The sequence below is a fragment of the Dreissena polymorpha genome, chromosome 7, assembly GCF_020536995.1.
Source record: "Dreissena polymorpha isolate Duluth1 chromosome 7, UMN_Dpol_1.0, whole genome shotgun sequence".
Lineage (NCBI taxonomy): Eukaryota > Metazoa > Mollusca > Bivalvia > Myida > Dreissenidae > Dreissena > Dreissena polymorpha.
In genome coordinates, this window is record NC_068361.1 from 56500863 (window position 1) to 56554967 (window position 54105).

General features: G+C 35.9%; 1 protein-coding gene across 3 annotated transcripts; it reads left to right on the forward strand.

Moving 5' to 3' along the window:
- The first annotated feature begins 10202 nt into the window (after nt 1-10202).
- On the forward strand, nt 10203-39030 carry LOC127837490 (glutamine synthetase-like). 3 transcript variants are annotated; one of them, XM_052364622.1, is made up of 7 exons: nt 10203-10369; nt 19576-19748; nt 20095-20256; nt 20503-20649; nt 22015-22142; nt 22396-22595; nt 38733-39030. In XM_052364622.1, the coding sequence occupies exons 2-7, from the start codon at nt 19577-19579 to the stop codon at nt 39013-39015; spliced, it is 1092 nt and encodes a 363-aa protein (XP_052220582.1). In that variant the 5' UTR covers nt 10203-10369; nt 19576; the 3' UTR covers nt 39016-39030. The 3 variants fall into 3 exon arrangements, with proteins under 3 accessions (XP_052220582.1, XP_052220580.1, XP_052220581.1); XM_052364620.1 differs by lacking the exon at nt 38733-39030 and adding an exon at nt 26377-27290; XM_052364621.1 differs by lacking the exons at nt 10203-10369; nt 38733-39030 and adding exons at nt 15621-15787; nt 26377-27290.
- The last annotated feature ends 15075 nt before the right edge of the window (nt 39031-54105 follow it).

Here is a 54105-nt window from a genome sequence, read left to right on the forward strand (position 1 = left end):
TTTCTTTCGGCTTTATAAGGGTTGTACAATTTGGGATTTTTCACCCAACCAAGTATTTTTTGCGCAGACCGTTAAATGCGATAGCTATTGATTGAATATAGCTATAAATTCATTTTGTTGTTGAAAGAATAACGATGCCGTTTTATCTATCTTTACAATAAAATGGTATACAAATCATCATTCTAAAATAAAATTCAATGATCTGGTATAATATTTGTTATAGGTTGATTGGTATAATGACCGCACGATTTATGTGAAGTTTGATTGTCGTAACACATTATAGATAACCACTCCAATTATGAGTATACGCTTCGTGACTGTTGAACAGGTCGTTCGAAGCAATCGTCATATGGTGACTGACTCACGGGACCACTTTAACGTTTTCCTTGCATACCAGCCTAACGAGAACTGACTGTCGCATTATTATATAAAGTGTTTGCAGAACTTTGTTGGCGAATTTCGAAGCTGGCGTCGATTTGTATTACCATATTTTTTTCGCAAAGAATATTTTCCAAGATAATTATTGTGATGTGTAGAACCTCAGATCCTATTTCTGTATGTACCATAACCTTATTTATTTGCTTTGTGTGACCTTTGCAATCGCATCGAGGTTTTGATAACATCATATTCATGTTTGATCATAACGCCAGCAGGATTTGAGGCAAACCGCTATCTATTGAAATGAACTTATATTGTATCAGATTCCCAAAATAAATGAAACAAAACAGTCCTACATTTCTCACAGGTATGCACGTGTACTATATGGGGAATATAATTTAATTCTTGGATACAAATACAGTGAGAAGTGTATTAGGGATGTTTTCGGTTCAAGTATGACTCACAGTTGTTACGAAACCACTTAACAGTTTATTTCACGGAAAACAAACTGTCATACAATCAAGGACATATATGGAAACGATACATTCCACTATGTAACGAGTAATCACCAGATCAAATTGGATGAACAACAATGCATTTGTATAGGAAATCGATGGCATGTAATGGTTTTGTCGCATTATATGAATACTAATATTAGTGGGATATTGAAAACACGAAGTTTCAAATACAAATACAGTCGTAGATATCGTGTTTGCCAGAGGGTTAAGCTGTCAACCATTTGATCAGAGGACTAGAGTTCAAATGCTGATGACTGCTTTTATGTTCATTTGATTTTATTGTTATTTATGTTTTCTTTAGATTTTCTTGAACTGTGATTGTTCCAAAGGTTATATCTGTAGCCAAGACAAAGATTAAAAACACTTAAAACTACACCAGTGAAACTGTGAACAAGTCCCTTTTACATATAACGAATTCATTTTTCTGACCCTAAAATTATTATTAAAACAATTATTCCATAATCTAGATTGTTCCAAACACAAACAAACACTAATTCAACAACTTTAGGTAACACGATCTGTTATTGGCAGCAAATACAGTAAAAATAATAATGCCACAACCGGATTCAAGCTAATAATTGCCGTATGTACCCAGGTGTTGTCTGCTTCTTTCCCCTGTGTACAACTGCGTCGATCAAAACCAACGACATCCAAAAACAGAAACGATACTGATACACCAACATAACACACCAATATAGTATACCAATGAGATTTCGTAAAATTGTTCGTGTGAAACTTGGAAATGACCTTGCAAAAATACAATTTTTCAGATGCAACTTTGTCCCAAATTTAACAAAAGAAATATAAAAACGATACTGGAATATTCCCGGGAATATTACGATCCTTAATATCACAAACGTTATATACGTGTCTTATTATTCGTGTGGGGCGAGGGACATGATAACTTGCTGCCAGTACAGCCATCGAATGGCGACTCAGACTCGCAACATGTCTACCGTTATATATCGAGTCAAAATTAGCACTGTCACTTGCTTAAAACAGCGAGAAAACAGATAACCGACATGTATAACTCATATCACAAGATAACGTACGTTAACAAATTGTAAAACGAATTATTTTATTCGGTTGTTCGCACGTGAGTGACAAAAAACAAAATATCGTATACATGCAAAGCTGTTTAGAGTTCACAACAGTCAACACGAATTTTTGGGTACCCGTACTGCTCAGGTGACCGTCACATACCCTTAAACGATGACCTTATAGCGGGTCAGTTCTATTGTAAACAGCGACAACCTGCACGAAGCATATGATGCAATAGTGACGTCATAGTCAAATGCTCAGTGAAGATAACCGTTAAGTTGACACGTGTTTCGACCATTTATGTTCCTAATAAACAACCACAGCTGGTACATGCATCAACAAATCGCTATATCATGGATGACGAACGCGAGCGGTTTTTTAGAAAACTATTTATTGACAATAAGTTTTATAGAGTGATGTGAAGGCTTATAAGCTTATAATAAGGTGTACTGTGACTGTCGCTGAGGACATGCATGTTAACGGTTAAATAATAACTTACATCAGCCATAGTATTTTATTATATAGTAGAACTATGCATAGTCAAATCAATAATGTTAATAATGAATAATACCCCCTGGTTGAATACACAAGATACAAAATATAAAAATGAATAGGTTTCGACCATAGCATTGCATAGTGTGTACAACAATATCACTCGTTTTTTTTTCAAAACATTTTATAAGATAGAAAATATAGACAGACATGTTCGAATAATTTCGTATTTTTTTTTAGACAAACGATTGAAAAAAGGAGTATTCCTAGTTTGTACCAATTAAATAGATACGTAATTGTTATATTTACATGTTTAGATACGTAATTGTTATATTTACATGTTTAGATACGTAATTGTTATATTTACATGTTTAGATACGTAATTGTTATATTTACATGTTTAGATACGTAATTGTTATATTTACATGTTTAGATACGTAATTGTTATATTTACATGTTTAGATACGTAATTGTTATATTTACATGTTTAGATACGTAATTGATATATTTACATGTTTAGATACGTAATTGTTATATTTACATGTTTAGATACGTAATTGTTATATTTACATGTTTAGATACGTAATTGTTATATTTACATGTTTAGATACGTAATTGATATATTTACATGTTTAGATACGTAATTGATATATTTACATGTTTAGCTCAATGAAATAATGTGTGCTATTCATAATCGATAAACATTGATATAGATTTGAAAAGCAAACTATTACAACTATGGTATTTCTGCAAATGTCAATTTTGACTTCTGATTTATATAAGAGGTTAATAGTTTATATCTGTATTCACACTATTATGCCTATTATGAGAAAAATTGTTTGAAAAGTCTTCGTTTAAATTTATACTTAAATATAGGGATGGCCAAAAACCATATAAACATAAAATTGTTGTAACTTCAGATACCTAACAATCTCTGCATGATTCATTAGGAATTATAAAGCCATGTTTGGGGATGCAATTAGAATTAAGGTATTTGTACATAATTGCATCAGTATCTAATAAAATTGGTCATGTGAATTATACATGGAGATAGACTGCAACTTTTGCCCTAAACCATATACACATGGCTCGTTGTTCTAACTGCAATATATTTCTATAGATCCAATTGAACGATTGTGTTGTATTGATATTTGAACTTTCAACGCCCTTATATTGGCAAACTTAACCAACTGTCGTCCCAAATGTAACACCCTAAAGGTGGGTTCCCACTGCCGATCCGATCAACTCGATCATCCCGATCACCGAAATTTCCCGATCAAACCCGACCAAGCTCGACTAAAAAGGGTATACACGACTTCTTCTCGACCTCTTGTCGATAACACACGACCCCCACATGACTCATTCACGACGTTCACTCAACCATCTTTCCGATATCCGCTCGATCATCTCGACCTATACGCGAGCCCTTTACGATCTCAGCTCGACCAAGTGGACCTCAGCTCAGATCTTCACACGACCAGATCGTGATGGTCGTACTAAAGTCGTACATAGCGAACTAAAATAACTCGGGTAGAGGTCGAGCGGATCGGGTACAGAGCTCGTGTATGGTCGAATAGCAATCGGGAAGTGATCGTGTACGGTCTAGTAGCCGTTGGGTAGCAGTCTAGTAAATCTGAACATTAAATCGAATAGAGGTCGAATTGATCGAGTTGCGATCTAAAATAACTCGGGTAGAGGTCGAGCGGATCGGGTACAGGTCGTGTAAAAGATGTCAATCCGATCGCCACACGATTGCTTCACGATCAACTCGATCTTCTACTCGACTAATACACGAACGCTTCCCGAGCGCTTCTCGATCCATTTCCTACTCGACCGCTACTCGATATTTTTTGAAATGTCAAAAAATATCGGGTAGGTACCCCGACAAATGCCGATCTACCCGACCGCCCCCGACCACTCATGCCGACCGAACCAGACCAGTACCCGACCGCTTAGTCGGACTTTATCGAGTTGATCGGATTGGCAGTGGAACCTAGCTTAACGTCACCAAGCGCTACTACGTAGCATCATCTACTTTTTACGCGTGGTCGCAGATCGTAACCTGCGAAAAAAACATGATACCTTGTCTGTCAGTAAAATGAGACAATTTACATTTTTTCAAAGCTAAATAAAAATTATATGTCCACTCTTCAAGTTCGACAAAGTAGGATCAACGAATCTTGAAAGCACATTGAGGTGAACATCTTCGTCCTATTAGACGCATCTATTTGTGTATATGTGGTGTGATGACATCCAGACAAGGTCGAATACCTTATATCATATCAGTAGGAATTGTGTTACTATAAATAGAACTTAGGGTATCAATTAATTCATTTTTAATCGGTCCCGATAATGTAACGCATGTCATTGACGCATATACTATCTTATCAAGCTGCATAAGCTGTTAGATTAATCGAAATATATTAGTATCGCCTGCTTCATCCGTGAGAACTTTTGATTGCAATACACATGGAAGTTATGGGTTATTTAACGTATCGCACAACGCTAATTTGTATAAGAAACACATTCTGTATTTGATCTTAAGACCTTGTGTATTGTAATTGATATGCTCACGATCCAACATTGGACGTGGAAGTAATATAAAAAAAACATCGCCGTCGTGTATGCGCGTTCAAGCCACAGTGAGGACACCAGGGCGTTGCGCAACGTCGCCATTTCATGTCGCATTCTTGCCGAATCCTAAATACTTGTTTAGAACGTCCGTATCGCATTCATCATTTTTCATTGTTTCTAAATACTGCATGCTAAAAACTCTCGTGGGTGCGTGCTTCCTATGTTCAAAAACCGCAAGAAAGCTCTCACTGTTCTTGCCTTAGAACTTGTTTTAACCAGTTACTTCCAAGTGTATACCACGTAAAAAATGCGGCAGAAATGCGTCAATCAATATGATTCAATATATACTTTTTTAAATGACATTTAACATAAATGTTGAAATGATGACAGACGATGACGCAATGTTGCAAATCGTTGCTGTTCTGTTAATATTATAAAACAGAACGGATAAAACCAAAGATTTGCTGTAAAATTTGTCAGCCTATATTGTACGTAAAGCCAATAAATGGTTAAATGCGCTTTATTCATAAAAAGCTTTATTTCCACCACTTTCTGTAGCTGTTGAAATCATATTTCAGTATATTATTGTGCGTTAAACATATGCGCTCATAAGCTTATATAGTTTAAGAAACGTTGCATTAATTACATATGTGTATTTCTTCCACTTTCAGTAGTTGTACAGACCGTATTTACTCATAGTCATAAGTAAATTTATTATTCGAAATTCTCAAAATACTATCAAATCCTCATTATCATTATCAACAAAGTTGTATTAAAAATAATAACACACGGACAAACTATGAGTGGGTGTTTTTTATTTGACAGTGCTTTCTACGAAAAAGCAATGTGCAACACAGATCGACCTTAGTGGCGTCGGTCACCCTCGAGGCGTCCGGATACGTTGCGACATCCTTCTATATATATATTTAATAATACTTCACTATTGGCATGCCATGCATATGCATGTTTAACGATACTTATAACGACGTGTCGTACAGAAATGAGTTAGTATCGTTTCAATTATGTATATAACTGTGAATGAACCATCTTTTTTGGGGGATGGGGATTTCACAGTATGTCTGCTTCATTCTGAACCGTAGATAGGCGCACACGCCGAAGTCTCCAATAGGAAATATGTCTGTTTGTTTGTCTGCCTGTCTGTTTGTATAACTGTGTATCTGGTTGTTCACGCATATCTTTCTCCATATATATATATTATTTCTGAATTATTTCCGGCACGACGTTATAAGTTTAATTAAACATGCATATGTATCATTATCATTAAACATCGACATCAGACGGTAAGCATAAACTCTAAATTGTACACTTGCACAATTTAACTACACCATTCAAAAGCACAAGCCTATGGACGCCACGAAACAATCTGCCGAAAGCGCACACAAATTTGACGCCTTAAATGTCCATCCGCCACGCCTCAAATGTCCATCCGCCACGCCTCAAATGTCCATCCGCCACGCCTCAAATGTCCATCCGCCACGCCTCAAATGTCCATCCGCCACGCCTCAAATGTCCATCCGCCACGCCTCAAATGTCCATCCGCCACGCCTCAAATGTCCATCCGCCACGCCTCAAATGTCCATCCGCCACGCCTCAAATGTCCATCCGCCACGCCTCAAATGTCCATCCGCCACGCCTCAAATGTCCATCCGCCACGCCTCAAATGTCCATCCGCCACGCCTCAATGTCCATCCGCCACGCTCAAATGTCCATCCGCCACGCCTCAAATGTCCATCCGCCACGCCTCAAATGTCCATCCGCCACGCCTCAAATGTCCATCCGCCACGCCTCAAATGTCCATCCGCCACGCCTCAAATGTCCATCCGCCACGCCTCAAAATGTTCCATCCGCCACGCCTCAAATGTCCATCCGCCACGCCTCAAATGTCCATCCGCCACGCCATCAAATGTCCATCCGCCACGCCTCAAATGTCCATCCGCCACGCCTCAAATGTCCATCCGCCACGCCTCAAATGTCCATCCGCCACGCCTCAAATGTCCATCCGCCACGCCTCAAATGTCCATCCGCCACGCCTCAAATGTCCATCCGCCACGCCTCAAATGTCCATCCGCCACGCCTCAAATGTCCATCCGCCACGCCTCAAATGTCCATCCGCCACGCCTCAAATGTCCATCCGCCACGCCTCAATGTCCATCCGCCACGCCTCAAATGTCCATCCGCCACGCCTCAAATGTCCATCCGCCACGCCTCAAATGTCCATCCGCCACGCCTCAAATGTCCATCCGCCACGCCTCAAATGTCCATCCGCCACGCCTCAAATGTCCATCCGCCACGCCTCAAATGTCCATCCGCCGCCGAATCGAAAATTGCACAAAGTGAAGAATTACTTTTGTTTAATGCAGCTGGATGTTTACATGTTTACAAGATTTATTCACCATCACAAATCAAAAGAGACGCACATAACTTCACGTACACCCATAACAATAATCGGTAGTAATCAAGTATTCAGGTTTAATCGCAAACGGCTTTCGCAACACTAACTACTCATTTTTCGTGTTGTCTTTCTTGTTGTTTTTTTAATGGCAGTGGGGCGTATGAGGTCAAATGGCTCATGACATGTGTCTGGGTGCCTTTATCACCTTTGAAACCTCTAGTTTTAGATAAATCTTCAAATGAGCATCGTAAACATAAAGTGCTGTTTTGGCAAACCATGTAAATAACACATGGTCGAATTCATTTCTCAAATTAGCACAATAAACGCAAATCAAAAGCACCACCCAAACGCACCCGAACACAGACGAAAAAAACAAACAACAAACCACTCAAACCACAACATCTTCAAACCTATACCCAGGGTAAAGGATCAAGAGACATTGTGTGGTTGCAAATTAAACATAAATGAATGTAAACACAACGGAAAGTGATGCTGTATTCCAAGTAATCGACACAAACTGCAAGAAAAATTGAATTTTATGCTCTGAAGATTTGTGCATAGGTATTTCAATAACTTAAGACATTTGCAAAAATACATTTCGTTGCGGTGTGTTTACATTCTTTCCAGCCCGTGTGTAAACCCCTGAAACCACGTCCTGCACAATGAAACCCCAAACAGCGTGGTTAAATCATAAGTATTCGAATATTATTATGCAGAATAATTGATGACGAAATTTTGCAACAGCTGCATTTAACAGATATCAATATCTTATGTCAAAGCAACGAAAAGATACAAGTAATCGTCCTAATATAGAACGTAAGAATAACATGTTATATTAAATATTCAGTACATACCAGTAACACAACAAAAAAAGAAAACACTTGAACAATTTTACTATTGCGGGAATTTAAACATACTAAATTTTAAATAAATATTGACTTAACAAATATAACTATCTACATGTATACGAAGTGAGATTCTAATACAAATTAAACACATAACTTAGAACAATAATTCGGATTAATTCTATCATTGCAATAGTACACGTAAAAATAATTTAACTGATTATTTAAATACATATATTCATTAAGGGGCGGAAGGAGGAGGGTTGTCACCCCTTTATATGGCTCCTTTTCCATAACCAATACCCGTCAAATACACACCAAGAATGTCGAATCAATAGATTTGCAATGAGCTATATATAAACCCCAAAACGAAAAACCCGTGAATTTTTCGCGCTAAATCCCAAACAAGAAATCCGTGCATATTCACGCTGAAATATTACCTTACTTTCTTCTTTAAGTAACCTTTTCAATACACATACCATACTGTATTTATCAAACCGAGGATAACTTCATATGCATTCGTTTACTGGACACACCGTTAACGATTTTCGATATAGGAAATCTATGCATTTTATAGCACGGCAAATGTGTACACATTGCTCATGTTGAACATATATGTGATTATTTATTGAAGGAATGGAACTTACCAAGCTTTAAATAGCTTTTACAATTTGGTTGGCAGAAAACAATTGACATATGAGATGTTATCATTCACAATATACCAGATGGTGATCTTTGCTCTTAATTGCACATACTACTGTGCCGTTGCCACAAATTGGACTTTTTTGGGGCTTGTTCACACATTTTTGTATTAATGAAAAGTGCATTTTATAGCACGGCAAATGTGTACAAATTGCTTATGTTGAACATGTGTGCTAGTCAACACAATAGCGTGTAGACTAAATTCTGAAAACTTGTCAATATCGCAAACACTTCTGAGCTGCGTTCAGCCTATGCATGCCCTTACAGTCGGCTGTGACTAACCATCAACTGGTCCATTCTGCATTATTGAAGTATAGTCGCCAAATAAAAGTCAATGCTCTTGTCAGGTTCAGTAAGTTTAACTAGCTCCGGTTGTATAGTGTCTTTACTATCCACATATGGAACGCCATAGCTGTCTTACAGTTACGTTGTTACATATCTTTCATGTCTTCTTTAGAAGGTGTCTTATTATGTCAAACCGTCGTGATATTTTGTCCATATCTGGTGTTGAATTGTCAAATAACAGTCCTACTATGTCAGTCAGCACCAGATTTGGACAAGATAATACGACGGTTCGACATAATAGGACTGTATTTTGACAAGTCGACATCACACTTGGACAAGATAAGACGACTGTTGGACATAATAAGACTGTATTTTGACAAGTCAACAGCACATTTGACAAGATAACATGACGGTTGGACATAATACGACTGTATTTTGACAAGTCAACAACACATTTGGACAAGATATTAGATAATACGACGGTTAGACATAATAGGACTGTATTTTGACAAGTCAGCACCAGATTTGGAAAACATAACACGACGGTTTGACATAGTAGAACTGTGTTTTGACAAGTCAACATTACATTTGGACAAGATAACAGTTTGGTTTGACATAATAAGACAGTATTTAGACAAGCCAGCACCACATTCAGACAAGATAACAAGACGGTTTGACATAATACGACTTTGTTTTGAAAATACAACAACAAATATGGACAAGATATCACGACGGTTTGACATAAAAATACACATTCTAAAGACGACAGAAAGAAATGTTACAACGTAAGACAGTTATGGCGTTCCATACCACATCTATCATTTATAATAGGACAATGTATTGCTTAATCTATTTGGTGAGTTTAGCCTATCATGTTTTGACCGATTATCACGTGAGTTTAGCATATCGTGCTTTATCCGATAATCACGTGAAGGGTGAGATAGGTATAAATACCAGAACAACTGACCTTCTACCTTTCACGGCGACAGAACATAGCGGCAGTATACATTTCATACCTGGAATTTCAACGCGAACCATTATACGTTAAAACGAGGAGCCCTTTGTGTTGTCGAAACCCATAAGCAGTCTTTCAACAACAAAACAAAACAAGAATAACCCAAGTAAGTAAAACATGTATATTTTATTAACTTCGTGTTTACATTAAATTGTAATAATTTTGGTAGTATGCAAAGGCGTTAAATGACAATATTTTAGTGGCACAGTTGTAATTTTCAATGTATGTGATCATTTACTGAAGGAATGACACCGACCAAGCTTTAAATGGCTTATACAATTCGGTTGGCATATAACAATTGGCACAGGAGATGTAATCATTCACAATATTTGCCAGATGGCGATATTTGTTCTTAATTTCACATACTACTGTGCCGTCGCCACAAATCGGACTTTATTGGGGCTTGTTCACATAGGTTTTTATCCATAACAATGTATCCTTATATAACTAAACGTGCACATCTGTAATGTTTTGAATAGCCGTAAGGTTCATGTAAAGTGTCAAAAGGTGTATTCTTCAAATAGGGATAGTTCAATAAATATTATGTCATTTAATTCAATTTATATGTTAATATGCTCGTAAATACTTATAGAACATATCAGTAAATGAAAAAGAAAAAAATAAATATGCAAAATGTTGCTTTTGAAGAATTAAACATTGCATGCATGAAAATATCAAATTAACTAACAGTTAAATTTAACAAATTCCTTTGGTGAAAAGATTGTATACACTTAATTTTAGGTACTACATATGAAAATTCCACACAACACACACCAACAATCCTAAAATATGCAAAAGAAAAACATCAACAAATGTCAAAAAGTAACAAACAAAATTAGGAACTACTTTAAGTATGGTGTACCAATTGAGACATTAAAATATATTTACTATTTTACATTTGTTGGAAAAGTTACTATATTTTAATTTTAATGATAAGAAAAGTATTAAGAAAATATATATTCTGTCTGCATTTGACATTTCATGATACTATACTTTTTACAATGTTTTACTATAGACATATATTGCCATATAAAGAAAAATGTCGCACCCCTTGGCAGCCATGTTTATCAAACAAAATAAAAAAAATTCCAACTCATCAAAGATATAATTTACACCAATATTATGAACAAATTTCATTCAAATCACACAATAAATGTGGCCTACAAAAAATGTACTATACTAACAAAAGGAAACACTTTAAATGTTCATTTAAAATTAAAAGTACTTTAAAATACGACTTTATGACAACTTTCAAACATATGACGACCATGTGCATGTCCTCCTCGAACACCATACACGATTTTTTCGATTAATTTGTGGGCATAAAAACATCCGGTTTCAGAAAATTCGACCGACCACTATTTCAATTAAAGATCTAGACATAATATATGTGTGATCGGAAAAATGAATAATACAAATGTATTGCAAACGTACATATAAAACAAAGTAAACACTTACCTTTCTATAAAAACCTTGTAAGCGTTCAAAAATGCATTTGTTATTGTCTGGCCATGATGTCTGGTTCAGCTAGCCGTTATTTGCCGGAAGTATATTCGAAAAATATTTCGTTTCAAAATCGATCATTTATAAATTACTCACGATCCGTTTGTTCTAATACTTGTATAATTTGTTTATGAGGTAATTTCAAGTTTAAGTTATGTTATAAAGTAAATATTTAATATAAGCAATATTCAACAAATTCGAAAATACGAATCAATACACATTTCTGACCAAGATGGACGACCGATGAAATTAAATCGGGAGGAGAGTCAATTATATAAAGATTCTTTTCAAATTGTGCGTTTCAAGTAAGTGTCATTGCTATGAAGATATTATGAAAATGATATATTTTCATTAATTTTATTTTATAAGATCATAACTCTTATTGTTCGCATGCTATGTGCGTGGAAAGTTAGTATTTTTCCAAAATCTATACATAGCGACTCATGGCATTGACCTGTTCATTTTGAAATACGCATAGTATCGTTGTGGGGCTGTATTGACGCAAGTCAATGCTAGGAGTATCGTACATATAACTTGCCTATACTGTTGGTGTTTTTATTTGGTGCATTTGTGTTTTTTAATTGTATACATATATGGAATAAAAATGTGATTATTGCAACCATATGTAAATTTCATTAACTTATTTTGGGTATTACTGATCATTTTTATATTTTAAATTTCTTCTATGTGGGGTCATTTTGGGACTTTACATGAACCTTAACCCATTACAAATCAAGATTAATTCTAATAATGTAAACTTCGTAATTGCGATGAAACCGGATATGTTGTGCTTTAATGCAATGAACCTATTTTCATAGAATAGACTATATATAGAAATGCATTCACTAAAAACAGGAAGACTAAACTGCCATTTTAAATAAATATATCATATTTCTATACAATGACACAGCAAGTCGAATATTGTTCAGTCAACTCTTCCTGGTCGCTCTCAATCGATATCGGCAGGTATATATGATCGGGAATTTCAGCTGGTGGTTTCCCAATTATTACCTTACGAAGGTGCGCACTGATTATTGATTTTCGCCGCGCGTGGCTAGCATAATACCTATTGAACGACATACGTTTAATAACATATCGCGAAATGGTTGGCAAAATTCACCGTCGGCCTTACCCAGACACGTACAATTTTTTTGCATTTTGTATCATTAGCCATGATCTGAAAATATTAAACGAAATGTAATTTAGTCGCATTCAAATGCAAGATTGGTGTGTGGGGTACTTGATCAACTTTGAAAGGTCCCAAACCTATCACACCATCGTTTTGTTAGTCAGATTTTTTCTCCTATATTATGCTTGTATAATTTAGTTTTGATTCCATATAGATACATACACATTAAGGAAAGTTCAAATGTTTGAATTAATCTTCCTGTTTAAGAATCCGTTATATGGCCATTTGCGTGTAATCCCATCCTATGTAAATGTAAGTACTTTAATGTAACCAGATAGTCGTATATACGTCTTTCTTACGACATGGTAGTAAGTTTAAATAATAATCGCGTATGCAACAGCGTGCACATTGACGTGCAACATATGTGCCCACGCACTTATCATTCGCAACTCCTTACGTAGTTGGATGACATTAACCCATTTATGCCTAGCGTCTAGAAAAAAAGGCCTTAGCAAACAGCGCAGCCCCAGATGAGACGCCGCATGAAGCGGCGTCTCATCTGAGTCTGCGCTGTTTGCTTAAAGGAATTTCTGTAAGAAATATCCTAATTATAGGAATAAATATACTAGACATCCCTAATTTTGGAAATAAATTGATCCAATCTAGAAGGATGTGAGAGTCCACTAGGCATAAATGGGTTAATTTTGTTAATTGTCCCGGTGATGCCCTAAAGGCATGGAGATACTCGACAATGTTCGAAATGGTATTGCAGAGAAATATACTCGATTGCCATAAAATTAATATTACATTATGTATCCTGAAATATAGTTTGTGCATTACGCATCGTACGACATCTTATTTGGATGTATATTATTTCATTACAGAGAACAAGAAGCGAACACACTAGTCACATAACCCTTATCTATTGAATAACTTTTACACAATCATTCGCATACGGCACTGTGCGTATCCCGTGTGTGTACGTGCATTCGCACGTCCATCCGTCCGTCCATCCACTAAAGGTTACATGTGGAAGTATGAATAGTCGGAAACATTCGTAACCCGTAGTAATGTTAAGCATATGAATACCTATGCCTCTTTAAACATGTATACATGGCGACCCAACAAAATTAGTGAACCAATGCATGGACTACCTTACTATCACTAAATTAAATCTGGGATCATTTGAGAAAAGTGTTCAAATGCGCTAATTTTCTTTTCAAGCGTCAATGTCACAAATCAAATGTTCGTGATAATTTAATTGGTACCACATAAGCCTAGTGCTAGTATTCAATAGGATTTTGTATAAAATCTTTTTAACTTAACACGGTTTCCAAATCATAAAATGGATTTGCTATTTTAGCAATACAAGTCGTTCAAAGTGCTGTCCAAATTCTGTCTAATACATTTGCCGAAATAGTCCTGGATCTTTGCACTTTGGCACTTTGCGCATCGCACGTGTTTTTTCGTCATCACCGCTTTTCCCATACTGAAGCGATTCTACAAGTAAAAAGTCGTTTATTTGTAATGAGGGTGTTGACACCTAGATTGGCAAAGCTAACCTGAATGTCCGTTTTAGGTCAGTGCTCGACATAAATACGTAATGGGCCGGGGGTTAAGAGTACTTTTAACTGTTTGGGGTCAGGAGTACTCTTATTTCTGACGTACTGGCCATTTTGAGTTTGTGTAGAGGTGCAATCAGTGCGTTTTATGGAATGTAACATGCGTAGCTTACACGTGCACAGGTGATGGTGGAAAATTTGAACACGGAAGTGTTTGGACACAATCATGTTTGATTCTTGGCGAACGCCTTCAACTGACGCTGATGTGTTCGCACGCCCCACAGTAAATCACTCAATCCAATGCATATACATACATTCATCTTCTTTCATGGTCCGTCTATAAAGTGTCACGCTATATTTGACAATTTTATTCCCCCTCCCCCCATCACAAACTGTCACCAATCTTGGACCCCCCCCCCCTCCCCCCTCCCCCCCCCCCCCCAAGTACAACACACTTTTTTAATTAACACCTAATTAAATTGAATCTAAAACACAATTCTCTATTAAACTGTATTTAAATATAAATTCCACTTAAAGTACTAGCACATTATTGAAATTACTAAAAGTAGAACTGACAATAGTTGTGCACAGTTATCCATTGAAACAGTAACTAAATCTACAGCGTAGATGCTGTTTTGACGTAACACTTATTCACATTTTACACACAATTTTTGAAAATTATCTTTAAAGATATTTATTTCTACTAAAGAATACATAAATTACAAATACAATAATAAAAAATGTTTTACTTCACACATGGATTGACCTCCTCCCCGCCCCGTCTTTCCTACACCCCCTCCCCCACCCTCTTGAGCGTGACGTACCTTATGGACGGCCCCTGCAAATAACAGTTCACACAGAGTTCAAGAACAAACCCATATACGAGACAAAAACATGAAACGTCTAAAATAAATAAAAGGAATAAAACTGTTAGTCCGCATAATCATTTATACTTATAGTAAACAAGACACGCCTTTGTTTTCTTCCATTTTACAACGCGAAAATTTTCCATTTACATGTGGCGAAAAACAAATCGATACTCGCATGAATTGCCATGGCCTCGACACTCCAGTAGTAAACGCACCATGATGAAACCACGTCCCTCTATCACTCCTACAACCCGTGCATGAGACGGACGTGTCGTAAGAGTATAAAAGCCACCGGTTTATCGGTTTTAGAGCACAAATCGCAACTGACTCAGTGTGTTATGTTGTCTATATGTTAATTATGGTTATAGAACTGGTATAAAAAATATATATATACGAATATTGGAAGATACCGTTAGTTAGTTAATTCTCTACCAAGAAACGCGTGTTTAACTTAAAACAAAGTAAGTAAATTTCTTTATGTATTTTTTTTTTCGTTAGTGCTATTCTTTAAATGGGTTTCTTTTGATTATTTATGCAAATGTTCATACTTGGATTTATTTAAACTAGCTAAATGTGTTTATATTATTTAACTGAAATATATATTTGACATTTCAAAATCTTTATTTTTAATTTCCATTTAATTGTGTAGTTAATTTGATTGTTGACATGTTTTAACTTCCACTGCTAAAAGTCACGTATTCACTGTACCTCTAGTAGAAAATTCAAATACCTAAACATAACGCTGACGTACAAGGAAGTTATATTTGGTTTATTTATACTTTTTGTGGAATTTTTATGACTGGGACATAATCTATAATCCTTTAAAAGGAAGGAGTTCAATAAACAGGTTTGTTTTTAGTTTGTAAAGAATACCCGGTAGTAAGTAAATGAGTAGGTCTGTTTCTTCTGTATTGATTTCTTTAATATAAAAGCTGTCTCCGTTATTAAACATCCGAACATTCTTCTCCATACAAGCTTTATTACTGACTAACTTTATTCCTTATGTTCAGCTACATTGTATGTATCGAACTATGCAGGCCAATGCCCTGTATTTTGTTTACCAGATTTTCCGAAGGAAAAACCTGGTAATTAGATTGGCGAATGTCGGCGGGCGGGCGGGCTTAACAAGCTTGTCCGGGCCATAACTTTGTCGTTCATTGTGAGATTTTAAAATCATCTGGCACATTTGTTCACCATCATTAGACGGTGTTTCGCGCGATAGAATTATGTCGATATCTCCAAGGTCAAGGTCACGATTTGAGTTCAAAGGTCAAAAATGGCTATAAATGAGCTTGTCCGGGCCATAACTTTGTCGTTCATCGTCAGATTTTAAAATCATTTGGCACATTTGTTCACCATCATTAGACGGTGTGTCGCGCGAAAGAATTACGTCGATATCTCCAAGGTCAAGGTCACACATTGAGTTCAAAGGTCGAAAATGGCCATAAATGAGCTTGTTCGGGCCATATCTATGTCATTCATTGTGAGATTTTAAAATCATTCGGCACATTTGTTCACCATCATGGGACGGTGTGTGGCACGAAAGAATTACGTCAATAATTCCAAGGTCAAGGTCACCACGACTTGAAATATATTTATTTTGATACAAATGGGGTTAATTATACACAATTATCAGATAAAGGGAGACAACTAAAAATGAACTGATTAAATCAGTTCAGTTTTAGTTGTCTCACTTTATCTTACTTTTTTTCACATTGAAAACCTGGTTTTGTGACAATTTTGTCCCTTGTTTTCATTTTCAACGCAAGCGCGAATCATCTAGGTCAGATTTACATGTGGAGTTCCCATGTACTTCTTCCCATCTCCGCGATTTCATAAATTCATTGACGTTGTTGTTTACTAAAAAGTATGTTACCAATGCGTCACACGTTTTACTATACACTTAAAATATACTGTAATTATCAACGCAATCGGAAATCGTTCACATGGTGAACGGTGCTCACGCGCGCTGCGCTTGACAGGCATCAGCTGATCGGGTTATGATTCAGTACGTTAACAAAGGAATGAGAAGTAGGCCAGTGCGTGCTTACCGCACTCGCTGACGATGTGAGAACTGTAGTACGATGAACTAGAGAATGTTACGTAGTTCAGATATCGTTATACATCTTAACCCATTTAAGCTAAGTGGACACGCCAATCGTTCTAAATTGGATCAATTTAGTTCCAAAATTAGGGATGTCTAGTAGATTTATTTCTTTATTAAGAATATTTCTTACAGAAATTCCTTTAAGCAAACAGCGCAGACCATGATGAGACGCCGCGGTGTCTCATATGGGTCTACGCTGTTTGCCGAGGCCTTTTTTTTAGACACTAGGCATAAATGGGTTGACATCGAGTATCCGATATATGATCTAATATCATCGTTTGGTCTATTTTAGCGCCTATAAGATGCCATCATGGAAAAAGAAACCAGCCACTTTTCATTTCTGTTCAGAATATTGATCGGTGTAATGCAATTAAAAAGCTATTTCTCTTGTTTTGTGATGTGAGTGCATACACCCTACACGCGTTGTGCTCATATACATAATTGAACGCTGATTGTAATAAGACGAGCTGTTTAAATGCAGAGAGCAAATAAAATATGGCAATTTAAAACGTATGCGTGGATCCCCTTACATGAAATAATTTGGTTTATGTGACGTGCTGATACAAGATGATAAATCCGATGTATTTAAGTGCAAACGTTTTGACAAGTTTGTTATCTTACGAGTGTACATATGTATGCGCAGGTTTGCTATGAATGTGTGACGACCCTTTGAATGCTGGGGAATTTGTCGTCGGCTAAAATGTCGTCTGCTGAATTTCTAAAATTAGCATGTTCTTCGATTTTTTCATAGATTACTATCAGAATAGCAAACCGTTTGGATCCTGATGAGACGCCACGTTCTGTGGCGTCTCATCTGGATCCCAACTGTTTGCAAAGGCCTTCAAAATTCGATTCCAGCACTGAAAGAGTTAAATCTGTCGCATACATCCCTGTGTGCGTAACACATGTCGGATCGAGACGGCTTAAACTGGTTTTTGTGAGAATTTTGCATGGGAGATAACCGCACCCGCAATAGTTTGATGGATTATGCTTTACTTAGTCTAGACCGGCTCATTTAAAATTCCTAGTTGATCGGCTGTATCACATTTACGTTAATCATAAATCAGGATATATTACATTTTAGTAGACTCTGGAAACTTTCGTAGAATTGCAGCGTGGGTTTTCCTCATTCGTGGTCAAACAAGTAAATTCATAACTATTTTGTTCAGAGTGAGTGTTGTAGGGAAGTAGCAATATTGATCGAGTTTACTTTTTACGTATCTGCTTGTTTTATATATACGCGAATCAGTTTAAAGAGATCTATATTTAGCTCTAAGCGCGGTGATACGCACACGCGCTTCTCGTATAGGCGACCTGGGTAAAATTGCATGTGGGCTTGGTTGGTGTCGCCATACCGGATAGATTGGGAGTGTCTTCTTATAATCTGGGTACTCCGGAATCCTCCCACCGCACAGGCCCATACCAAAATTGAATAAATTTCATTTAAAACAATATATGGAAATTGCTGTTGCAATTAACTATTAGACCCAACTTTCAAGAGTCTAGTAAGTTAAGAAGAGAAATTATGGGACGTTACTCCCTGGCAGCACATTATGTAGCCTCTTGCGCGCCAAGAAACTATTGAACTTCGTAACACAGACGTTTTCTACTTAAAAGTATAGCTTGAAGTTCGTCATCCGATGACGTTCCTTTATGAAAACGATTGTATTCGTAAACGTTTTATAGATACGCATGCGTTATAGATACATTACTTGATTGAATTGAATGGCCGATACCGGATAGATTGGAGTGTCTTCTTATAATCTGGGTACTCCGGAATCCTCCCACCGCACAGGCCCATACCAAAATTGAATAAATTTCATTTAAAACAAAATATATGGAAATTGCTGTTGCAATTAACTATTAGACCCAACTTTCAAGAGTCTAGTAAGTTAAGAAGAGAAATTATGGGACGTTACTCCCTGGCAGCACATAATGTAGCCTCTTGCGCGCCAAGGAACTATTGAACTTCGTAACACAGACGTTTTCTACTTAAAAGTATAGCTTGAAGTTCGTCATCCGATGACGTTCCTTTATGAAAACGATTGTATTCGTAAACGTTTTATAGATACGCATGCGTTATAGATACATTACTTGATTGAATTGAATGGCCGATATTCATCGTAAATCTCCGCATTACAGAATGTCTGCCCTAGAACACCCCGCTCGTATGGACAAGGCGGTCCTCAATAACTACCTCAGCCTGGATGTGGGCTACGAGAAGACAATGGTCGAATACATCTGGATCGACGGCACGGGCCAGGGTATCCGCAGCAAGTGCAGAACGCTCGATATAGAGCCCAAGGATCCTAGTGGTAGGTTACGGTTTTGCTATTATGTTTTCTGCTGTGAGTCGGATAGGAGCGTTGTTCGCACTTGTTCCCAGTTTTGTTGTATTAAAAATTGTGGTGGATTTTAATCTTAATATTTATTTCAAATTAACGTAATTGTATTCTTCAACGCATCGTTTATTATAAAAAAAATAATAGCGTAGATTTCTTGTAATAAATGCAATACTTTTTCGTTTTGTAAAAAATGTTGTATGGTATTTCAAGCTACGGGCACATAATCAATATATAGATTTTACGATTGATATGTAGTAATGAAATGTCTAACAAATGTGAATATATTAAAAACAAATTTGATTTTTTTTTAAATTAGAATGCCCCATCTGGAACTACGACGGGTCCAGCACATACCAGGCGGAAGGCTCCAACTCTGACATGTACCTACATCCGGTAGCCCTTTTCCGGGACCCGTTCAGAAGAGGCCAGCACAAACTTGTCCTCTGTGAGGTCTTCAAATACAACAACACCCCTGCAGGTAAGACGACGAAAGGGATCAAAGACACAATATTTGAATAAGCACATGATCATTGGGATTACCTTGAATTGTGTTTAAATTTTCTGTACCAAACTGAAGTAATAATTTTCACAAAAATAGAATGTATTTGCAAGGGTTATACTCGTAAACAAAATGGTTAGGTTACTGCGATTTAATTTTTACAAAACCCGAATGCATATAATTGTTTATAAATTTTTCACAAACACAACTTTTTTTGTTTTACAGAAACCAACCATAGACATTCGTGCAAAAAAGCAATGGTTGAAGCCAAGGGTGAAAAGCCATGGTTCGGAATCGAGCAAGAGTACACGCTTCTCGGTCACGACGGCCATCCGTTTGGATGGCCAAAGAACGGGTTTCCCGGCCCACAAGGTTAGTTCGGTTTTGTGATATAACGGTTATGACTTGGGCGCTATATTACCTCTAATGTATTTGAGTTTTTGTTGCGTCGCGTTCGGTTTTATGCCTTAACAGTCTTAACTTTGCTGTTTACAAAATAAGCTTAATTAATAGTCTTTTTTTCAACATTCGGTATGGAAAGATGTTTATAAATACCAACAGTACAGCGCACTGTAAACATTGTTGTTATTTTCGTATACAATGGTATATCCAACTTTATATTTGTTAAATGTATGTCGGGTTTAAACCATTAGACATTAACAATTAAAACGCCCTTAACACTTACAACTTAACTTCAAATAAAAAAATTAACATGCTAAGTTAAAAGTCGGGTTTCATTACATCCACGCAAGGATTGCATGTAAAATTGGTCCGTTTCTATTTCACCTTTTTGATGACACATTTCATCACGGTCTAGCGATGTAGTAAAAACGTGTTCGAACTGAGTATAATTCGATGCACTTAACTAATCGGTAGAATCCAGACATAAATCCAGTATCAACGATTTAAACGAAAATACGCTAATGTATTTCGTAATTTAATTAACATCATTCGGTGTTATAACGAATGATCAATGCATGCCCTTATGTAAGTTTCATCTTTTTCATGCGTGATCAATTGTCCTTAACCCTGTTCCTATTAAAATATGTGTTATATAATTCGCTAATGTGATAGACATTGCACATGCACCATTTCGGTATCAAGAGCATTACTTAACCAAAACACATTAGTTAAGGTCATTGCACCTTAATGGCGTCTGCTTGAGTGACGTTGCGTTTTTGTGATTTCTTTTAACTGGGGCTCTTTTAAAGTTAAACTTCAAACGTATAAAACTTTCCCGTTTGTCATCGTCCACATGGCGGTTTACCTTTGAATTTTTTTTTCATTTGACGCATGAATCACGGACACCTACAAATACATCCTGTAAATATCCTGCCATCGCTCAATTATTCAGGTTCACTTTTTCGTGTTCACGTGACACATTAATCATTTATTTAACATTCATCATGCAATTACATAAAAGCTACTTGAATATGTAAATCAGTTTTAAGTGTTTTCAAATTATGAATGTGAAATGAACTCCTGATAATTTGAACTTAAACGTCTGAATAAATGTTTTCGTATCCGTAACCATACTTTAATCCTATATCTTGTCCTTTGAGCATTAATTTAATAAACGTTTGTTTAAGCAATTCGTTGACTAACCCCCTGCCCGTACCGTCTCCCCCCCCCCCCCGCCGTCCCCTGTCTCCTGTCGCTCCTTTCAGTTTCATTCTATTACATTCACGAATTCAACACCCATCTTGAGCTAACCTCATGTCCCATTGTCCCCTGCAGGTCCGTACTACTGTGGTGTGGGTTCGAACCGTGTGTACGGTCGTGACATCGTGGAGGCCCACTACCGGGCGTGTCTGTACGCTGGGGTCAAGATCGCCGGATGTAACGCGGAGGTCATGCCTTCTCAGGTGCGTTGTTTGGATTATCCTATATTCAGAAGTTTTGGTAAATAACTTTATAGGTTTTAACTATTAATTTTCACATAGACTTCATCAAAAGCATTGCGCCTGTAGAAAATGTATGTATTGCCACTTCATAGGAAGGGTTTTGGTCTTTAAGTGGTGGTATATTTTAAGATTACCAACGTGTGCACTATAAGTTGCACACAACATGAAACGGTGTTATTTGCGAAAAACATTATATACTGTGCTTGCTTTACAGTGGGAATTTCAAATTGGGCCCTGCGAAGGTATCGACGCGGGAGACCATCTCTGGGTGGGGCGATACCTGCTTGAACGGGTGGCGGAAGACTTCGGGGTCGTCATAACATTGGACCCCAAGCCAATGCCCGGGGACTGGAACGGCGCTGGGGCACATACAAACTTCAGCACAGAGGCCATGCGACAGCCAGGTGGCATGAAGTATGTTGAACTGTTCTTTTCATAGAGAATTAATATTTAACAATCCATTGCAACTACAAATTGCTAATATGTGCACCGACATACATGCCATGACAGCTGATTGGAAACGCATTGCGATAGCGTTCCTTTTATAGCCAATGCGTTATTATAATACCAATACGAAGACTTGAAAAATTGCAATACCCATCATATGTACATATATGTGGAATGCGACGCCTTTCGATGAAGTATGTAATAGTCATTGCGATAACCATTTAAATGCATACAGTCAAAAGTATGTTGCAAACCTTGTAACGATTTATAAGCTTCAGTACTTTCAAGGCCTTGGACTCTCAAATAGAATTCTGCAAATTTCACGAATAAATTCATAAAGGTAACCTTTAAAGCAGAACGGTAAATCTTAGATAACCCAAGATTAAGTGTTAACCACAATTTAGAACATAACTGTAAGATTGCATGTTCCCCTGACCTTGATTAAAATGTTAATGATAGATTAGGGAGTTTTATTTCACATAGTTTTATCATATCTTAAAAGAAATGCCTTGCTGTTGTAAAGGATTGATTAACCTAGTAGTGTCCTTTTAAACTTTTCATATCTGTGCAATAATAAGATACCGTATTATATCCTGAATATCGTTTTATAACAAATGAGACAAGTTTCTGTGAAAGTTGGCATTTCAGTTACGCGCTTAACCCATCTATGCCTAGCGTCTAGAAAAAAAGGCATTTGCAAACAGTGTAGACCCAGATGAGACACCGCATGAAGCGGCGTCTCATCTGGGTCTTCGCTGTTTGCTTAAAGGAATTTCTGTAAGAAATATTCTAAATGTAGAAATAAATATACCAGACATCCATTATTTTGGAAATAAATTGATCCAGTTTAGAAGAAAGGGAGAGTCCACTAGGCATAAATGGGTTAATATCGTTATATAACAAATGAGACAAAGTTTCTGTCAAAGTCGGCATTTCAGTTACGCGCTTTATCTACATGACTTAGCCCAGCTTTCGTATAACTATTATCAGTACACACCGGGCCTACTAAGATTATTAGTGTTTTGTCTAGTCAGGTGAAACTGTTATGAACCATTAACTTATGTATATTTTTTATCAGTTATTTATTTGGATAAATTTAGCGACTTATGGTTCCATTTGACACCAAAAACCCTTATGTAAAGTACTTTTAAAGGATGTGTTTTTTTTTATTAAAGGGATCTTTTCACGCTTTGGTAAATTGACAAAATTGAAAAAAGTTGTTTCAGATTCGCAAATTTTCGTGTTAGTTATGATATTTGTGAGGAAACAGTAATACTGAACATTTACCATGCTTTAATATAGCCATTATATGCATCTTTTGACGATTATAAAACCTAAAAATTATAAAGCGTTGCAACGCGAAACGATTGAATAATTTGGAGAGTTCTGTTTTTGTCGTTAAATATTGTATAACTACGAAGATTGCTTATATAAGGTATAAAATACATGAAGTATGTGTACTCGGCGGAATAGCTCAGTAGGCTAAAGCGCTTTTACTTCAGGACTCTGGCAGGACTCCAGGGGTTGCTGGTTCGAAACCTGCTCCGGGCAATGTTCTTTTCCTTTTTTAAATTTTATTCTTGATTTTTTACTGGAGCTTTTACGATCCAATGTTTACATTTATCAATATAAAGCATTTAATGAAATAGTTAAAAAATGCCAAAATCTGTGAAAAGGCCCCTTTAAGTATGCCGTGCATGTTTTTGCTTGTAATCATAAATAACAAATGAAATTCTATTCGTTTGAATTTTGATGAATAGAAAATTATTATTTTATATCTTAATTCTTATAAAATCTTTATAATATTTGTGGTTGAAACTAATGGGCATGTCTGTCCTCGCTTAACCTTTTTATACACTCATTTATATCGATGTTTTTACAGATGCTTGGACATCCCTCTAGTTGTATTAATTACTTGGACATCATGCGAAACATGCGCATGCCATTGACAATGCAATGACGTAAATGCATTAAAGGGGCATTTTCACAGATTTTGGCATTTTTTAACTTATTCATTAAATGCTTTATATTGATAAATGTAAACATTGGATCGTAAAAGCTCCAGTAAAAAATCAAGAATAAAATTAAAAAAAGGAAAAGAACATTGCCCGGAGCAGGTTTCGAACCAGTGACCCCTGGAGTCCTGCCAGAGTCCTGAAGTAAAAACGCTTTAGCCTACTGAGCTATTCCGCCGAGTACACATAATGACGTATTTTATACCTTATATAAGCAATCTTCGTAGTTTCACAAAATTTAACGACAAAAACAGAACTCTCCAAATTATTCAATCGTTTCGCGTTGCAACGCTTTATAATTTTTAGGTTTTAAAATCGTCAAAAGATGCATATAATGGCTATATTAAACCATGGTAAATGTTCAGTATTACTGTTTCCTCACAAATATCATAACTAAAACGAAAATTTGCGAATCTGAAGCAACTTTTTTCAATTTTGTCAATTTACCAAAGCGTGAAAAGATCCCTTTAACCTTTATATATCCTATTATTGATGTCTAAATATGTTTTAATCCGTTCAATATTACTAACGACATCAGGTAGGTTATTCGCTTTCCTACCTCGGTAACATGTTGTGCGCAGTTGACAAAAGTGCGTTTACGTAGGAATATATTGAGCGGCTATATTTATATACACTTAACATTTTGAAATTTGACAACCCTGACTTGTTATATTAGCACGTTACATGTTAAGAAATTAAACAAGCGCACAATGAATTTCGATTTTTTTAGTGTGATCGTTTAAAGTTACGTTAAGAGGTGTTTGCTTACATAATTTTATTAGTGTTTTTTTTTTCAATTTGATCTCGGTTTTGTTTCATAACTGTGGTTTTGTGACTCGTATATTATCACGCGTGACCCAGGTTTGTTACACATCGATCCAACATACACTTAGAGAAACACAAGTCTGTTATTTAAACATCGTACCAGGATTGGGAGATATTGAAAGACGTCCGGATATTTATATAAAGAGAACATGACATTAAACGATTTGTTGTGGCGCCATAACCAAAAACTTAAACATAGCTTTAACATCGTTACGAATTTGTTGTTAATAGCGCACAAGTTTAATGTACGGGTTCACTTGAGTACTGTAATTAATAGTTACTTTTTATGTTACCGCAGCGAATGAGCATGGTGCACTGGAAAACATAGCGTTGTGTTGCCGCTTGCATAACTGCACTTGATCAATAAAAACAACGCATCTTGGTTGTTTATTACATAGCTGTCTAGTCTTAAGTTGGTTTTAAAGATTGCATTACCTTACTGTACACGATACATCACAATGGCTTAATTACATAAACCCGTGTGTGTTAACTTAATTATAATATTTTATTAAAGTTACAGCTTATTTTTTATCTTAATTGCGGCACGCACTTTTATCATGAAACATGCGTTTGACATCATGTTATCAGAACACAATACTCTGCTTAGTAAAATCGATATTTTGTATTGCGAAGTGTCGCTGTATCAGTAACGGACAGCAGATTGGTAAAATTTCTGATGGAAGTATGCGTTTTGCCCACAACTTATATAGTGGTTACAATTCAACGGCTTTCAAAACGTTTTTTCCTTGATTTGTTACAGCATTTCTTACGCATATTATGCCTGTGCGATCAAGTACGAGGGAGGGGAGTATTCTATGCTTTCTAAAAAGGTCAAGATCGTATTATACTTACTTCTATGTGACTATGTTTGAGAAAGTATAACATGTACATGGTAATGTTATTTCCAGGCATATTGAGCAAGCCATCGAGCGCATGAGCGGTCACCACAAGCGTCACATCGCCGCCTACGACCCCAAGAAGGGAGAGGACAACAAGCGACGTCTCACGGGCCTGCACGAGACCTCGGGCATAGACGATTTCTCCGCCGGTGTCGCCAACCGCGGTGCCAGCATCCGCATTCCCCGCCAGGTGGCTGCCGACGGATACGGATACTTGGAGGACCGACGACCGGCGTCAAACTGCGACCCTTACTCAGTAACGGAAGTCATCATTGTTACGGCGGTGCTTGGAAAATAGACGCTGAATAAGCGAGGATCATCTTTGAAAAAGAGAATTGACTCGTTCATTGATTAATGACGCATACACATACAGAGAACCATTTGTTTAATGCTTAAACTAGTCCCCGACGGGAATTTCTTGTGATCTCGAATCCCGCTTTTATTTTAGTTATATTCATAAAATTCGAATTTGCAAATGTGAACCATGCTGACTGAAACGCAGGATTACGTAACGTATCTGAAACAAAGCGAGGGTATGGAAATAAGCATTGCTTTCGTGTTGAACATTATCGATTTAAACGTTGAAGAAACTGTATATATTGAACTGCTTGAAAATGAAGAAGTTGGGTGTCGTAAATACCTTTTATTGTGACGTATCCAGGTTTTGTTCAAGCAAATGCAATATTGTTTTTAACTTTTTTGAAGCGATAAGCTTCGTTATGTTCTTATTTGATGTGATAGAGGCTTTTAGTGATTTTATCTTTTTTTTCAATCACTGTCGTCGTATTTTAAATGTCATTTTATGATTGTTATTTCATTTGAAGCATACATTATCATCATCATCTCTATTTTTACATTATGCATACACATGTGGATATATTTTAACACGGTATATTATAAAATGAAAATAAAAGTGTAATATATTTGATTGTGTCGTGCTTTGCCCTATTCTGGATTTCGACGTTTCACATACCATATACTCGACCGTAGACCTTCCAAATACCCGACCGTACACGTACCCGACCGTACACGTACCCGACCGTACACGTTCCCGACCGTACACGTTCCCGACCGTGCACGTACCCGACCGTACGCGAAACTCAATTCTTTAGTGCACCGTTCGAACCAGAGAGATACCATGTATTTATTCTCTTGACGAATCAAAATTTCTGTGTTTATCCCATTCAGTAATTAAAGTCAATAATACACATAAAAATAATAACAAACACATGTATTTTTCCTTTAAAGAGAAACGTGTTCGTTATTAGTATTATTATTAATGTTGGTACTTCGGTTATTGACGAGTAGCGAACTGGTTTTAGTTCAAGGTTCTCCGTTTTCGACAATATTGTTAACGTGAAAAGCAATTATTTAAAAATCAACTGCGAAAAGATGAAACCGGAATAATATTTGTTACAAATAAATTGGTTAATTATGACCAGGCAACGATCTGGACTGTTATCAAAAAATCGTATCGACGGATGATTTCGGGATGATTTCGGAACATTCTTAAATCCCCGCATAACCAACTGAAGGCTTGGTGAAAAACACTCACTCTCTGACGGATTTTTTGATTGCCCTTTCGGCCAAACAAATTGGTGTTTCGTCACCGGTAATGTTTTCAAAATTCGCGAACTTGCAGTCTGATTATTCATTCTTTATTTTGCGTGAAATCAACAAATTATTTATGACTATGGACGCAATGGATGTCTTCCGCCTTGTTGACACGGCTATAGTATTACCGAACCTGTTTTTTTATTCGGCGAACATGTGGGCGCCAGCACGCATGCACTAAACGAGTGCATTAAACGAGTACATGACAACTCTTGTAAACGTCTTTGTTACGTGAGTAGAATTGTGCTACAATAATTCTGCATTCTGCCATTGACCTTTTATGTTAAACTTACATGCTAAACAACATTTCTTAAAGCCTTAAACTTGTGCGTATGTCTCTAAACATATGTCATACAGAGATTTTAAAACCATATTAAAGTTGAACGAAACTTTTCATTTAAACTGCAGATTGCGCTGCAGATTGCGTACATGCAAACTTGAGGTCTTTAAGTCATAAACTATTTGTAGATGAGGATGAGATCTTCACATTACCGCTAAATATAGATACGACCGAGTATTTGTATTTCTCAATGGCTTTATATTACAGAAAGTGTTCACCTGTTTAATGCGATTCTGTCAGATAGTAACGAAATATTTATTGTACGTCAGTTCATTTCTTATTTAAATGTTAAGAGGTAACATAATTTTCGAAAACGAAGGAAACATTTGAGTGAATATCTTAATTGTATGAATTTGTTTAACATACTTTATTATCAAAGTTAATGCTATACATACAATACAAGCTGTAATGTACTATAGGATACTTAAAATGTTATAACAATGTACACTTAACGTGCGCCACCACATTATATACTCATAATGCTCTTATTCATTATTTATGTTATAATATTTTAACGTTGTTTTATCATCACTTTTTATTGTATAATGATAAAATGAGACAATGTATTCAGCGTCGGTGGCCTTGAATTGCTGCAGCAAAAAGTACATATATTTGATTGTATTGGTTCATAAGGATTAGAGCGAGAAAATGTTCTATACTGAAATGATTGTTGGTGCTATGTATTATTAATATATAGAAAAGAAGGAACATTACGCTATCGTTATGTTATACTGATACATGCATGAGCAGGCTTATCTTTCCCTGTAGTAGAGGTAGGTATAGTGGTATTCTAATAGTGCAGAAGAACTCATTCCATGTACTTTCTACCCAGTAGGTAGCGTTTACCTATATACAACCAGCGACATATCGAATTCTGGGTTTATCTAGTTGAATAGTGCTCTGGGAAAACGGGTTTTAATGCATGTGCTTAACGTGTCCACGCAGATTAGCCCAAGCAGTCCGCATAGGCTTATCAGGGACGGCTACTTTTCGCTTAAATGGTATTTTCGTAAGATGACTCTTCTAAGCTAAAATCCAGATTAGGCAGAAAGTGCTAATCTGGGACGACACTTTACACACAAATCTTAAGCCCCGTTTTTCCAATAGCGCGGCCAATTTTAAAAGTGCGTAAAAATCACTGGCAGGTGGAAACGTGAGCACACTTACAAGTTTTAAACATGATTCTGCCTTGTCAGAGTGGTTCTACATGACAATGATTTCTAAGCGTCAGAGTATATCATTCATTACGTTACCGAGGTTAAGTATAAAAATATAGTTATTAGTTTGCATGACCTTACAAACAGAGGTTTGACGCACTATTCGCGGACAGACGACACATAAAACAGTAATAGATCTAGCGTTCAATTAATTCAGTGCCTTCGTATTCAAATGAATGACCCTCATTCGGATCAAACACGACCCGCTTGATCTATACTGATAAATTACTGATAGCTATTTGTGTAATGGCGATTTATTATCTGTGAAATAACAAGAATGTTGCAAGTAAAATAATATATGCGCGGATTTTTTTATAGAGAAGGCGTGACGTTTAAAGACCACTAACACTCAAAGTAAACGAATATTTCGTACAATATTTCAAAAAAATAAATTAAACATATACACAATAAATGTTCCTGATGGCAAAAGCCAAAATTTCATCGCTAGATGTGGTCTGGTAACATAGATTTAACAAGATACAAAATGCTCTTTTTGAGGGGGTGGGTGGGGGTGGGACAATATTTTTAACAAATGTTCATGTACCATGCTAGTGTACGTGTGTCGTATGAATTGATATCGTTGCAGGAAATTTAAATGGGATATATTGTGCCACAAAAAAATAAAAGCAAGCATTTGTACCTCGTAAAATCTATGTTATCACACCACATCTAGCGTTGAAATTTTGGCTATTGTTACAAGGAACACATTTATGTAACTTGAAAGGGACCTTTTAACGTTTTGGTAAATTGTCAAAATTATAAAAAATGTTTAAGATTCGCTAATTATCGTTGTAGTTATGATATTTTTTAGGAACATTCACCGTGCTCTTAAATATCCATTATATGCATCTTTTGACGATTTAAAAACCTGAAAATTATACAGCGGTGCAACGCGAAACGATTGAATAATTTTGAGATTTCTGTTGTTGTCTTTATATGTTGTTACACTACGAGGATTGCTTTAATAAAGTATTTTATACATCATTCATCGTATGAGCACGGATGGCCGAGTGGTCTAAGCGTTACTTTTACTCCAGGGGTCAATGGTTCGAGCCCAGTTGCGGGTTACTTTTTTCTTTCTTTCATTTTATTCTTGTTTTTTTTTTAATGGAGCTTTTAGATCCAATTTTTAATTTATTAATATAAAGCATTTAATGACAAATTTCAATGAATGCCAAAATATGTAGTCATCTTTAAACTGTCCATTTTAACGGTAAACAGAAGCTATGAACTAAGTACAGAAATGCAAGTCCACGACGGATAAACAGTAGTCGAAAACTAGCATAAATTCAACTTGATTCTCAGTGTTAGAATCACACGTACATGAAATACTACTTCAATAAAACTTATGTTATATTTTTTTAAGTACGATGGCATGGGGGGAATCAGAAATATGTGTTCTTTATGACAGAATGTAAATAGCCCACGTGGATACGCCCAAGTCTCCACATGTACACCTGAGATTCTTCGTATTCCCGTCATGAGGTTTTAAGGGTGCACGTTCGATTCTTTACGTGCGCACATGCTGACAACTTAACATCACGTTCATTATTTTTTTTAATGTTTACATCAATCAATGCTCGAGCAAAATAAGTTCGACTATGCTTGTATAAGTACAAACGTACTTAGTTTGAAATAAATTCCGATAATTATAGAAATTATGTTTACATCACACACTTCTCCTAAGAGTATGTTCGTTTCTTATGTTAGTTGAATAAGTGCCACATTTGTGTTATCGTAAGATGCATCATCAAGCGCTATTGACGTCAAAGTTCGTTTGTTGTTCGGGTCATGAGGTTTACCTTTTCAATTTTGATTCTGATCTTAAATGAAACAATTACGCCAAAACATTCTTATTACCAACGAAAGAAAGTAAAGCTGTGCGTCTGAACTTTTTTGCTGAGTTCATGCATGAATATATGTGTGACAAATATTCGATTGATATACATGGTATCGTAAGTATATATTTAATGAAATGTTTGCTGTTTGCGTTTCTGCATCGTTTGTTTAGTTCAAGTGTGACGTTTGGAACCCTTTACACATATATAAACCTATTCATTTTCTAAGGCTTTAACCTCCCCCCGTTTTATTTGTTTTCGGTTTGTGCATTTTTTTGGTCTTTTCTAGTATGTTGTATGTCTTGCTGTTTCCCAATGGGTTCTTTGTCATAAATAAAGGATCTCGTGCTATATTAAAGTTTCTCGCATGCTAGGGCAACTGAAGTTCATTTAAATGTATAAATAATTTCTTTATCGGCGTGATATAAACATAACAATAAGTTATGTACTCGATATATAGATGGTTATCATTTCGATGCACATTTTAAGTGCGGGTACCTTCGTTGTTCCCTTTGCGACCAACGTTGTTTGACATTGTCAACATACGTCTTATTAGAAAGGAGACGCGAGATCACGACTCGAAGACGCGAAATCACGTTGCGAGAATACGAAATCGCGATGAGAGAACGTGAGATCACGTCGCTAGCTCTCGATAGTAATATCGCAATCTTGCATCTAGTGTCTTCGCGTCGTGTTTTTGCGACCTCGCCAATGTTTGATTTTGAAGTCTTTTACAGTTCGCAAATAAGAGCACATGACGCGAAAACGCTATATTAATATCGCGATATCGCATCGTGATATCGGACCTTCGCATCGTGATGTCGTACTTTAGACCTACTTGAATCAGAAGTAAGAGGAGCTTTGCCGTAGAAAGCATTTCATGACCTATACCAACACAAGTTAAGGTTTCGATGTAAACAATACATAAGTTTATGAGGCACATGGGTTTATATTTTACCGTACTTTCTATTATGCTGTCGGTATATCGTTCTGATTAAATTATCACATTTCTTATCCTTCAACTAGTTTTCTTAAGGCAGAATTCTTCAATTGTGGTTTGAAATTATGACCATTACAATTATCCTTGACAATATACCCGCCTCTTGTGACGCTTCTTATCTCCCTTGCATAGAACTCGATCGATCCAGTTTTGATTGCATATATATATCATTAAAAACAACTAAATGCAGACTTGTATTCATCATCAGTAGCTCGTGCTTAATCTTTGTTCTTTGCCCCGGGCTGTCCATAAACGCATTTACATAATTATACGTTTTCGCTGACTCTTACTTAGTAGATAACATAGCGTTTAACTTACATTTTCCCCATCGAGAGTAAAAGTTCATAAACATGGAGTAATTTAAATTGTACAGGAGTCAAGAGGAAAAGGCTAGAATTTATTATAAAACACTTGTCGCAATGTATGGCTTATGTACGTAGGTAGGAATCTTAAATCGATTTATAAACCATATGCCACTCAACTGCATGTGCTGTGATCTTAGCGCGTCATATATATCAAACAACTCCCACCTAAATGATGTCATATCATTTCTGCATTCGTGCACATTGTAGTTTGTGTTTTCAATTGGCTAGTGAGGGCATGAGCGGCCACCACATGAGTCATGTCGCCGACTACGACCATGCAAAGGCGAGGGCAGTAGAAGACGTCTTACAGGTGCATCGAGCGTAGAGAATTTCTGCGCCGGCACCAGCATCGCGATTCCAATGCGAAGAGTGATACTATTTATGTGATATTTACAACATGTCTTAGTGCAGACAAAAATAAACAAACGTAAAAGCGAGTACTAACTTTGAAGCTTGACGCGAACATGTTAAAGTTCTTTTTAAAAAACGGAGTGTGCATGTTAATAAAGTCAATAAAAACAATCAAAACATCGATGAGGATAAAATATTGATAGTATTTGTAAAAAAGAGTATTGAAATATTTTCTAAAACAAACTACCATACTAATCATCTCTTTTTTATCACTATCTTGCAAACCATGCCATATATTAGGATACAATAGATTTATATTCCAATTAAAGTTATCATATAAATTTTAACATTTTTGCTTGTTCGATACCGTTTTTACATAGTGTCCGGTAAGTATATCGTTTGCACTCATTTACTTCGTGACAAAAACACATATGTATGTCGTTTTGATAAGTGTCTTCTTGTTCACGAATTTACCCACACCAGAATCCATGGCGAGTTATAAGTACAGAAGAACTAGTTCTTTAATAATACTGTGACCCAATTGAATGATGCGGGCTTATATAATGCGAGCAATTCCTCTCTGTTAAATGTTGTAATTATCTGTACAATGCCCATGGTAATGTAAGAGCAATCACTCGTTTACCACCTGGTGAAATGTTTTAGCGGAGTGTTCGCCCTTGTTTCAACGGAGAGTTTCTCCGTTGGCATCGTTTTAATGAATTCTAATTTCAGCGTATTTTTCTTAGACATTGAAAACGGTAAATCACACATGGAGTACTTCAAGTTGTTATTTTTCTTCATAACGCCTCGTTTGTTTTACTAAAAGTATACTAAAATATAGAATAATGATCACTTTGTACCCATGTACAAAGTTAGTAAGTGAGGACGCCGATAATCTTTTAATGACATTGGTCAGTGCGAAGTCTTCGTTTGTTTAAATAAAAAGGGAAAAGTTTACTTTCACATAAATACTAAATTTGATTAAAAACCCGAGTGTATGATAATTATTTAAACATATATTATATTAACATGTTCACTTGCAAACACAACCGAAACTTGTTGAGTGCAATAATTATTTTATTTGAATGTGTCAGTTAGTTTTGTCTTTAACAATTGCATGCAAATATGAAATGTCTGCATTACTACAAATTTGAAAAAGTTTTGCATATTAGTAGCATACAAAATAAAGCACATTCATAATGTTTCTAAACACAGATATGTGTGCAATATAATAAAGAAAGATATTAATTAATGCATTGAATAAAGACTAAATGATATTTCTTGATCAAGTAATATATATTTCAATTAGTTTTATTTGATGTAATATGTATTATAACACGTCGATGCAGATAATCCGATGCTTAAACTGTCATTTTGCTGTGTCGCTGTAATAGCTAATAATCACTGACAGCTAATGAATTCAATGTACTTTTGTGTATCTGATGAACAATACATGTATCCAAAATAATGCATCAAAAGCAAAGAAATCTATTTTCTTATCTGAAAAAGAATTTCCCTTTAGGTCAATTATTCATATATTATGTTCTAATACAGTATTTATAAAATTTATTAGCAACTATGTAAATATAGCTGTATGTAAGCATTTAGAAAAAAACAAACCCTTTTTTTAACTATTTATCTATTTATTCGTTTCTAATCTTTCGGGCCATGTAGGATGAATACAGGCGAATAATTTCGTCATGTTAAATATTGATATCAATCCTTTCATGTTTTATATTGAGCAAAGAAAAAATGTATTGCAGTTGCTACAAATACGAGCGATATGCCAAGCCCACCCAATCTTCGGCGACGCTGTGTTGCATAAATCCCTCTCGCAGAGACAGACCTCGCCGCTCTCGTCGTCTGATGACTGGGAAGGCAGCCGTTTTTAAGATATTTCATTTCCAAGCAACATCTGACGAGGGCTAAAACAGTGAGCGCTTGTAGACATTGCTAAGAAACGTGCGTTTACGTAACAATCAATTGAGAGGCTGTATTTATATACACTTAACGTTTTGAAATTTGACAACCCTGACTTGTTCTATTAGCAAGTTACCTGTTTAGAAATTTAAAAAAGAGGATAATATTATTTGAGTTTCTTTTTCGTGTAATCTAAAATTACGTAAATAGGCGTTTACTTACATAATTTTAGTGTGTTAAATGGTTTTGTTTTAATTTTTAGCTCGACTTTTCGAAGCAAAATGACAGCTATACTACTCGCCCCGGCGTCGGCGTCTGCGTCGCCGTTGGTGAAAGTTTTTTTATAAAGTCAAATAACTTTAACACTATCGAAGATAATTAACTCAAACTTGATATACATCTTTATGGCAACAAGGCAATTGTGTATATCAAGTTGCATAACTCTTTCAGCATTATTTTTAGAGTTATGCCCCCTTATATGCTTAGAAAATTCAAATGTGTGTTAAGTTTTTTGTTTAGGTCCACTTTATTCATAAAGTATCAAAGCTATTGCTCTCATACTTGCAACACTAACTAACTCTCATAAGGGAACTGTTTAGGCAAGGTTATGTAACTCTGACTGGCATTTTGACAGAATTATGGCCCCTTTTATACTTAGAAAATTGAAGATTTGGTTACGTGTTGTGTTTTGGTCCATTTACTCCTCAAGTATAATAGCTATTGCTTTCAGATTTGGAGCACTCTCTAAACTATCATAAGGGGACTGTACAGCACAAGTTGCATAACTTTGGTTGACATTTTGAAGGAATTATGGCCCTTTTTTACTAAGTAACTTGAATATTTTGTTAAGTTTTGTGTTTAGATGCACTTTACTTCTAAAGTATCAAGGCTATTGCTTTCAAACTTCAAATTCTTTCCAACTATCATGAGGGTACTGTACCTGGCAAATTGAATTTGACCTTGACCTTTGAATGACATTGAATCTCAAGGTCAAATAAATCAAGTTCGCTTAAATTGCCATAACTTCTTTATTTAGGATCAGATTTGTTTCATACTTTGACAAAACAACGCTTACCTGACATACCACAATGGGCTCAACCCATACCATTCTCCAGGCCCCACCCCAGAATCCCCCCCCCCATTTTTTTTGTTTACCTTTTTTATGCCCCCGGTAGCAGTCGAACTGTCCGTCAGTCAGTGCGTCCGTCCGAAAACTTTAATATTTGCCATAACTTTTGTTACATTGAAGATAGTAACTTGGTATATGGCATGGATGTGTATCTCATGGAGATGCACAATTTGAGTGGTGCAAGGACAAGGTCAAGGTCTTCCTTCAAGGTCAAAGGTCAAATATACGTCCGACAACTTTAGTATTGGTCATAACTTTTGCAATATTGAAGATAGCAACTTGATATTTGGCATGCACGTATATCTCATGGAGCTGCATATTTTGAGTGACGAAAGGTCAATGTCATCGTTCAAGGTCAAAGGAATTTTTTTACAATATTGAAGATAGCAACTCGATATTTGGCATGCATGCGTATCTCATGGAGCTGCACATTTTGAGTGGTGAAAGGTCATGGTCATCCTTCAAGGTCAAAGGTTAAGGTCAAAGGTAAAATTTTGCAATATTGAAGATAGCAACTCAATATTTGGCATGCATGCGTATCTCATGGCTTTGCACATTTTGAGTGGAGCAAGGTCAAGGTCATCCTTCAAAGTCAAAGGTCAAGGTCAAAGGTCAAATTTAGCAATATTGAAGATAGCAACTCGATATTTGGCATGCATGCGTATCTCATAAAGCTGCACATTTTGAGTGGTGAAAGGTCAAGGTCATCTTTCAAGGTCAAAGGTCACATTTTGCAATATTGAAGATAGCAACTCGATATTTGGCATGCATGCGTATCTCATAGAGCTGCACATTTTGAGTGATGAAAGGTCAAGGTCATCCTTCATGGTCAAAGGTCAAATATATGGCTTTAAAGCGGCGCGGTAGGGGCATTGTGTTTAACGAACACAGTTCTTACAACACATACAACACTTACTTGACATACCACAATGGACTCCACCCAAACCACCCCCAGGCCCAACCCCAGAAATTCCCCCCCCCCCCACACCGAAAAAAAACTTTTCCTTCATTTTTCTTCTTATTTTTGAAATATCATCTAATAAATGACCACACACCCACATGATTCCCCCTCTCCATCCACCACACACAAAACGATTTTTTTAACATGGTAAAAAAACAAATATTTATTTTTATTATTTTATTTTTGAAAGACCGTCCAACCATCACACTCAAGATATCGCTATCAAACTTGAAATATAATCTTTTTAGTTTGTTTTATGTCTTTTTTCAAATGTTCAATAGATTGTTGAAAATATACCTGAACTCAGAATCGTCTATAATGTACCACTTCTTTAAAAACATAAGCGATCAATATGTTTCAATTATGTTCCTCTTCCAGTTAGAATATTACTATATTACCTTGACCTTATTGAATATGAACAATTTCCCCATTATATTGTCAAGCACTCGAAAAGTCGAGCGCCCTGTCTTCTGACAGCTCTTGTTATCTCGTCTTGTTTTATAACTTTACGTGGGTTTTGTGACTCTTGTATTTTCACGCGTGACTTATCAGTGTTCGTTACACATCATCCAACATGCACTTAGACAAACACTCGTCTGTGATTCAAGCACCTTACCACGATTGGGAGATATTGAAAGAAGACATACGGACATTTGCATAAAGAGTACAGGACATAAAACGATTTGTTGTGGCGCCATTACCAAAACTTAAAACATAGTTTTAACATCGTTACGAATTTGTTGTCAATAGCGCACAAGTTTAGTGTACGGGTTCACTTGATTACTGTAATTAATAATTACTTTTTATGTAACCGCAACGAATGGACAAGTTGCACTGGAATAAATACCATTCTGCCGCTTACATAACAGCACGTTTCAATTAACCCATTCATGCCTAGCGTCCTGAAAAAAGGACATTGCAAACAGCGTAGACCCAGATGAGACGCTGCGCTGTTTGCTGAAAGAAATTTCTGTAAGAAATATTCTAAATATAGAAATAAATATACCAGACACCCCTACTTTTGGAAATAAATTGATCCAATTTAAAAGGGTGGGAGAGTCCACTGGGCATAAATGGGTTAAACGAACGCATCTTTATTGCATAGTTTTCTCGTTTTATGTTGGTTGTTATTCATTACCTTGATGTACACGATAAATTAACAAGACATAATGACATCAAACCTTGTGTGTTAACTTAATTTTATTATTTTATTCATCATACAATTTACTTCTTATCTTAATTGCGACACTTAAGACACAAGCTTATTTAATGAAACGTGCGTCTTACATTGTAGTGTTATCAGAACACAATACTTAGCTGTGCTAAGCAAAATCGCTATAATGAATTGCGAAGTGCCGCTGTATCGGTAACGGAGTGCAGATTAGTAAATTTCTGACAGAAGAATGCGTTTTGTCCATAAATAAATAGTTGTAACAATTCAACAGTTAACAAAACATCTTTCCCTTGACATTTTTGTTACAGAATCTAAAATTCTTACGAATATTATGCCTGTGCGATCAAGTACAAGGGAGTGGAGTAGTCTTTTTTTTCTAACAGGTCAAGGTCGTATTATTCTTATGACTGTGTTTGAGAAAGTATAATATAAAGTACACGGTACTGTTATTTCCAGGCATATTGAGCAAGCCATCGACGGCATGAGCGGTAACCAAAAGCGTCACATCGCCGCCTACGACCCCAAGAAGGGAAAAGACAACAAGCGACGTCTCACGGGCCTGCACGTGACCTCGAGCATTGAGGATTTCTCCGCCGGTGTCGCCAACCGCGGCGCCAGCATCCGCATTCCCCGCCAGGTGGCTGCCGACGCATACGGATACTTGGATGACCGACGACCGGCGTCGAACTGCGACCCATACTCAGTAACGGAAGTCATCATTATGAGAGAATTGAGATAGAGAAGTGAATGGCGCATATACAGAGAACCATTTGTTTTATGCTAAAAATTGTCCCCGATGAGAATTTCATGTGATCTCGAATCCCGCTGCTATTTTATTATTTCATAAAATTCGTATCTGCAAATATGAACCATGCTGACGAAAAGCGGGATTGTTTTATCAACGCGAAACGTAACGTCTCCTAAATAAAGCGAGGGTATGAAAATAAGCCTGGCTTAAGTGTTGAACATTTTCGATTTAAACGTTGAAGAAACTGCAAATATTGAACTGGTTGAAAATGAAGAAGTTGGTGTCTTAAATACCTTTCTTGTGACGTATCCAGGTTTTGTTCATGCAAATGCAATATTGCTTTTAACTTTTTTGAAGCGATAAGCTTCGTTATGTTCTTATTCGATGTGATAGAGGCTTTTAGTGATTTTTAATTTTTATCTTTTTTTTTCAATCACTGTCGTACTATTTTAAATGTCATTTTATGATTTTTATTTCATTTGAAGCATACATTATCATCCCCATGTCTATTTTTACATAAGCCATACACATAAGGATATATTTTAACACGGTATATAATGAAAATAAAAGTGTAATATTTGATTGTGTCGTGCTTTGCCCTATTCTGGATTTCGACGTTTCACATACCATATACTCGACCTTAGACCTTCCTAATACCTGACCGTACACGTACCCGACCGTACACGTACCCGACAGTACGCGAAACTTAAGTCTTATGTGCACCGTTCGAACAAGATATATACTATGTATTTATTCTCTTGGCGAATCCAAATATCTCGTTAAGGAATTATGTTTATTAATTTTAAATAAGTAAAATTATATTTTGGCTACGCAAATTAAGATCATGCAAAATCCGCGTGAACTTAATATCAAATGTTTCATAATATTCATATTCGCACTAAGAAGAGTCTTTTCCGTAGTGTCTATAATCTGTTTCATTATTAATGGTTTCAAATGTGCCTTGGATGAACCTTTCAACCATTTGGGTTTTATTTCTGGTAGATGAGTATCGGAGTAGAAACCTTACTTACATAAAGAATTTATATAAAGCAAGCGCGCGCATTAATTGTGAATTCATATGATGTAAGTGTTAACACGATCAACCTAACGTGTCTTACTTGTATCTAAAATCTAAAAATTGACAGTTTTCATAAAAGTTTTACTCGCAATTTGCTTAAATAGAAACTTCATGAAATGTAGAGCATGCGGAAGTCTTTCATATTAATTAAAATATACTACTCAAAATTTACTAAGGATCACTTTTTATAGTATGTGTTATTTTGAAGTTTACCCCTAGTTGATTCAACCAGCGTCACGCATCAATGATAAATCAACACATACAAATCAAATCAAAAACACACATTCTAATATCAAAAGCTGCAAAATAACAATTGAATTTAAATTAAATTGAAGATAATATGAAAATAAAAAGTGATCCTTAGCAAATTTTGAGTAGTATATATTGGTATGCAAATCGCACACGTGTGCGAAACGTTATACAACTTTAAAACACTCGCATCAGCAAAATTTTAGAAGACTCCAGTCATTAGTCTGCATTATCAAAGAGGGTAAATACTGAATGCTTCGGTGAGAATATGTGGGGTGTAGAGACCCGCCAAAGATCTTTAAATAAATGACATTTGGTATGCGACGTCTTTTTATTCAATGTAACAAGTATATTCGCGTCGGGCGTATTTCCAGACGCCTCCTCCGAATAACAAGCGCTCCCACTGGTACAGGGCAATGGCTTGGTCAAGCAGTTAAGCAATATTTAGCTCAGCTATTTTCGGAGAAAACCCGAGGTATTGTCATATTCAGCTCGTCGTGTCGTCCGACGTCGCCATCTGCGTCGTGCTAAAACCTTTACATTTGGCTCTAAAATCAAAAGTGCTTCCACCTACAACTTTGAAAGTTCATATGTAGATGCACCTTGATGAGTTCTACACACCACACCCATTTTGGGGTCACTAGGTCAACGCTCAAGGTCACTGTGACCTTAAAAAACACACACAAACATCTGAAAAATTTCATTCATTCAAAACTGCACCCGCAGCCGAGCGTTGGCCCCCGTTATGCGGTGCTCTTGTTTTAATCTTTTAACAAAACGACATGCGTGTTAGTTCGATAAAACATGGTTATGTAACGTGTCTGTCTTAAATAATTACTTTATAACTGTATTTAATAACACATCATTTCAGAAACGTGTGAAATAAAATGTTTTCTCACATCCTGAATATATATCGGGTCGTGGCCACCATATCTGGTTTATAGAATGTTCCAGAACTTGACAAACATTCCTGTGTTCTTAATATGGTATATGGGTCGTACTAGACTTGAGTACTCTTCTTACGTATAAATAATTGACCTGGCTTGAAAGATTTAAATATTTGTATGTGTTATTTGTATCTTCATCTGTATTACTTACTGAACCATTTTCTGTAATACGCTCAGGGAAAATATGTGTTTAATGTTTCATATAGTAATTGATAATTGTTAAATATTATATTATCGTTAATTTTCTTTTTTATCACATTCAGTAATTGAAGTTAATTATACACATAAAAATAATAACAAACACATGTATTTATTCCTTTAAAGAGAAATGTGTTTGTTGTTAGTATTTGTATTATATTGGTACCTCGGTTATTGACGAGTAGTGAGCTGGTTTTAGTTCAAGGTACTCCGTTTTCGACAATATTGTTTACGTGAAAAGCAATTATTTATTAAAAAATCATCTGCGAAAAGATGATACCAGAATAATATTTGTTATGTATAAACTACGTATAAAAATTTGTTAATTATGACCAGGCAACGATCTGGACTGTTAATATCACACCATATAAGCTTTCTATCGTATGAGTAGATATGACAAAACATCTATAATGTTTATCTTACTCGTTAAATCATAATGTAGTTCACGATCTTAAAATTAATGTATTATATCATGTCATTATAAGTCTAGTTTCCATAATATTTGTCTTAAATGTTTCTTTCGGTAAGACAAATATATGAAAAGTGGATATAAATTGTTAAGTACAGATGTTAGTGATAGCAGTTACCTATGATATCAGTCTTACATTTTCGTTTCGGTAAGACATATATATCTATGGCAATCTTAATGTTAAGTCCATAAATGTTAAAATACCATCTGTTATAGATATATAACTCATATATGTTAAATAATTAAGCTATATTATATTTTTTTGTATTTAAAGGTTTCTTGGCGATTGGTTATTTTACTTGTTTTTCGTAATAAAAAAATTGAACTGAATTTATAAACATATCCGAAGAGGCCGATGTAGAGAAACCATTAAATGCAGGATAAAGTGGTGTAATATGGCATACTTATGTAAATGTGTATGTTATGTCGTTGTTTGTTAAATCGATGCATATGTTTAGAATACAGCCCGAAAATGCTTCCTTTAAACAACATTCTATCATGCTTATATGATGATATTTGATAGTACGTAACAAATTAGGATAAATGTGTGCTACATTTAAAAAGCCAATTCCTATGTTTCTACATTGTTAATAGAATACCATCCAGTAATCGGTACAAGGACAAACATAAATATAGGCAGCTATACTACCCAAAGTAGTTGATTGAAGAAACCTCTAAGATAAGAACATATTGTATTCAGGGCTCGAAATTAACACTCGCAAACTCGCAAAATGCGAGTGAAAAATACCGATTGCGAGTTAAGTTTTAAGCCACTAGTAATTTTTTTGCGAGTAAAGAAATAGTGAAAAAAAAACACAGTAATATTGCTTAATGCGTTTGACGTCCTGAACGCTAAACCATAGGTCATAGAACGTCCTAATACCCGTATGCGGAAGCGCGCACCTTGTATATAGACTAGTATACTTACAGTACAGATACCAGGATGGTATTGGTACAAAGAACGTTAAACAGTCAACTATTTCACACGTGTTCATTTAACTTGAACAGACTTGGCGTCGAAGCGAAAAATAACTAGTTTCTTTTTGCCCACAGATGGAAATAACAATACGAAAGATAAAGCAAAGTTCACTGTTGACTAAAAAAAACAATATTAAATTATGTTTCCAGCAAAATTTGAGAGAATGTTTTTGATTTTGCGAGTTGGTATTAAAGCTGCTCGCAATGTTTTGCAAGTAGAAAACAAGTTAAATTCGAGCCCTGATTGTATTATAGTTTAAAATAGATTGGTTAAATGCTTAGAAAACGTTCCAGAATTATTTTGCATGTATGCTTTTTGAAATATTTCCTCAAAGCGATCTTCTCCAAATGTTGGAAACATACAATTACAACTTTTGTTAAAATTTTGTATTCTAGTCTACACTGTTCGTCAACACTTGTATTGTATGTATGTCCTCGTGGGCTTAAATGCCTTATTGGATTGAAATAAACTGTCTGTCTGTCTGTCTGTCTGTCTGTCTGTCTGTCTGTCTGTCTGTCTGTCTGTCTGTCTGTCTGTCTGTCTGTCTGTCTGTCTGTCTGTCTGTCTGTCTGTCTGTCTGTCTGTCTGTCTGTCTGTCTGTCTGTCTGTCTGTCTGTCTGTCTGTCTGTCTGTCTGTCTGTCTGTCTGTCTGTCTATCAAGAAATCGTATCGACGGATGATTTCGGAACATCCTTACTGCTTAAATCCCCGCACATTTTTCACTGAAGGCTTGGTGAAAAATACTAACTCTCTGACGGATTTCTTTGATTGCCATTTCGGCCAAACACATTGGTGTTTCGGTAATGTTTTCAAAATTCGCGAAGTTGCAGTCGGATTATTCATTCTTTATTTTGCGTAAAATAAACAAATTATTTATGGACGCAAAGAATGTCTTCCGCCTTGTTGACACGGCTTTTGTATTACCGAACCTATGTTTTTTATTCGGCGAACATGTGGGCGCCAGCACTCATGCAGTAAACGAGTGCATTAAACGAGTACATGACAACTCTTGTAAACGTCTTTGTTGCGTGAGTAGAATTTCGCTGCTCTAATACTGCATTCTGCCAATGACCTATTATGATTAACTTACATGCTCAGCAATATTTCTTACTGGCTTAAACATGTGCGAATGTCTCTTAACAAATGTCTTACAGAGATGTTAACGAAACTTTTTATTCAAAATACCAAGTGCGTACTCGCAAACTTGAGGTTTTTAACCCATTTATGCCGAGCGTCTAGAAAAAAGGCCTTGGCAAACAGCGTAGACCCAGATGAGACGCCGCATGATGCGGCGTCTCATCAGGGTCTGCGCTGTTTGCTTAATTAAATTAATTTCTGTAAGAAATATTCTAAATATAGAAATAAATATACTAGACATCTCTAATTTTGGAAATGAATTGATCCAGTTTAAAAGGATGGGAGAGTCCACTAAGCATTAATGGGTTAAGTAATAGACTATTGTTAGATAAGGATGGGATCTTCATATTACCGCTTAATATAGGTAGATTATAGCATGTCGGGGGTTCTCCCGCAACAAGTGTATCCAGTAAAAGACGAATACCATGTGGTAATGATGTACAACGTATCATCCTTTACGACATAGTATTTCTATTTCTCAATGGCTTTATATTACAGAAAGTATTCACCTGTTTTATGCGATTCTGTCTGATAGTAGCAAAACAAATATTTATTATACATCAGTTCATTTCTTATTTCAATGTTAAGAGGTAACATAATTTTCGAAAACGAAGGAAACATTTTAGTGAATATCTTAAGTGTATGACATTGTTTTACATACTTATTTATCATATCATAGTTAATGCTATACACACAATACAGCTTTCTTGTATTATGATACTTATTATGAAATAACAATGTACAATTAATGTGCGCCGCCACATTCTATATTCATAATGCTCTGATGTATGCTTTACGTAGTTTTATCATCACTTTTGTTTGTATAATGTTAAAATGGGACGATTGCAGTATGTGCCGGTCTACTTTAATTGCTGCAACAAATTGTACGTATACTTTATTTTATTGGTTCATAAGGATAAGAGTAATATTCGATAGTGAAATTATTGCTGGTGCTATGCATTATTACAAACAAAAAAATAAAATTACGCTATATTTATGTTATACTGATACATGCAAGAGCACGCTGATCTCCTGTAGCAGAGTTTGGTAGTGGTATGCTTATAGTACAGAAGTACTCATTCCCTGTACTTTGTACCCAGTTGGTAGCGTTTACTTATTAACCAACAGCGACTCGTCCGGGTTGATCTATTTGAATAGTGCTCCGGAAAAACGGGTTTTAATGCATTTGCTTAAAGTGTCGTCGCATATTAGCTCAAGAAGTCCGCACAGTCTAATCAGGGACGACACTTTTCGCTTAAATGGTATTTTCGTTTGATGGCTCTTCTTAGCGAAAATCCATTTTAGACGGAACGAGTCGTTCCTAGTTTTTACTGTGCAGTCTGCACAGCATAATCTGGAACGACACTTTATAAACAAATCTTAAGCCCCGTTTTCCGATAGCGCGGTCAATTTTAAAAGTGCATGAAAATCACTGGCAGGTGGAAACGTGAGCACAGTTACACGTTTTAAACATACTTCTGTCTTGTCAGAATGGTTTTACATGACAAGTTTTTATGACTATTAAACGTCAGAGTATATCATTTATCACGTTACCGAGGTTAAGTATACAAATATAGTTATACGTTTGCGTAGGGCATCCTTGACTTTACAAACAGAGGTTTGCCGCACTATTCGCGGACAGACGACTCATTAAACAGTAATCGCGTTTAATTAATTCAGTGCCTTCGCATTCAAATGAATGACCTTAAAGGGATCTTTTCACGCTTTGGTAAATTGACAAAATTGAAAAAAGTTGTTTCAGATTCGCAAATTTTCGTTTTAGTTATGATATTTGTGAGGAAACAGTAATACTGAACATTTACCATGGTCTTATATAGCCATTATATGCATCTTTTGACGATTTAAAAACCTAAAAATTATAAAGCGTTGCAACGCGAAACGATTGAATAATTTGGAGAGTTCTGTTTTTGTCGTTAAATTTTGTGAAACTACGAAGATTGCTTATATAAGGTATAAAATACTTCATGTATATATACTCGGCGGAATAGCTCAGTAGGCTAAAGTGTTTTTACTTCAGGACTCTGGCAGGACTCCAGGGGTCACTGGTTCGAAACCTGGTCCGGGCAATATTCTTTTCCTTTTTTTAATTTTATTCTTGATTTTTTACTGGAGCTTTTACGATCCAATGTTTACATTTATCGATATAAAGCATTTAATGAATAAGTTAAAAAATGCCAAAATCTGTGAAAAGGCCCCTTTAATTCGGATCAAGCACGACCCGCTTGATATATACTGATAAATTACTGATAAATATTTGTGTCGTTGCGATTTATTATCTGTGAAATAACAAGAATGTTGCAAGTAAAATAATATATGCGCGGACTTTTCTGTAGACAATCCGTGACATAAAAGCCCAAACACACTCAAAATCAACGAATATTTGGTACAATATTTTGGAAAATAAAGTAAACACATACACAATCAATGTTCCTTATGGCAATAGCCAAAATTTCAACGCTTGATGTGGTCTGGTAAATAGATTTAACAATACACAAAATGCTCTTTTTTGTGGGGCATTTTTCCCTACATGGCAATATATTATTATAGTAAAATCTTGTTAACACTCGAGAGGTCACATTTATTGTCTGATCTTAACGAAACTTGGTCAGACGATTTGACCCAATGGTATCTAGAATTGGTTCGAAAATGGTTTCAGTTGGCTGAATAACACAGCTGCCAGGTGACGGGGTATTTTTCCTTAAATGGCTTTAGTAAAAAATTGTTAACAATCTCATTGTCACATTTATTGTCCAATTTTTATAACACTAGGTAAGCACATTTGTATTAATGATATATTGGATCAGTAAGAAAATATATCTGATCTGATAAAAAAAATGGCCGCCAGGGGTCGGGGAATTTATCCTAATATGGCTATAGTAATACTATGTTAGCACTCTAAAAGATACATTTATAGTTCACCCTTCATGAAACTAGGTCAGAACATTTGTTTCTTATGATATCTTGGTGCTGCACTGAGCAGGTTTGTTCCTTTGTATCTTAGGTGATCGACTTCCAGGCCCTCTTGTTTTGTTAAAACATCAATCAATTCTCGAGCAATAATTAGTGCGACTATGCTTGTATAAGTACAAACGTACTTAGTTTGAAATAAATTCCGATAATTATATAAAATATGTTTACATCACACACTTCTCCTAAGAGTATGTTCGTTTCTTATGTTGGTTGGATAAGTGCCACATTTGTGTTTACGGAAGATGCATCATCAAGCGCTATTGACGTCAAAGTTCGTGCGTTCTTCGGGTCATGAGGTTTACCTTTTCAAGTTTGATTCTGATCGTAATTAATATAATTAAGCCAGAAACATTCTTATTACCAACGACAGAAAGTAAAGCTGTGCGTCTGAACTTGTTTTGCTGAGTTCATGCATGAATTTATGTATGATAAATATTCGATTGATATACATGGTATCGAAAGTAAATATTTAATGAAACGATTCCGTCTCTGTATCGTATGTATAGTTAAAGTGTGACGTTTGGAACCCCTTAACACAGGTATAAACCTATTCATTTTCGAAGGCTTTGATCCCCCTTCCGTTTTGTTTGTTTTTGTGTTGTGCACTTTCGTGTCTTTGCTAGTACATTTGGTGTGTTGTGCACTTTTGTGTCTTTGCTAATACATTTGGTGTATGTCTAGTTGTTTCTCAATGGTTTCCTTGTCATAAATAAGGACCTCGTGCTATATTAAAGTTTTTTGCATGCTAGGGCAACTGGAGTTCATTTTAATGTATAATGAATTGCTTTATCGGCGTGATATAAACATAACTATGACAAAGTATCCGATATATAGATGATTATCATTTCGATGCACATTTTAAGTGCGGGTACCTTCGTTGTTCCGTTAGGGCATACGTTGTTTCACATTGTCAACATGCGGCTGATAAGAAAGGAAACGAGAGAACACGACTCGAAGAAGCGAAATCACGTTGCGAGAACACGAAATCGCGATGCGAGAACGTGAGATCGCGTAGCTAGCTCGCGATAGTAATATCGAAATCTCGCATCGTTATCTCGTGTCTTCGCAATTTGTTTTTGGGACCTCGTCCTTGTTTGTTTTCGAAGTATTTTACAGTTCCGAAATATAAAGCTCTACACGACGCGATATCGCATCGTAATCTCGCACCTTCGCATCCTAAGCACAAACCCTCGCACCGTAATCTCGCACCTTCGCATCTTAATCTCAAATCCTCGCATCGTAATCTCGCACCTTCGCATCTTAATATCAAACCCTCGCATCGTAATCTCGCACCTTCGCATCTTAATATCAAACCCCTCGCATCGTAATATCGTACCTTCGCATCTTAATATCAAACTCTCGCATCTTAATCTCGCACCTTCGCATCTTAATCTTAAATCCTCGCATCGTAATCTCGCACCCTCGCATCTTAATCTCAAACCCTCGCATCGTGATGTCGCACTTTAGACCGGCCTACTTTATTTAGAAATAAGAGGAGTTTTGCCGTAGAAAGCATTTCATGACCTATCCCAACACAAGTTAAGGTTTCGATGTAAACAATACTTTAGTTTATGAGGCACATGGTTTATATTTTACCGTACTTTCTATTATGTTGTCGGTTTATCGTTCTGGTTAAAATTTAAATTATCACGTTTTTGATCCGTCAACTAGTTTTCTAATCGCAGAGTTCTTCAATTGTGGTTTGAAATTATGACCATTACAATTTCCCTTGACAATGTACCCGCCTTTTTGACGCATCTTATCGCCCTCGCATAGAACTCGATCGATCCAGTTTGTATTGCATATAATTCATTAAAAAACAACTACATGCAGACTTGTATACATCATCAGTAGCTCGTGCTTAATCTTTGTTCTTTGCCCCGGGCTGCCCATAAACGCATTTACATGCAATACGTTTTCGCTGACTCTTACTAAGTAGGTAGCATACCGTTAAACTTACATTTTCCCCATCCAAAGTGCAAGTACATGAAACATACAGTAATTAAAATTGTACAAGAGTACAAGAGTCAAGAGGAAAAAGCTACAATGTGTTATAAAACACTGGTCGAAATGTATGGCTTATGTACGTAGGTGGGAATCTTAAATCGATTTATAAACCCTACACGCAGATAAGCCACTTAAGAAAGTCATGCACTTTAATCTTACATTGTAGCACGTAATATATATCAAATTACTCTGACCTAAATGATGTTATATTCGTACACATTGTTGTTTGTGTTGTTCAGGGGTTATTGAGGGCATGAGCGGCCACGACATGAGTCATGTCGCCGTATACAATTCAATATGGGCGATGGCAGCAGGATACTTCTCACAGGTGCACCGAGCACCGAGGATTTCTACGCCGGAACCAACAGCCCTATTCCCATACGAAAAGCGATACTATTAATGCGATATCTAAAACATGTTTAAGTGCAAACATAAACGTTCTTTGAGCAAAACGGCGCGTGAATGTTAATCTAGTCAATACAAACACAAACAAAACATCGATGTGGATAATGATAAAATAATGAAACCTGTTGTAAAATAGTCTTGAAGTATCTTCTCCAACAGACTACCATAATAACTATCTCTTTGTGATCATGCCATATAGTAAGATAAAATTGATTTATATTCCAATCAAATTATAATATATACATTTGAACATTTTTGCTTGTTCGATACCGTTTTTACATAGTTTCCGGTAAGTATATTTTTGAAATCATTTACTTCGTGACAAAAACACATCATATGTATGTCGTTTTGATAAATGTCTTCTTGTTCACGAATTTACCCACACCTGAATCCGTGGTAAGTTATAAGTACAGAAGAACTAGTTCTTTAATAATACTGTGACCCAATTCAATGATGCGGGCTTATATAAGGCGAGCAATTCCTCTATTTTAACCCATTTATGCCTAGTGGACTCTCCCATCCTTCTAAATTGGAACAATTTATTTCCAAAATAATGTCTAGTGATGTCTAGTTTATTAATTTCTATATTTAGAATATTTCTTACAGAAATTCCTTTAAGCTAACAGCGCAGACCCATATGCGGCGTCTCATCTGGGTCTGTTTGCCAAGGCATGTTTTCTAGACGCTTGGCATATGGGTTAAATGTTGTATTTATCTGTACAATGCCCACAGTAATGTAAGAGCAATTACTCGTTTACAACCTGGTGAAATGTCTTAGCGGAGTGTTCGCCCTTGCTTCAACTGAGTGTTTCTCCGCTGGCATCGTTTTCATGAATTCGAATATCAGCATAATTTTCTTAGACATTGAACACATTAAATCACAAGTGGAGTACTTCAAGTTGTTATTTTTCTTCATAACGCCTCGTTTGTTTTACTAAAAGTGACGTGTATTTTAAGAATATAGAATAATGAATTTACCCATGTACAAAGTGAGTAATTGAGGAAGCCGATAATCTTTTAATGACATTGGTCATTATGAAGTCTTCGTTTGTTTAAATAAAAGGGGAAAATTTTACTTTCACATAAATGGTAAATCAGATTAAGATCCCGAATGTATGATAATTATTTAAACATATATTAGATTTATATGTGCACTTGAAAACGCAACCAAAACTTAGTGAGTGCAATAATTATTTTATTTGAATGTTTCAGTTAGTTTTGTCTTTTACTATTGCATGCACATATGACAATGTCTGCGTAACTACAAATTTGAAAAAGTTTTGCATACTAACTAGCATACAAAATATAATACATTCATAATAATGTGTTTCTAAACACAGATATGTGTGCAATTAATAAATTGGATAGGGACTAAATGATATTTCTTGATCAAGTAATATATATACATTCACTGCCTGTACTTAGGTCCGGGCTAGCCAATGTCCCAGGAACATGCCCGACCGGTCGTGTGTATTTTGGGAGGGATTATGTGTTCTATATCAATAAACTGCATTTTAAATAAGCTTTTCAAAGATGCAACAATCTTAATACAGTACGATCAGATGACAATTAAATCCCAGAGTGAAGTCGGAGACAACAAACAGAATCGTCCGGGGTGGATGAAGGCAACTTGACATTAACACAAAGTTACTATAAAATTATTAGTTATTTATCAATTTTAAATAATTGTAATTTGTTTGATCGATTAGAAGTGTTTTGACAATCTTTTTACGCAATTCAATTAGCAAAACTTATATTAATGGTGTATCCCGGCTTTTAGTAGAGAGTTAACCCTATAAAATTGTTACGACTACCGTAACACGCTATTTTGCGAAAACTAAGATTCACTTACCATTTGTTGTCAGACGGTAACCGCGGCAATCTATATAAAAAAAGGCTTGGCTTTACGGGTGGGGATGGAGGTTCCTCAGATAAGAAAAGAAAAGGGAAGGAGGAAAGTAAGAGAAAGTATGAGAAAAAAAAGGAAATTTCTCCCGAAATGGCGTGAAGATTACAAATAGATGTCTTAAGTAGATGAATATTGAATTCATTAGCATTAGTAAGGCAAGCTAATAAGAATTATTGAATCATATAATTGCGCATCTCTACGCACAAGAAAATACAAGTTGAATGATAAATATAAAGGTTTTGATATACTTTGGTCGCGGCACATGAAAGATTGGTCAGGGCTAGTAGATTCTGCATTTACAAGCCCGAATGGGCTAGTTAAAAAAAAAGTTAGTGTCAAGCCCTTGGCTTTGCCTTGGTTGACAGTATTTTTCCGAAAGTTGACAAATTTACTGTCAGACATGTAATATTTATTTTATTATACCGAACAAACTTTTCAAACATGAACAATTTATAAGAACAATGAACAATTTTAATATTCAATAAGTGTATTTAAATACAGCAATGAATAACCATTTATATTTTGATAACAAAAATAAAAGTACACTGGTTAACACAGTCAATTTCTTATCACTTGATTACGCAATTTATGACGTTGTAAACAGACGACAAAATGGCAAGCAATATTGCCAGCAAACGTTTTTCAACGATAAGCGAGGAGGATTTGAAGGTTAACACAGTCAATTTCTTATCAATTGTTCGGTATAATGAAATAAATATTACATGTCTGACAAGGGTCACCCTGTCAGACATGTAATATTTATTTAATTATACCGAACACACTTTTTAAACATGAACAATTTATAAGAACCATGAACAATATTAAGATTCAATAATTGTAGTTAAATTCAGCAATGATTAACCATTTATATTTTGATAACAAAAATAAAAGTTCGCTGGCTAACACAGTCAAAGTATTCGTTCCTAATGGTGCAGCACAATACCAAATGTCACTGGTCTCTTGAAATGATTCTAACGGTCTTTGCCATAATGCTTCGAGTTTAGGGTTCAGTTTAGATAGGTATGTCGGACCGTATTTGGTACAAAAACGAATATGTACAAGTTTGTACCATATTCGGCCGAATATGGTACAACTGTCTAATTGTACCATATACGTATCTGCAGTTTTGGGGTAAAATGCCTGACCGAATATGGTACAAACTTGTACCATATTCGGATGAAAAATGTACCACATTCGTTCCGAATATGATACACACTCATCATCGTAATCATCATCATCATCATCATCGTTATCTCATCATCATCATCATCATCATCATCATCATCATCATCGTTATCTCATCATCATCATCATCATCATCATCATCATCATCATCATCATCATCATCATCATCATCATCATCACATCAATTATCAACACCCCAATGATCATCATCGTTGTTATCTTTACCAACACCACCATCATCATCACCATCAAAACTAACATCATCATATCCATTATCATGATCGTAATGGTGATCACAAAAGTTTTTTTTGTGATGATAATGACAGCGATGTTTTCGGTCGATAATGAGGATGTTGTGATGATGATGACGACGATGAGAATATCATCATCATCATCGGCCAATAAACATCGCCATCATCATCATCACAAATATTTTGTTATCATCATCATCATTATCATCATCGTCGGCCGATAAACATCGCCGTCATCATCATCTAAAAACTTATCATCATCATTATAACCATCATCATCGTCCGATAAACATCGCTGTCATCATCATCCCAAAACGTTTGTTATCATCATCATCATCATCATTATCATCATCATCATCATCATCACCACAATCATCAAACCCCAATCATCATAACCACTGTCATCATCATCACCACCACCATCATCATCACAATTTTTTTACCATCATCATCATCACAAATGTTTTGTCATCATCATCATCACATATTCATTTTACATTTTGTATTTTATAATTTGTTTCATTCAAGAGATTCAACAAACTTGTACTTTTTTCATTTATTGGTATACTGACAGGATTTTTCAAAGTAATATTGAAGAACATAGAACAGCATTTAAATTTTAATCCAACTGTAGCATTTTGACAAGACATAATATACATATATACATTCATTTTAGTAGCAGCCAAAATATCCCAAATGTGCTTCGTAAAAAGTTACCAGTAAATGAGCAAATGACAACAAATTTCCGGTAGAAGAACATAATCATCAATCACAAAAATAACATAACAGGTTTCCAAACACCGATATACATGTATATTTCACCTGTAATGTCTGTACATGACATCTATGATATCATACCAACCGATTCCACTAACACGCAAACGCAGCCATGCGTTTGCCCATTTTGGCCCCTTGATGATTTCTTTTATTGCCGAAATAAGACCGCTGTTTCTGCCCGCTCTTGTTAATAGGAAACGAACGCTAACAGGATTTCTGTTACTAGTATCTAGTCCAATATCCGGCCAAATGTAAATTCTAGGTGTTTGCAAACTCATTGACCTTATTAAATCTCTAAAGGGTTTGCCGACCTTCGCCAACACAAACTGGATTGACGGGTTTGATTGTATGCAGAACTTAAAAATTTCAACTTGAATGTGAAGTGGTAACATCAGAAATGGAAAAGTCGTTCGCTTCTGTGCCCTCCTATTGTTTATCATATCTTGAAGCTCTTTCAGGGCTGAACACACAGAGACGTCACCGTTGTCGCCAGAGTCAC

Bases quoted from the DNA above. Each gene is read 5' to 3' on its own strand.
- LOC127837490 (XM_052364620.1), top strand. From the start codon at position 19,577: ATGTCTGCCCTAGAACACCCCGCTCGTATGGACAAGGCGGTCCTCAAT. The intron at 19,749-20,094 runs GTAGGTTACGGT...TTTTTAAATTAG, and splicing joins AGAGCCCAAGGATCCTAGTG to AATGCCCCATCTGGAACTAC. The intron at 22,596-26,376 runs GTATGTTGAACT...TGTTATTTCCAG, and splicing joins CGACAGCCAGGTGGCATGAA to GCATATTGAGCAAGCCATCG.